At 41.7% G+C, this 72,089-nt stretch overlaps 1 long non-coding RNA gene across 1 annotated transcript; it reads right to left on the bottom strand.

The window, feature by feature from the left end:
- Positions 1–28,698: 28,698 nt before the first annotated feature.
- Positions 28,699–51,019, bottom strand: LOC128412011 (uncharacterized). The gene is made up of 3 exons (XR_008330014.1): positions 50,606–51,019; positions 31,124–31,227; positions 28,699–30,124 (listed from the first exon to the last, which is right to left on the bottom strand). It is a non-coding gene; the product is annotated as an uncharacterized LOC128412011 (long non-coding RNA).
- Between the last annotated feature and the right edge of the window lie 21,070 nt (positions 51,020–72,089).

Here is a 72,089-nt window from a genome sequence, read left to right as displayed (position 1 = left end):
GTACACAATTCTGGAGACCCACAACTGAAAACAACTGTCCAAAGCAGCCCAATTTGGAATATTCTTATGCAGCACCTCTAGAAAGATGGGCAGCACTTGGGTCTAAATACATTAATACTCAAAATTCTATTGAAACAATAACATCCGTTCCCACGATATGGCACCACATGTCCAAAAAATATAAATTTGACCTTTTCTCCCACGACTTTGTGGGAAAATCTGTCTTTAAAAATTGGGAAAGAAATGGTCGCATGGAAGGGGTGGATGAATTTGGGTATATTAACATTAGACGAGTTGATAAACAAAGAAGATGAATTTTTAAAATATTCCATTTTAAGAGACAAATATAGATTAGCTACAAATGTTCAATGGCAATATCACCCGATAAAACACTTGCTAACCACCATCTACGGACCAGCAACTTTTACAGCCTCAGAGACCATATTGAAGCAGTTAATTAATTCTTAAGCAACAAAAAAACCTGGCCATCAACATATAACTTTGCCCCAGGATGAGAACTGAAATCGCGCGGTGGCGGCAGCGGGAGGCCGCATTAGGTAAAGTGGTATCTCAGGTTAAGAACGGTTTCAGGTTAAGAACGGACCTTCGGAATGAATTAAATTCATAACCAGAAGTACCACTGTACAGTGGTACCTTGGTTGTCGAAGGGCTTGGCTCCCGAACAAATCAGCTCCCAAATTGGCCACAAACCCGGAAGTGAGTGTTCTGGCTTGCGAATGTTTTTCGGAAGCTGAATATCCGATGGGGCTTCTGTGGCTTCTGATTGAGTGCAGGAAGCTCCTGCAGCCAATCGGAAGCCACGTCTTGGTTTTTGAACAGTTCCGGGAGTCAAATGGACTCCCGGAATGGATTAAGTTCGACAACCAAGGTCCCACTATACAGGTATTGAGGGTTGGGAAAAAGAATTAGAGATCACAATTTCGACTGAACAGTGGGAAACTGTTTTAACTGCTATAATTAGGCTGTCTCTGGATCTTAAATTGAAGCTCATACAACAAAAAAGAATATTTAGAATATACTGGACCCCATTACCTTTGTTTAAAAAAGCGCTATCTAAGGTATTTAACTGTTGGAGATGCAATAGGGATAATGCTTCTCTAAAACATGTTTTTTCATTGTCCTGTATTGAAAGACTTTTGGCAGAAGGTAACTGAAACCATCAACAGAACTGTATGGAACAACCTTACATTTACAGAGCAAAATATTCTCTTGGATTATATACCCAGCACATGGAACCTTACAAAAGGAGAATGAGTGGACTCACCGTGCCTTTACCACAGCAAAAAAACCTGATACTGATGAATTGGAAAAATAAAAGTGTTACTCGCTTCTACAATTGGAATGAAGACTTATACAAACTTGCAACATATGAATAACTTGCATATAAACGCAGACTTGCCATGGTATTTGGAATCCATTTTTACAAATACTGTAATAGGTTAAGATCTGGTGAAGTACTGTATAATAACAACCTTGTAAAATATACGGTTTTGGGTTTCCACCCTCCCCCCTTTGTTTTCCCTTCTGCACAGGTTCTGTTTCTCTTTCTCTTTTTCTCTTTTTTGTTTGCATCTCACCATGTTTGGTGCACATATAGTTACAGCATGTACTTTTTGAACTTGCAACAAAGATGTTAAAAGAAATAAGAAATAAGACACTGGACTTCTAGCAAAGCACTCTCACAGTCAGGTCAGGGAAAAGTGCTCCTGCTGGCTCGAGCACATCCCGATCGCAGCAAGGCAAGGGAAGCACGGGGCAAAGTGACTTCTCCCAAAAAGGTCTGAGAGGACACTTCAGACCAAAAAGGGCACCAAACAGCACAAAGAGGGGTTTCTAGGGCTTTGAGCACAAGAGTGGGAGAAGGACTGGAGAACCTCAGCACTAAAAAATCGGGCCAACCTTACAGCGAGATGCCCCAAGGACTGAAGTGAGTAGTGTTGAACTCTCCAATTTATAAGAGCCACTGGATCCTGCATCTTAAATAAAATAAAACAAAACTCGGACTAAAAGAGGCTTAAACTAAAAAACCCCAAGTTCATAGATGCAGAGGTTACAAATTACTATTAAGAAATCTCGGCCAAAAGGTTAAAAAGAAATTTACTTACTGGAGATCCACGGCAACACGTTCTATTTAATTGCAACTAAAGAGCTTTACATCTAAGTAAAAAGTAAGGCTTTGCCTCTTGTCTCCTGCGTACTAGCTGAAATACTGAGGTCAAAGTGAGCAAAACAGTTCAGCAAAGTTTAAGAACTGACCTAAATCCCTTTTAACACTAAGGCGGCGAGTGGGAGTGGGGGGGAATTGCTAGATTCCTTCCCCTCAATCCTACCACTTGGCTTCATGGAGAATCACTTCGAGCAAAGCCATGCAGAAGGCAAAAGAATTAAAATAGTAAGTAGAACCCAAGGGAACCCAAGTGAGCTATAAAGACCCAGCTGAGCATTGTGAATGGTAAAGAAGGGGGAGAAAAAGGAGAAAAAGATGGGAGAAAGAAAAGCCAGCGTCGGAGAGGAAAAAGGAGGTTGAACAGGAAATCATGGGAGAGCACAGAGCTCCAAAAGATAGCGGGAACAGAGCGTCAATAGAAGAAGCAAAGCAATGAGGATCTGAAGAAAGGGTGGTAAAATGGCGATGACTATAAAGAAAAGCTGAATAATCTATCGTCCTGCCTGTTTAAAACGGAACCATAGACAAAACAATAGAAGGGCCTGCAACGCTGACTGCAGACACCTAGTGGCAGAGGAGGTAAATGCTTTAAATACTACATCAAAATAACCCAGCCTAGCCACAAAATAACAATGACTGTCTTCTTTTTTTGGTTGACTATATTATGAGAGATTTTGGAACTTTCAATTTAAGGTTTAAGGTAATACATTTGAATCCACTTAATATGTTGACTGTAATTCTATAGTGTACTACCCACCAAGCAGAGGATTTAAGGAAATGTATTTTAAATGATCAACTTAGATAGCTAATGAATTCATCATATTTGATTATTACTAGATTGTTTAAAGTATTTAAATGAATTGTATAGAGTTGTTTGATATTAAGAAGTGTATAAAGTTGTCTGTTATGAAGAATTAAGCTAAGAGTATGCTTTACGCTCTGAAATAGAATATTATATAGTATTTGTACATAGTACTTGTTCAAACTCTCAGAATTATTGAAGGTGAATGAAATGAACTACTGAATGAAAATGAATTGAACCCCCAGCAAATCCCTCCTCCCAAGATTCTGATATTTGTTGACTTATATAGAAGAACCTATTGGAAGTAAATAAACTGGGCCAAAGTTTTGCATTGTGTGTATATAGGGAAATAGACATAATGGCTAACAAAAAGGGCCAACAGCTGATTACAACCTCAATAGCGTCAGCAAGATGCCAGTCTATAGTATTAGTAGATACCCAAAGACGCCAATCTGTACCAGAACTAGACAAAGGTGATGATAGAACGACACTAATTAAAAATATGAATAAGTCTATCAGTGATAAGTTGGATATCATGGGAATGAAAATTGAACAGAACTCTAAGTTAATTTTAGACTTGTCAGGCCAATTAAAGGACCTAACAATTAAAAATCTGGAGATTGAAAAATCAGTGAATGACCTAAAAATCAAAACAAACAATCAAGAGGATCTCATGAAATAAACTACAAAAAACTACAGAATGAAAATAAAGAATTGAAAAAAGACATGATCTAATGCATGCTAAATTAACAGATTTAAAAAAGATTCAAGAAGAAATGCTTGATCAGATTGCAATCTTGGAAATGCATCAGAGAGAGCTTATACTCCATTTTAGAAGGATCCCAGAGATCAAGGGGAGGATATTGTAACCAAATTTATAAAAGAACTGGCAGAATGGCTCGGAGTGAAGAAGGAAGAGCTGTTTTTGGACATTGACAAGATTTATAGGATGAAGCCAGATATCCAAAGGAATTTCAGAGGATCAGGAGATTGTATGGTGTTCCTCAGCTCAAGATTAATTAAAGATAAGATCTTACAAAAAAGGAAACTAACAATTGATGGAAAACACATAATAATATATAAAGAAATTCCTAAAAGACTTTTGAAAAAAAGAAACAGTTATAAGATTCTGATAGATGTGTTTTAATGGGAATCATGTTCAAATGGGAATTTCCAGAAGGCTTATCTTTCACCTTTAAAGGTAGACGGCAAACCATAAGATCCACAGATGAACTAGAGAAATGTAGGTTGAAATACAGAAGGGACCTGGGAGGTGAGGGAACCCAAGACAGAGAGTCGGAACCAGAGACAGCGACAGGAGGTAAAATTGCCAAACTGCTAAGAACATAGTAACACTACTAACTATTAAGCTCAACATAAACCTGATATTATTTCAATTATTTTTCACGATCCATTTTTACTATTGACAATAAAAAATCTATTTGTGAAATTAATAAAATAGGATGAACTTGAAAAGAATCTCTTGGAACATCAATGGTCTAAATAACAAAATTAAAAGGAATAAAACTGAACATTTTTTTTTTAAAAAAAGCATGGGACATTATATGTCTCCAGGAAACACATATTGCCCAAAAACACAAAAGAGTGCTAATCAACAAAAGATTGGGAAATGAATTCATAGCATCAGACCCCTCAAAAAAAGAGGCATAGTTATTTATACGAATCCAAAACACGAAGCAGAATTAGTCTTCAAAGATAAAGAGGGCAGAACATTAGGAATTTGATTAATTAAAGTTAAAGAGAAGTTATTAATAGTAGGAGTGTATGTACTGAATAGGAGACAATCAAAGTATTTTAAGAAACTACAGGAGAAACTGATGCCGCATCAAGCAGTTGGTCCCTTACCTTTCCTGCCCTGACCTGGCCACAGTGATCCATGCAACGGTCAAGGCTTGACTACTGTAATTGCTTGTAAGCCACCCTGAGCCTGGCCTTGGCTGGGGAGAGCGGGGTATAAATAAAAAATTATTATTATTATTATTATTATTATTATTATTATTATTATTATTATCATTATCATTATCATTATTATCATTATTATACAATACAATAATGAGAATATGATAATCATGGGAGACCTAAATGGGGTTATTTCGTCAAACTTGGATAGGACTGAGAAAGATTCCCCAGTTAAAACTGGGAAACTTCTGACAACATTCTGCCAGATGGTAGATGATTTAAATCTAAAAGATATATGGAGAGATAAGCATGCAAATGACAAACAGTATATGTATTATTCTGATACTAACAAATCGGCAAGTCGAATTGATGAGATATTGATTTCACATAATCTCATACCTTCAAGTAAAAAAAATAGAAATCTCAACTAAAATGATATCGGACCACAATCCAATTATTATGGAAATGAGGTAAAACACAAAAAGAAACGCATGGTGGAAAATGAATGATAGACTAATAAATGATGAGAAGATTTTACAAAATGCTCAACAAACATTAAAAGACTTCTTTGAAATAAACATGGCACAAGACACATATCCCAGAGTAATATGGGATGCAAGTATGGCCTATATAAGAGAATTCTATATTCAACAAAATATAATACAGAAAAAGATTAGGGAATCTAAATAAAATAAAATAAAGCAGGATTAGAAAATCAAGAAAAAGTACTAGCAAAATCCCCTAAAGATAAAAAATTGAGTCAAAATATAAAAAACATAATAAAACATTAAATATTTCACAAAACTATATAAAAGAGGGTCAGAAACAGAACAAGAAATTGCAGATTACCTCTCAAAGAGGAAAATAGCTAAAATAAGCAAAGAGAAAGTGGAACAGTTAAATGCCCCAGTTACGACAATGGAATTACACCAAGCAATTTCAAGTTTGAAAACTGGTAAAGCTCCTGGCCCAGATGGACTAACGTCGATCCACTATAAAAAATTGGAAGATAACATATTCCTGCCTTTAAAAAATCTAATGAATAAAATATTGGAAGAAGGTAAAATCCCAATGTCATGCCAAGAAGCAGATATTGCATTAATTCATAAGCAAGGAACACCTAGAGAGCTAGTAAGTACCTACAGACCCATCTCGCTATTAAACAACGATTATAAATTATTTGCGGGCATCCTGGCAAGCAGGCTCAAATTAATACTAAAAGATACCATTAATTATGATCAATCGGGCTTTCTACCAAACAGACATATGAAAACAAACACTAGAGTGGTTATTGATTTAATTGAATATTTGGAATTAAGACCTAGCAAAAAAGTAGCATTTATGCTAATAGAGGCCGAAAAGGCCTTTGATAACCTACCTTGGGCCTTTCTGCAAAAAACTATAGAACTATCAGCTCTTGGAGAAAAATTCTGTAGAGTGTCAAAGCAATATATAAAGAACAACAAGCCAGTTTAATAGTAAACAACACCAAGACCAATATTATAAAAATTGAGAAGGGCACCAGGGAGGGTTGTCCGCTTTTGCCCTTATTATTCATTTTAACTCTTGAAATTTTAAATTCAGAATTAAGAAATGAAGATGAAATAAAAGGGATTACACTAGGGGAAAAGATATTTAAAATCAAGGCGTTTGCGGATGACATAATTTTAACAACTGAAGAACCAGAAACAAGTGTCTCAAAAGCAATAGAGAAAATTCTAGAATTCGGCTGTGTATCAGGATTTAAGATGAATATGACTAAGACAAAGTTAACAGTGAAAAACATGCAAGAGCAGTAACAAAAAGATCTACAGGAAAAGACAAAATTGCAAATTGTGAAAAGCAAAATATTTAGGTATAGAATTAACCATGAGAAATATCAATTTATTTGAAAATAATTATAATAAGGTTTGGAAAGAAATAAAAAAGGATTTTGAAATTTGGAGCAGATTAAATTTATCAATAGGAGGAAGAGTTTCCATAATTAAAATGAATGTCCTTCCCAAAATGCTCCATCTCTTTCGACCAATTTCCATAATATCTAGGGAAACATGTTTCAAGGAGTGGACAAAAATATGACAAAATTCATATGGCAAAATAAGAAAGCCCACATAAAATTTAAACTCCTGACAGACAAAAAAGAGAGAGGAGGTCTGGCATTGCCAAATTTAAAATTATACTATGAAGCAGAATGCCTTGTATGGATGAAAGAATGCTTTGGAAAAAGCAGATTTATTAGGCCTGAAGGGCTTTAACAACAGGTATGGATGGCATGCCTACCTTGCATATGATAAGATCAAAGTCCATAAAGACTTCAATAGCCACCTAATTAGAAACGTGTTATTTAAAGTCTAGAGTAAGTACAAAACGAGACTGGAGCCAAGGACACCATGGTGGCTCTCACCTCTAGAAGCCCATGCCACTAAAAAACTAAACATGAATAAGGAATGGGCAACCTATAGAGATTTGATAATGGAAGATCAAGGTAAACTTAGAATAAGACCATATGAGGAAATAAGGCATTATGTCTCTGACAGATGACAATACCTGTATCTCAAAGGATTTTTGTGTGGATAACATTAGATAAATCCCAGGTAGACATGATACCATAGGTAATAAATAAATATTTAAGAACTGCTTGGTAAGTGAGCAAGCAATCATGGTGGATCCTAGAAGGAGAATCATCTGCTGTCAGCTATTTGCTTTTGTTCCTTGCTTATTCATTCAAACAACAAAACTTGTTTTCCAGCAAATTTATATGTTCTGTGTTTGACTATGATCCTTGATTCATAATGTCTCAACCAAGGTAAGTGCCCTTAAAAGCCATCCACACAGAAAGCCTAAATGTGGAAATAGGATAAAGATTTCCTTCCATTAAGAGTTTTTCTTCAAGTGTTGCAGACACTGACATCCCATCTCATCATAGTCAACACTACTTCCTTGGATGCCTAGGAAGACTGTAGGTTCCTCCTCTCTCCTCTGTGAAATTAATAAAATAGGATGGAGAGCTCCAGAAGAGCTCCAGAAATAAAGGGCATTGTTCTGAAAGAGGCATCAAAATTTAAAATTACACTGAGATGATGAGCACAAGCCAGACACGATGTTATTTCTTTTAAACATGTGATCTAACACTTTTGAGGCTCTTGAGCAAACAGAAGTTTAGTCAGGAGATCATAGAATCATAGAACTGTAGAGTTGGAAGAGATCCCAAGGGTCATCTAGCCCAACCCCTGCAATGCAGGAATCTCAGCTAAAACATTTTCAGCAAGCTTGGCTTCAAGGCAGCAGTCAGTCATGGTTCCTGGTCTGGCCTTTGTTCTTCTTCCCAGCACACACTCTTATATTTTCAAAAAGGACAAATTTTCCTTTGACATCATGACCCACCTTGGCAACCTGGCAATTCTCATGCATCTGGCCACTCCTCAGATCTGGGGGAAGGACACTTCTTTTGCATTGCCAGTGTCCCCTAACAGCACTCCATTGTTTCTTAATGGCTCTGCACTTATCTAGCTGGTTTGCAACAACTGTTTGATATCAACTCTTTGATATTAACTCTCAAGATACTAGCTGAATTTGTAATAAGGAAAATCAAAATACCCACAATGATGAGTGGAAAGATAATATGTACGTTGGAAAATTCTATGGGATCCTCTCAGTGACTGTGGCTGAAAGCAGATTCTTAACCAATAGGGCACTAGATCGTTAGAGGCTATGAAAGATGTAGTTCTCCCAGGGCTCCTGCAGGAGCATGTCAGATGCACTCTTAGCAGCCAGAGTGACAAGATGGGGACAAGATGCCCCGGTTCTCTTTTCCATTTTGCATTTCCTGCCATTGATGATGTAAGAGAAGGAGGGGGATGCTTTTGGAGACTGTGATTGTGGAGCAGATGTCCTTGAGGTGGATTTTTTGGAGAAGACCTTGAGTAATGAGTGAGGCTGGGACCACAGCTGCTCTTCTTCATGCTGAAGCTGACATGACAGCAAAGGCTACAATTGATTAAAAAGGTAAAAGGTAAAGGGACCCCTGACTATTAGGTCCAGTCGTGGCCGACTCTGGGGTTGTGGCGCTCATCTCGCTTTATAGGCCGAGGGAGCCGGCATCTGGGTCATGTGGTTAGCATGACTAAGCTGCTTCTGGTGACCCAGAGAAGTGCACGGAAACACCGTTTACCTTCCCGTTGGAGCTGTACCTATTTATCTACTTGCACTTTGATGTGCTTTCAAACTGCTAGGTTGGCAGGAGCAGGGACCGAGCAATGGGAGCTCACCCCGTTGTGGGGATTCAAACTGATGACCTTCTGATCGGCAGGTTCTAGGCTCTGTGGTTTAACCCACAGCGCCACCCACGTCTTAAAAGGAAAAGGGACCCCTGATCATTATGTCCAGTGGTGACCGACTTTGGGGTTGCGGCGCTCATCTCACTCTATAGGCCGAGGGAGCCAGCGTTTGTCCGCAGACAGCTTCCGGGTCATGTGGCCAGCATGACTAAGCCTCTCCTGGTGAACCAGAGCAGTGCACGGAAACGCCGTTTACCTTCCCGCCAGAGTGGTACCTATTTATCTACTTTGACATCTTTTCGAACTGCTAGGTTGGCAGGAGCAGGGACCGAGCGACGGGAGCTCACCCCGTCACGGGGATTCGAACCGCCGACCTTCTGATCAGCAAGTCCTAGGCTCTGTGGTTTAACCAACAGCGCCACCCATGTCTTACCTGTGCCTAAATTATGTGAAAAGACTTCAATCTCTTTCGGAGGAGAGATTTCCCGCTATGTCTTATACAGAACGGGAACAGATCAAATGCTGGAAGACTGGCATCCAACACCTCTTGTCCCAATATCAATTACAAGATCTTCAGCTGATCATGAAGATAAATAAGAGGCACTTAAGAGACTGTCTCTTTAGGTTCGATGCAGAAAGGGATCTAACCATGATTGCTTCTACTAAGAGCTCACCATGGTTCCCACTTAGCAAAATGGAGCATACCCGAGCCAGATACCTGACAAAGCTTCCACTTGCCATACTAAGAATCGCTTTTACAGAACTACGATTCCAATTGATGCCCTCGGCAGTGTTCGATGGGCGGTACAGCAAAGTACATTACGAAGAGAGACTCTATCTGTGTGGACAACCTTGCGTTGAGGACCTGTGCATTTATTGCAGTGCCCATTATACATAGACCCAAGAGACTGATTTATAAAACCCCTGTTTACGAGTGGAACACATTTGAATAGGGTGGAAAGGGTGAAATGGCTGCTGAACGACACCGATGACTTTATTACTTATAAAGTAGCACTCTATGTGCTGGCAGCTAAGAAGATCAGGAGGAAGGAACTAGACAAAATAGTGGTCAACTGCAAAGGGGATTCGGATATTTAATTTGGCACATCTTACCTGAGAATCTTCTGCTATTCTATTCTATTTAATGCAACAAATAATTTTAGTAGCCGTGACCGTGGTTTTATTGTATGTCTGTGCCTGATTATTTTTATGGTTATTTTGTTATATTGTTGTTTTCTTGTTTTTTATTTTTGTTCACCTTCTGAATGATGCCATGGCCTATGGCTAGTGCAATAAAAAGTTTAATTGGAATAATTGGTTAACTCTATTTATTCCAATTAAACTAATTGGTTATAAGCTATAATATAGAAAGGATTTGCTGAAACAATGACTGAATCAGGATACAAAAAAAGGGAGGTGTGAGGAAGTCAGGGAAATAGGCAGATGAAAGATAGGATATGGAATGACTAATTTGTTTTTAACTATTTTTATTTTTCTGTATTTTGTATCTTTTTGTCTTCTTTTTGTCTTCTTTTTTTCTTTTCATATTTTTGTATTTCCTCTGAAATTTTAATAAATATTATTATTTTAAAAAAAGGAATAATTGGAGTGAGGTGAGTTTGGATGAGTTCACCCTTCTCTACTCCATATCTGCCTTAGGGGTTGTTGTTATTGTGGCACAATGGATCAGTATGTCTGGCTGTTAATCAGAAAGCTGGGGGTTCAGAAATCAAGGGGCTTCCGGCGTAGCGCGATCTCACCGCAAGCGGGGATCTTACCGAGAGGGAGATTCCGGGCTATTTTGAAGGATTAGGGGGGTTTCAGGGCGTGGAGGCCCCCAAAAAACACTTCTGGAGGGTGTCCAGAAGGTCCGGTTCCCGGCACGACCAGAAGCGATCAACCCGGCCGTCAGGTAGCTTCAGAAGAAGTGAAGAGAACGGCGGAGCAGATTAGCAGGTCGAGGGAAGCCATTATCCACCTTCAAGTAGCGAAGCCCCGAGCTTGCCGAGAAAGCGCTGCGCTCCCAAATTAAAGGACTCCGACCTCAAAGAATTTGGAATATTATGGATATAACAACAAGGAAGTCATGGAGCAATAAGAGAAGTAACCGGGGTTCAGTAGAATCCGAAATCATCTCTGACGCAGCGCGACTCCAGTGCTGGGGAAAGTGAAAGTGAGTTGCCACAGCGGATACTCTGTTTCCCCCTTCTGAATTTTCCTTAAAAGCAACCTTTTATGTAGATACTGTATATCAAGAGGATTGTGGAAGAGAAGGGGGACCAGGGGTGAATGATTGGAACTGTGAGTCCTTGAGGAAACGGAGGGTTTGAATGGGAGGAAGGAGTACTTCTCCATTTTGTCTTTAAAGTGTAAAGGACAGTGAAACCGGAAGAGAAGGCTCCGACGCAATTAAGAACTTAGGATAGAGGCGCGTCGAGGAAAGCTTAAAAAAGGTTAACTATTTTAATACTGGCTGTGGAAATTAGCTGTACGTTGGATTTCCTGTAGATATTACTTCCCTTCTTCTTTTTTCGGAATTTTTGATTTGCATGAGAGACTAAGTTTCCAGAGAAATAAGACACTGCTACATTATTGGAAACAATGTTATATTAAAGGGACTTGGTGACACCTAGTGGTGGGACTGAGATTGTATAACTTGGCTTCTAACCTTCCTTCCTTCTCATCGCCTTTTTTTGTTACCTTTTATCTTCGCTATTTTTGTGTCCCCCCCACCCATCTGTGTGGATTAGCCTGATTGGAGGCAAGAAGAACCCCCTGCAGTGGCGTAATCTGAGTGGAGGCAAGAAGACTCTACAATAAGAACTTTGTACTGACTGTTCGAAATATATATAAGGGGAGAAATATTATTATTGAGGATTACAAATAGACAAGAAGGGTAATGCAAAAGAACTAGAACTGGAGAATTTGTAAAAAGGAAACTGTATAATTTAAGAGGGTTAAGCGAATAATCCTTGCGGGTGGGAACAGGAGGAGGGTACTGCACGGGGAAAGGGGAATTATAAGAGTATAAGATGTCCCATACAGTGAAGAAAGGACCGAATGGAGGGACTCCTGGTGAGAGGAAAGGATCTAAACAAGAGACGGATTTTAAGGCAGATATCTTAAGGATGTTTGCGGAAATTAAACAGAGTGAGAAAAACTTAGAGTCTAAACTAGAGCAGGTAGATAATAAAATTGAAAAAATAGATAAAAAAATGGATGAAACAGTTAGCGAGTTGAAAGGTCAAATAAAAGAAGTATTTAGGAGAACTCAACATGCAGAGGAAGGGTTAAAAAAGACAAGAAAGGAGTTAAAAGATATTAAACGGGAGGAAGAAAAGATCAAAGCAGAAATGATGGACTTAAATAAAGCACAGGAAGAGATGAAAGATGTTATAGCGATGAATGAACTCCGACAGAGGGAAGTGAATTTGAGGCTTAGAGCTGTGCCAGAGATACAAGGTGAAAACATCAAAGAGAGGCTGATAGCAGAATTGGCGGAATGGATGGATATACCAATAGAAGAAATGGCCAAAAATGTGCAGAATGCATTTAGAATGCGTGTGAATACAACAAAAGCAAAGAAATTTACAGGAGATTGTCTGATTACATTTAAGGATAAAGAAATGAGAAACAGAATATTAGGAAAAAACAGGGAAAAGAGGCTGAACATAGATGGGAACTACATAATTATTTTTAAAGATATCCCAATTAGATTACTTAAACGAAGAGATTCTTATAAATCACTGGTACAGACACTGAAGAAAAACAAAATTGAATTTAGATGGGAGTTCCCGGAAGGAATATCATTTGTGTATAGAAGTAAGAGACATAGGTTGTCAAATTTAGAAGAAACAGGGAAATTTTTGAGGAAATATAAGGAATTAAGATCAGAGGTGAATGGAGCTAAGGGAGCAGAGGGAGGATCACCAGGAGAACCAAAAATGGAGGAAGAAGAAGAAAGGAGTGGAAGACAGATGGAGGAGGAAGAAGAGGAGGAAGAAGGAGATTCGGCGAACTTATAAAGAAAAGGAAACTCATGCAAATGGTGGGCACCATGGGGTTAAAAATTTGGAACTGGAATATCAATGGGATGAATAATAAAAAAAAGAGGAATAAAATTGAACAATTTTTGAAAAAGAAAAATTTGGATATTATTTGTTTGCAAGAAACGCACGTGGCTAGAAGACATAAAAAAATTCTAATCAACAAAAGATTAGGGAATAAATTTGAATCTTCAGATAAAGAAAAGAAAAGAGGGGTGGTACTGTATGTTAAAAATAAGATTGAAGCCAAACAAATCTTTAAGGATGATGAGGGAAGGATGATTGCGGTTCGAATCAACTGGCAAGGAGAAAATCTGGTCGTAGTGGGGGTCTATGCACCAAATGGTAATAAAACTGAATTCTTCGAAAACCTAGAAGAGAAACTACTCGAGTACATGGATCAGAAAATTATTTTAATGGGTGATATGAACGGGGTGGTGTCCTTAGAAACGGATAGACGGAGAGAAGGAGTAAGCAAAGAAGGGAAATTACCAAAATCTTTTTTCTCAATGGTAAAAAACTGTAACCTGATAGATATCTGGCGGTTTAGACACCCGTTGGATAAACAATTCACTTTCTATTCGGAACCAAATCAGTCGATGTCACGGTTAGATCAGGTCTGGATTTCAAGTGAATTGACACCAAGAACCAAACAAATAGAAATCAGACCCAAAGTAATTTCAGATCATAATCTGATTGAATTTGAGTTGGAGAGTTTTGAGAAAAGAACTTTTAGATGGAGATTAAAAGAATATCTTTTAGACGATCAAAAAATTGTAGAAAATGCACAGAAGAAGTTAACAGATTATTTTGCTGATAATTGTGATAAAGGAACAAAGAGTAAAGTGGTTTGGGACGCGAGCAAGGCCGTAATAAGAGGTTACTTCATCCAGCAGAATGCAATTAAAAACAAGAATAGAGAGAGAGGAAAAGAGGAAATTTTAAAGCAGATAATGGACAATGAACAAAAACTAATTAAGAAACCTAACTGTCGGAAAATAAAAGAAAAGATTAAAATCTTACAAGCCCAGTTTGCCACAATAATAAATAGAGAGGTGGAGTGGAATATTAAAAGACTAAGACAAAGGAACTTTGAATTCTCAAACAAACCAGGCAAGTGGCTTGCGTGGCAAATTAAAAAAAGGAAAGAACAGAGTACAATAAATAAAATTACAGTAGAGGGAGAAGAAATAAGTGATCCAAAAGGAATCAGGAAAGAATTTTTGGACTACTATAGAAGCCTTTACAAAAACAAGGAGAGAAACAATTTGAGGAGAATAGAGAGATTTCTGAAGGATAAAAGGGTGCAGAAAATCCCAACAGATAAAAAACAACAATTGAACGCTCCTATTGAAATAGAAGAGATAGTAGAAGTAATTAAAGAATTGAAGAGAGGAAAAGCCCCAGGACCTGATGGATTCACTGCGGGTTATTACAAAGAGATGAAATCTATCTTGGTGAACCCATTGAAGGAGGTTATGAATAACATCCTAAGAGAAGAAGAAATTCCGGAAACATGGAAAGAGGCATATGTTACATTTATTCCAAAACAAGATGCAGATCCAACCCAAGTCAAAAATTATAGACCGGTTTCACTGCTGAATATAGATTATAAAATCTTTGCAGGAGTTCTGGCGAGGAGGATGAAGATTTTATTATCAGAAATTATCCACAAAGACCAAGCGGGTTTTCTTCCTGGCAGGCAGATGAGAGACAATACAAGGAACATAATTAATATGTTGGAATATCTGTCTGCCAGGTACGACAAACAAGCTATAATGATGTTTGTGGACGCAGAGAAAGCATTCGATAATGTGGCATGGGACTTTATGTTGAAAAATTTGGAATATATGGAAGTGGGCAAAGATTTTCTTAATGGGATAAAAGCAATTTATAGGGAGCAGAAAGCTAAATTGATTATTAATAATGTAGTAACGGAAGAAATAAAGATACAGAAAGGAACGAGACAGGGTTGCCCACTCTCCCCACTTCTATTTATAACGGTGCTAGAAGTCCTTCTGAATTCAATTAGGCAAAACAAAAAAATAAAAGGAGTGACAATCGGACATAATGAGTACAAAATTAAAGCATTCGCAGACGACTTGGTAATAATGACTGAAGATCCCATAACTACAATCGAAGAAATCTTAAAGGAAATAGATCTGTTCAGAGATGTGGCAGGCTTCAAACTAAATAAGAGGAAAACGAAAATGATAGCTAAAAATATGGATCAGAGGGTAATAGAAATAATCCAACAACAGTCACAGATAGAGGTGGTTAAAAAAGTTAAATATCTTGGAATTTGGGTAACCCCCAAAAATATAGATTTATATAAGAACAACTATGAAACAGTGTGGAAAGAAATCAGAAAGGACCTAGAAGTGTGGGGAAGATTAAAACTGTCACTCTGGGGAAGGATTAACACAATTAAGATGAATGTGCTACCAAGGTTGTTGTTTCTATTTCAGACCATTCCAATAATTAAGGGGAATGGAGTCTTTAAGGAGTGGCAAAGGGTGCTCTCAAGATATATTTGGCAGGGCAAAAAACCGAGAATTCAATTTAAATTGTTAACAGATATAAGAGAAAGAGGAGGTTTTGCCCTGCCAGATCTGAAATTATACTATGAGGCATCATGTCTTTGCTGGTTGAAAGATTGGGTCAAGTTAGTGAACAATGAATTGCTAGATTTGGAGGGTTTCGACAACAGGTTCGGCTGGCACACCTACTTGTGGCACGAAAAAAGGAAAGTACATAAGGGATTCGAAAACCACATCTTTCGAGGTCCACTAATTGAAATATGGGAAAGGTACAAAAACCTGTTGGAGCCTAAAGTTCCACACTGGTTATCACCTCTTGAAGTGTTAAGTGTGAAAAAGATTAATATGAGAAGTAACTGGGTAACATACAGCCAATTATTAATTAAAGAAGGTGGGAAATGGAGATTGAAACCTTATGGGCAGGTTAAAGAACTAGTATTTGATTGGCTACAGTATTTCCAAATAAATGCAATGTTTAAAAAAGACAGCAAAGAAAGAGGATATGTGGATAAAGACTCTAAATTTCAGACGGAGATTATAGACAACGATGTGAAAATTTTATCTAAAATGTATAAGATGTTGTTAGATTGGAATTTAGTAGATGAGGAAGTCAAGTCTGTTATGATTCACTGGGCTAGAGATGTGGGCCATAGTATACAATTTGAAGATTGGGAAAAACTGTGGAAAGATGGATTAAACTTTACAGCATGTATGACAATAAAAGAAAATGTCATGAAGATGTTTTATAGGTGGTATATAACACCTATAAAATTATCAAAAATGTACAAGGTTTGTAATAAGTGCTGGAAATGCAAAGACAAGGAAGGCTCCTTTTACCACATGTGGTGGGAGTGCAGAAAAGTGAAAGAATTCTGGGAAAAAATATATATTGAACTCAAGAAGATTCTAAAATACACGTTTTTAAAGAAACCAGAAATCTTCCTATTGGGGATACTAGGGAACGAGATACAAAAGAAGGATTGTAAATTTGTGTACTATGCAGTTACAGCAGCAAGGGTAACGCTAGCCCAGAAGTGGAAACAGCAGGAAATACCAACGGTGGATGAGTGGAGAGCAAAATTATTAGATTACGCGGAGTTGGATAAATTGACAGGAAAGATTAGATATTTAAGAGACCAAAAGTTCATTAAGGAATGGGGAAAATATGTAGATTACCTGGAAAATATAAGTGAGGGACAAACAACGTTAAGGGGATTTAAAGAAGCATTGTGAAAGACTAAGAGTTATTGACTAAAGGGAATAGAAGAGAGAGATATATATATTGTCAATACAAGCTAGGAAATGCGTAATTTTAATTATTACCACGAATGATTTACGGACAAGCTGAAGGAAGTCTTATAAGAGATGGTAATGTGAAATTTTTGGTGTGAAATATGTAACGTGTATTTTTTTCTTTTTATTTTCTTTTTACTTTTTGTTTATCTTTTATTTGTAAATCAATAAAAAATTTAACATGAAAAAAAACAAAACAGAAAGCTGGGGGTTCAAGCCCCCCTGGAGACGACTGTGGGCAGGATTCCTGCATTGCAGGGGGTTGCACTAGATGAGCCTTGGGTCCCTTCCAGCTATATGATTCTATGAGTCTCATGTTGAATGGGAAAGCTAATTCTATAACATTAAGCTAAAGTTAGTGATAACGACATTATACGTTAACATAACATTTTTAGGTGAGAAAAAGAACATATTGCCCTGCTTTCCTCTTCTAATCAGACACTATTTGTTTCAACACACTATTCCTGGAAAGGAGCCACCTTTTCATTGCATTATTCATTTGACATTTGTATTATGGTGTTTAGCCAACTTTACTTCTCACTAGATTGGGAATGAGTTTTCTTTTAGTCCAAACTTATATTTGGAGGGGAGAAAGGTGCTTCTTTCATCAGAAACATAAACTGACAGAATTGCATCAGCCCCTAAGACTTTATTACAGGCACTCCGAAACAATAAAGATTTGAAACTTGAAAAGAAAATGTTAAAAGATTTTTTATGCCTGACAGTTCATTACATTTATTCTTTTGTTTCTACTGCATTATTTAAGATGAATATATGTGTCTTTTTTCTGTGCCTTTACAGAACTGGTAAAGATAAACTTTTCAGCAAAGGAAATAAGTAGCTTTGCATTGTTTCATGTATGCATTCCTGTTTTGATTTTGCCCATTAGGAGGCTGCTTACTCTGGAGAAACACAATTGAAAGCACTGAGATTAATCCAAAGCAAGTGATAACACACCACCTTGTTTTTAAATATATACAGTATATATATTATATTGCAATGAATTGGAAGGGAGAGAAAATCCCAACAAAGCTAGAGTGGGAAAGTAAGCTGTTGGAGTACACCGAATTGGCAAAAATGACAGGAAAGCTGACAGGTAATACAGACCTTTATTCGAAAATGAGACGTGTATAAAAATATTTAGAAGATTATTGTAGCAATATGACATTAGTGGCAGCATTTGAATATCTTCTGTGTAATGATGAACAAATATAAGAGAATATAATATTAACAAATATTATTTAAAAGAAAATAGAGATTAATAGTGTATCAGATAAGTTAAGCTATAAATACATGGTGGGGTGGCAGGAAGTCATAGGATCTGTTAGAAGAATGTACGGTGATATGAATTAGCGAATATTGTTATCTTTTTGTACTATCATTTTTACTTTTCATACATTTGTTTGTTATAATTTTTTAAATTTCAATAAAGCACACCACCTTGTTTTTAAAGTGTTCCAGTTGCTTTGGAAACATGCTGCTGCTATTCTGTTTTAGGTGTCAAGAGACTATAGCTCTCTTCTAGAAAAAAATGTCCCATTTTGCTATAAATCGCAGTCATTCTGCCACCACCTCTGATGACCATGGCATTAGGGGGCTTCAGCCTTGCACATCTGCACCAAGGAGACTTCTACCTGAGTAGTCTCCTGAGTCTGCACCCAGGAAGATCAAGGTTATAAATTGTGCACGGAGCCTCCCTGAACACCTCAGGTTCCCCCCTGCAGAAGTTCAGTGTCCATGGGAGAGTGAACGAGGCCTGTGTCCCTGCTTTTGCCCTTTGCTTCAGATAGGAAGGGAAGGAGAAGTATTACATTAAACAGTATTTGAGAACCTACAAAAAGCCCTCCCAAATTTCCTCTCCCTTGGGAACTGCATTTAAAAATACCTGACCACCCCATTTCTATCCTTAATCAGCATCCATTACAGTTACACTATTAAGCCTAATTTCTCACACTTCTCCAAGACCCATTTCTGTGTTCTGTGTTTAGCATTATGCCCGAGGAAATGAATGACAATTGCTATGCTTGTCTCCAGCTCTGTTGGAAGGGTTATGACTGAATGTTCAGAGCGGAAGCAAAGTCATTATCTAGAACTTCAGTTTAGTCATGTGTTAATGAGAGTGAATTTGTCTAATCACATTTACTCAGGCATATAGAAAACACAATGTTTTCTACTTTAAAGGGAATTTATTGCACTACAAATCTGTGAGGAGTACTGAATATGAACTGTAAACTTTCTTTTCTGTAAGTGCCACCAACTCTTTGGGCTACAGCAATATTATTCAAATCCAACAGGAACATTTGAATGCTGCTAGCAAATATTTTAAATTCTCTATGTGAAGCCTGCATTTCCCCCCTTCAAACAGAGATTTCAACTTCACACTGTTCTTCTGTGAGTACATGTCTCTAAGAAAACTGAAGGCAGCTTTATTTTAAATTTATGATTTCTTCTTACAGCATTCAGGATAGTTGTATCCTGTTTACAACTGTACAATTTCCTGGGGGAATGGATGAATTGCTAGGCTATCGAAAAGATGGAATAAGGTTGGACATTACTGTAGCTCACAATTCGATGTGTTTTCCCTGCTGGGGAATATCTCAATATAGATATGAAAGAGAAGGGTGCGTATTACTGTTATAACAAGAATTGCTTTTGTCTCGACTGAGCAGCACAAAATCCATAAGGTTTAGAATGACGGTACTTTCTTCCTCATTGTTTGAAGTGGAAGAAAACGTGTGTGTGTGAGAGTTTGGGATTAGGAATCTGAGGTGTCTGTTGGAATGGAACAATGCAGTCTGGGTCAGTGTATTCATTTTAGGCCTACTAGGATCCATGAACAAATCTGATAGGAAACCGAACACAGGATGTAGAATAACAGCACTAACCCATAAAGAACTACGTGAAAGAAACAGTGTAATACATCTGAAGAAAGAGAGCAGTAAGGGGCATCGCATGGCAAGCTGAGCTTTCCCTAAGGCTGCCAGTATTTCAGGGATGGTTTAGTTGTGGCTAAGAATGTGAGCCATGAGCCTTGATCTCACCTGAGCAATCAGTTCTTAACGGGTATCTCAGTCAGCATTGATCTTTCACCATGAACTAAGGTGCATTTCAATAGTTGCACCAGCACCAAATTATTCTGACAATAAGCATGATCCTGTGGTCCTCCAGATGTTACTAGACTCCAGCTCCAGCCTGACCATTTGCTATGCTTGCTGGGGCTGATGGGAGTTGAAGACCAACATCTGGAGACTTGCAAGTTTCTCCTTCCCTCCCTGTTTTAAGAGATGGAGAGAGACTATATTGAACCAGGAATTTCAGTAGGGAATTTCACATTTTTCCTACCTCTGCCATTTGAGCTGCACCTGACAGACTAAGATCTCCTTCTAAAGGCACAGCAGCCATGTTGCTTCCTTTGCTCAGTCTAGAAAGGGAGAACAAAGAAAGGGAGAACACACAAAGAAAGGGAGAACACACAGCAAACAGTGAAAAGTGGATGCCGTGTTGTTGATTGGGACTAAAGGTGGGTCTTATTTTTGAAAAAGGTCAAAGGTTTTTGAAGTGTAGGTGGGTTCAGGCATGACCCAAGACCAGATTTCAGCTCAAAATGGATTTATTGTAACATCAGTGGATTTATTGTAACATCAGGAACACAAAGAACAATAATGGCAAACAGGGGGACTCAGCCCAGGATATAAACATCTTAAGGCAGCCCAGGCAACACACCTCCCTGCCTGTGATAGGTCACCTTATGCTGTGACTGGTGAATCAGAACACTGGCCCTATCGCAGCAGGGATTGGCTGTCTGCCAGCTACCAGCAAATCCATTGAAGGGTTTTAGAATCCTCTCTGCCTTTTGTTATGCAGATGAAGTTCCTGAGCTTCAGGAGGCATGAAGGCCGGGACCTGCAAAGTCATGCATGAGGAGGCCAGTGGAGAAAAGAAAAGGAGAGTAGTAGGATTGAGGAGGAAGATGGCGCCTGAAGCAAGTCTCCTGTGAGCCTCAGCAGAGTGAGTAGGAGCTTTTAAAAAATAATAAGGGAAAAAGACACATTCCTGGAAAAAAAGCTTATATTCCAGGCAGATAAGGACTCTGGGAGTCGTCGGACAGCATTTTAAACATCCTCCCTTCCTTTGAGGCTCTTCTAAAGCCCTTTTAAATCCCGCTGAAGCCATCCAAAACTCCTTGAGGTTATCTAAAACTATTTGAGGCTAATTACAACGCTCCGAGTTTCTTTCAAACAAAGCTCTCAAATATACGGATGGGAGTTTTCCAGGACTGATCTCAAATCCTGGAGTCTACACAATTCCAACAAGACTGTTAGATGCCTGTCTTTGAAGCCCGGCCTGAGGGAGGCCAAGGAGCCGCGGATTTCTTACTTCGTCCAAGTTTCGCTTAGCAGTTGATGCAGAAAGTCAAGAGGGCTTGGCCAGAGAAAATGGCGGCTAGGGAGCAGCAGCCCCACACTGCCCTCGGATGTTGCAGACAGCTACAGCTTAATATTGCTCGTTTCAAACGCCCTTGCCGTGCTTTTTAGAAGCTTTTTAGAGATAGTAGTTTTAGAGCTAGTAGTTTTATTGCCTGTTAAGCTTTAGCTTTCACCGACTTCGACTCCAGCCTGAGTGATTTATTACCTCCTTATCTTATTGGCATTTGGCTGCTGGAGGTTTGCCTACCACACCGAAACATCTTTCCAAGTGCAACTATATTAGAGGAGAGAGGAAGAGAGAGGAAGAGAGGAAGAGAGAGTACTGAGCTTTACTTACATTTTGGAATTCCACGCAGCTGGTGGGGTACAGCGGGGGCATTAAATTAATGTTAGCATCACCAGAGGGCTTTCAACGCTGTCGGGAAGTATCATTACATAGTTTCTTCGGCAAGTAAGATGGCGGTTTAAGCCAGATAGGATTTCATCGCCCTCCTCCCCTCAACGTTTCATCTGCCACGGTCGTTGTAAGTAATGCCGCTGTAAAAATCTATTCCATCTATCCCCCTCTATCTCTGACCGCTAGATCGTGAACTGTCGGAAAGTCTGGCACGTAGTGGACCATAGACACTTCTAATTAATTAACTAGACGTGGAGCTTCTGGGGAGAGCGTTATTTAACGAGAGGAGTGTTAATTCCAGCTTGTCTAATTGGGACGAAGCGGTGCTATCTTCACATCCACATATCCCACATAACTCCATATACTCTACGGAGATGGTGCTCACCAGACAGAAATGTAAAGTTCTGGGGGTCTACCCAACGCAGAGGGTTGAATCACCACCAGCAACCTCGCAGATGAAAATTTTGCATTATTTTAAGCCTAAAACAAAAACACCCATATGCTCTGAGTCCCCACTTCTCCACAATTGGTCTATTGACCGAACATGGTATGGGAAGGAACCTGATATTGGTGAGGAGAGAGAGGGGATCAGTCTGGCAATGGAGATGGCTCAGATAGTCTCCCAATCTAGTGCTACCGACACTCTCGTAGAACATGATCAAGAACGAAATTTGAAACGCTTGGAAGTCACACTAGATGGATCAGTCAATGCAGCCAGCCCCAGCGAAAAGGCTAGGATGGAACCCTCAAGTGCGACGAGAACAGAGGAAAATCCAAGTCAGTTAAAAAGAGCCTGCTGGGACACAGATAGCAATATCTGTATCCTGATTGGGCTTTTCAATGAAATGATGAAAGAATGCCAAATGCACATAAGTAAAGAATTAAGACCAATCAGGAACTTTCTTACGGAATGCGTGGGTTTGCTAGTAAGCCTGACAGAGCTTATCAGGAAGGGAGCAATCTCACACCCCTCTACTCCAGCGGCTGAAATTCCAACAGAGCCCAGTATCTCAGAGAAGGTCCCAAAGAGAGCCACTCCCATGTCTACCAACAGTCGAGTCACACACCCCTCACCTAAAAAGAAGCATCGCCACCAAAGAATACACCTACTTCACAAGAAAAAGTCTAAAAACATAAAAGTGGGAAGGCGGACTAAGAGTCATACACGAACTAAGAAATTGAATTTTTCTAAGTTATTCAAGCTCCTGGAGAATTCCACAATAAAGGAATCAAATATAAAGAATACTAAACCCGTGACCCCCAAACAGAGCATTCTCCAGCAACCTAAAGTGACAAGCGCATCACAACCCCCTAACCCTCAATCAACGAAAGATCGGAACGAACAATTAGATAAAGACCGGCAAACCTCCTCTGCTACTGTGGAGACTAGAATTACATTCACTGGACCAACAAAGAACGTATATATTTTAAAAAATTGACTTAGTACTCAGAGGCCTCCTACTACAAGGTAACGTTATCAAGGCAGATTTTCTCCCAAATGACAGTAAGTATAATCGAGTGATGCTGACATTTAAAGATGACTCGACCGCAAAACAAATATTAATTAATAAGGAGAAGCTGCAAAGGGTGGGCCTGACAGTGACTCGCCTATTCGAAGTGCCCGGCCCCCCCTCACACCTCATCAAATTAAATAAGAAAGACATCTATTCAAAGGTGGTGGAAAACAATAAAGCTGAATATCAGAATAACCACCAGTCGCCTCACGAACTGGATACCCCTACACACAATTTCTCCTTTGAAGAAAATACCTTAATTAGTCAATTCTGGACATTCCCATACATACAAGCTGAAATCCTAGAAAGATTAGAAACGCTAAGAAATAAGCTGGCTGGGAAAGATTTATATAAGGAAACCAAGGTGGATGTCCAAAGAAAGAGCAAGAGCCCTCCCAAAACAATCATCTCACAAGAACTCGATCCAGCGGCTCGTCGACCATGTAACCTTCAGATAAAAGCAGAGATTAATCTGGTTCCTCTTCATCCTGGAGAAGAGTGACTAGTGGGGTGCCACAGGGTTCTGTCTTGGGCCCGGTCTTATTCAACATCTTTATCAATGACTTGGATGATGGACTCAAGGGCATCCTGATCAAATTTGCAGATGACACCAAACTGGGAGGGGTGGCTAACACCCCAGAGGACAGGATCACACTTCAAAACGACCTTGACAGATTAGAGAACTGGGCCAAAACAAACAAGATGAATTTTAACAGGGAGAAATGTAAAGTATTGCACTTGGGCAAAAAAAATGAGAGGCACAAATACAAGATGGGTGACACCTGGCTTGAGAGCACTACATGTGAAAAGGATCTAGGAGTCTTGGTTGACCACAAACTTGACATGAGCCAACAGTGTGACGTGGCAGCTAAAAAAGCCAATGCAATTCTGGGCTGCATCAAGAGGAGTATAGCATCTAGATCAAGGGAAGTAATAGTGCCACTGTATTCTGCTCTGGTCAGACCTCGCCTGGAGTACTGTGTCCAGTTCTGGGCACCACAGTTCAAGAAGGACACTGACAAACTGGAATGTGTCCAGAGGAGGGCAACCAAAATGGTCAAAGGCCTGGAAACCATGCCTTATGAGGAACGGCTAAGGGAGCTGGGCATGTTTAGCCTGGAGAAGAGGAGGTTAAGGGGTGATATGATAGCCATGATCAAATATATAAAAGGATGTCACATAGAGGAGGGAGAAAGGTTGTTTTCTGCTGCTCCAGAGAAGCGGACACGGAGCAATGGATCCAAACTACAAGAAAGAAGATTCCACCTAAACATTAGGAAGAACTTCCTGACAGTAAGAGCTGTTCGACAGTGGAATTTGCTGCCAAGGAGTGTGGTGGAGTCTCCTTCTTTGGAGGTCTTTAAGCAGAGGCTTGACAACCATATGTCAGGAGTGCTCTGATGGTGTTTCCTGCTTGGCAGGGGGTTGGACTCGATGGCCCTTGTGGTCTCTTCCAACTCTATGATTCTATGATTCTAATCTACCTGCAATCAAGAAAGTACAACTCACAAAGGAGAATAATGCATCGCTCCCTATAAGGAAAAACATGCCTAAGGAAACCTCACCAGGCTTCTGGTCCAAAATGAGATATTTAGATGAAGCGGAATTAGGCTACAACCAGGTAGAGTACCCCCAGGAGGAGGCCTTGCATAGCAAAGGCCCAGTGTCTACCAATGTGAGCACTCTACATTTACCATCTGACACCATAGAACACCTGGGCAGCTCTCCATGTAAGGATGATAGTCGGCTGCCACGTAGAATGGTAAACTCCAACAGTACCTTGGAAGATAATTGACAAGGAGTGGATCTTGGTAAAGCCAACCTTAGCTTTTTATCATGGAATATCGTAGGATGGCAAAAAAAGGCAGCTGATCCATCCTTTGCTAAATTTATCCAAGGCTACGACATAGTATTTTTACAGGAGACATGGCTCACAGGGGACCTAGAAGTTAACGGCTTTTCCTCAATGTCCCTCACAGGATCCCCAAGCACTAAAGGGGGGAGAGTCAAGGGTGGCCTAGGCATTTTAATATCTACAAGGTTGAGGGCGTCCTTAGTAAAGTTAGAGACACTGAAACACCTGGCTATGGCCTTACTAGTGAAAAGTAGATTCTTCATCCTGCTACTGATTAATGTATATCTCCCCCCCCCCCCAAAGAGGCAAGCAGCTGATTAAAAACACCTGGCATGGGCTGGAAACATACATTGATGGTTTGATGACTCAAACCCCTGCAGCTTCAGTGCTAGTGGCTGGTAATCTTAATGCCAGAATTGGCCAGTCTGACGAAGCACTATATGCACACTTCCACGACTCGCCACCCATCGTGGAAGAAAACCATCTTATACCCACCAGACTCTCAAAAGATAAGGGATGTAATTATGCAGGTCTGTGCCTATTGCGTCTTTCTAACAAGCTGGACCTGGTCCATACTAAATGGGCGCAAGAATGGGGAGACTTGTGGGGAATTTACTTTTATATCAAATGCAGGAGCTTCCACTATCGACTATGTTATGGTATCATTTAATCTCCTAAATAGAGCCCTTGAGTGCAAAGTGGAGGAGAGGGTTGATAGTGATCACTTACCACTCTGCCTCCTCCTGGATGCAAGAAAAGACTTATTTTGCAACGATAAACTTGAAGCACCCGGGTCCTCCAACATGGAGTTGTGATACTCACGTATTAGATGGTCCGAAAAGCTGAATGCCGAAACATCTGAAAGGCTATACTCGGACATATTCCTCATGAAAAGAGACAATCTCTTAAACTCACCATGTTCTGAATCTAGAATAATCTTGTTCCAGGATCTGATCTCACTTTTGCAACCCCACCTGACCCAAAAAAAGACATCGCGCCAATCTTTATTCCTCAACAAATCCAAACCTTGGTTTGATCAGGAATGTATTGCTATGAAGCGTTCTTTGTTGGATAAATACAGGAATTACAAATCAGCGAACTTACCCTTGCTTCCTGCGGAATGGTTCGAAGCCAAAAGTAAATATAAAGATCTGATTAAAAAGAAAAAGCTTCAGGCCCAAAGGGGGGAGTGGCCTCTTGAAGGAAAGACTCAGCCACTTTTTGGAAAATAGTTGCGATAAGTTGGCAAGACTCCCCGATTGAAATTGATTATACTATACCAGTTGGGATTTGGGAGGCTTACTTTCCATCTTTATATACATCAAATCAACATCTCGAGTGATATTGGCGCCGAATGGCCCCCAGTAGCAACTGAAGAGATCTATAGGCTCATCCAATCCCTTAAACCTGGAAAAGCACCTGGCGCAGACAACATTACACCGGAACTCCTTAAGGCTAATGTTGAATGGTGGGCCCCTGTGCTAGCTGCCCTATTTACCAGCATAGATCAATCGGCCACTATCCCTGAGGACTGGGGATTAGCAATCATCATCCCTTTATTCCAGAAAGGGAGCCGATCAGATCCGGCTAATTACAGGCCAATTAGCCTCCTAAGTATCATTAGCAAATTGTATGCTGCCCACCTATGCGATAAATTAGTGGACTGGTTGGAACAAAACCACATTCTTTCAGAAGCACAGGCGGGTTTTAGGGCAAATCGGTCAACCTTAGACCAGGGCCTTGTTCTCCAACATCTTGCGGAGAAATATACATCAAGAAAAGGAGGTTCCCTATACGTGGCCTTTATAGATTTCAAATCTGCTTTTGATTTAATACCGAGGGACAGGCTTTGGGGAAAGCTAAGCGCCGCAAATATAAACAAACGCCTACTGTATCTCATCCACAGTCTATATGAAAATACACGGATCCGGGTAAGGTGTGACCGACAGGGCCACCTATCCAAGGAAATCCAAATCCATCAGGGGGTTAGGCAAGGGTGTGTCCTTGCGCCTACTTTATTTAACTTCTATATCAACTCGCTAGTAGGAAATATGGAGAAAGAAAATGCCCATCCCCCCAAATTGGCTGGTACGCCCCTCCCGGTCCTTTTATATGCGGATGACACAGTTTTAATTTCTTTTTCTTGTGTTGGATTAAGAAAACTTTTGAGATCTTTTACCAAATACTGCAGCATCGAACAACTAACAATTAACTACAACAAATCCAAAGTCATGGTGTTCTCTAAAAAAAGGAGGAGGCACAAATGGAGAATAGACAATCGCTCAATAGAACAGGTAGCAACCTTTAAATACCTGGGTGTAACCTTCCAGGAAAGGGGCTCCTGGCACTTTCAGATTAATAATACTATTGCAAATGCAGAAAGATCTACCAAAGCGTTAATAAGATTCTTTTATGGGAAAGGGGGCCAACACATACTGGCAGCCTCCCAGGTCTTTGCTGCCAAAATACTATCACAATTGTTATATGGATCCCAGATCTGCAGCTTTAAAAACCTTACTCTCTTAGAGGCATTCCAAACTAAGTTTTTCCGCTGCCTGCTGGGGATCCCCTCTTGCGTATCCAACATAGCGGTCCGTTTGGAGGCTGGGCAAATTCCTATCAGTGCTCGGATATGGATATTGAAGATCCATTATTGGCTAAAGCTTATTTTCTTCCCGGTTGGGCTGGCTCCTTTAACCTTATTAGATACCTACCAATCCAGATGGAAAGCTACACTGCTGGAAAAGCTTAAAGGCTTGGGGATCCCACAGCAGACCCTGATAGCGACAGGCTTCAAGAAAGCTAGGACTACAATTCGCCAGCGTATCTGGGACGTAGAATTACAATGCCACATGAGCGAAATGATCAAACATCCAGCAATAAGGGACCATGGGAGAGGTTTCTCTCCAGCTATCTGTCAGGTCTTCAGGTACCCAAATACAGACGGTCTTTTACCCTCACCAGATTTAACGTTCTCACTTCTGCCTTACTTCAGGGCAGATTTGAGGGTAAACCATACACAGCACGGGTCTGTCCTTGTGGTTCGTTGGAAGTTGAAACTGCTTCACATGTACTATTACGTTGTCGTCTTTATGAGGATATACGTTTGACTTTTATTACACCTGTTTTGCAAAAGTCCAGGAAAGAATCGGAATACCATAGTTTAAAACTACTGCTAGAGGACAAGAATCCCAAGACTACATTAAATGTAGCTAAATTCTGTGCATCTGCAATCAATCGCAGGAAGCAAGTGGTATCCCATAATGACCAAACCCCTAAATGTTAATTACAGGGGGCACGCTAACAATTAATTTTAATTTTTATATTTAAATCCTTGTTATATTCATATTGTCCCTTGTATTTCTGATACTTTTAATGATCTGTGATATTGTGTGTGTTGACGCTGGTCTGTGACCGTATTAATAAATTCATTCAAAGTCATGCATGCAGCCTGGCTTCCGCTTACAGTGCCTGCATGCATAACGGCTATTATTCTAAGGAGTCCTAAATAAGCCTTATTCTCATGTTTAGCTTCCTCATCAGTTACTGACCCATCTTATACAGTTATTGTGAGGTTCACTGAGTAAAATCTCAAGTACAGCGTTTTGGTGATTTAATTATCATAATTTGAAACTACTGTAGAGCTTTTCATCTTCAGAGAACTTTGAGAACATTAGCCAGTTTAATTAATTTCATTTTTGAGATGTTCCTTCTGCATTTCTTCCTCCACTGAACACGGTAGTACAGGCAGTTACAGCTGTATTATAATTCAGAAGTTGTTATGGTAAAGATTTTGACAAGAACAGAGAGTCCCTCATGAAAATAATCAGTGGTGCTAATTACATTGGAGACTAGAAGGCAAGAAATGTTCATTTGTACTTCTGAATATACTGTAGCTCTAAGTTTCGGCACTTGAAGAGTAAGGATCTGACTACATTCAGTTCGTTACCCACGATACAGGATATCATGGGAAGGAAACACAGATCTTCTGGAATTATAATACAAGGTTAAAGTCATGTTAACAGTCAACTGCAAGTGCTCCCAAAACTTACACCCAGAAAATCGGCTTCACTTCCGGGTGGGGCTGGGTTGCGGACAGGCCGCCTAGACTCCCGCCACAGTGTGGGGGCAGTGCAGCGTCACATGTCACACTGGTAGAGACCCTGGCCACGTTCTCAAGTCTTATCTCAGCAATGTTCCAGCAATTATTTTTTTTCTGCATTAGCTGTTTGAAATTTCTGTCTAAAATTGGCTGAATTCAATAACTGTGAGACAGGCATGCAAGGAGACTTGGGGCCCACACATATGTCTGGTTGCCCCATGATTTCAAGTCACATGCCTGAGAAGGGCTTTTTTTGTTCCAACACTTTCCCCGTAAAAACTTGTTAACCGCTGAATCAGAACAAATGTCAATCAGGTTTTCTGCGGATTTATGTTTATTCTGATTAAGCAGTAAACAATGGATTTCCCTGAGAGAAAGCAGTGGGACAACCCCCCCCCCCAAACCCTCTTAGGCCCAAAACTTGAAATAACAGGACAAACAAAAATGTGTACGGTCCCTTAGAGCCTTCATGAACTAATAATCAATCTCCTACATGTGCAAAAGTCCAAAAATATTTTGCATTTACAAATTAGTTTGGCTTTTATTTACAAATTGCATTTACAAATTAGTTTGATTTTCAAGAGTTATTATCACTCCTGGAGAATTATTGAATTTCTGAAAAGAAGTTCAGTGAGGTTCAAAATAATGCCTCTTGCTAAAACATGGTAACTCTGTCCTGTGAGAAGCTTTGGTGGTTCGATAAGCTGGGCAAACACAAGATGAAAGTTAGCTCATGGTTACATGCTTGATCTTCTGTTCACACCTGAAATGGTAACAGAATGGAAAGGCGTCTAAGATCAGAAGTGGGGAAATGTTGTAGAAGTATGAAAACCGGAAGCACAAGTTTAGTAGTATTTCAACAAATTTCCTCCAAGTACCCCAATTTTCCAGGGACAGTCCCAGAATTATGAAAGCCAGAAAGTTCCTCTTTCCCCCGCCAGTGCTGCTGCTGAGCTCAGGGAGTGGGATGAGCTGTGACTTGTCCTGAGTGACAGCAGCTGCGAGGAGAGCATCCTGTGGCTTCTCTGTGGCTGCTGGAGTTGGACAAGGGGCTGCTGTGGCCGAGGCCCAGCCCCATGTGCCAGGCTGGCCTTGAGGGGCAGGCAGAGGGCACGGCTGCTCTGGGTGAAAAGAAATGGGAAGTGGAGCAGAGGGCAAGGAAAATTGGTTTTTTTATTATTTAAAAAGTGCTTTGTCAGACTGTGTCTAATCTTGCCCCTTTCTAAAATTTATTTACTGGTGTGTGCTTTTCTTTTTGTAAATCTAGAATAAAATTAAGTAAAATCTGGATTAAGGGGTGTCCCAATGATGTAGTGGTGGAGGAAATGTTTTGTGGTGGGGGACGGACAACAAAAAATGGGGGGTAAAGGAGGGTTAGTTGGAGGCAGGGAGTGAGAAATGTCCCCATTTTCATCTGAGGAATGTTGGAGGGTTTGCTGCTAACTTCTCAAATATTTGAAGCAGTGGCGTAGCGTGGGGGGTACAGGGGGGGCCGGCCGCACCAGGCACAACATCTGGGGGTTAGGGTTAGGGTGCGCAAATCCACGGGTTAGGGGGCACAAATTACTTGCCTTGCCCTGGGTGCTGACAACCCACGCTACGCCACTGATTTGAAGTTAGTGTAAAGTAAATCAGAATAAAGTTGCACCAAATCCAAACTCCATTCAACAGCAGGGCTGCTGCTGGCTGGGCTTAGGAATGGGTTTAGGATCTAGCCCACCTCCCCTCCCCAGTCCCAGCCCTAAAGGATTGCTTCCTTAACCTGAGCCTGTTGATTTACAAGGTCTGCTCTCTGCCACTCTGCCTCCTTCCCAGTTCGGCATGTTGACTTTCCCCGTGAAGTTATTGGGCTAAACAGGCTACACACTGAAAACAGAAATTAATAATAGATCTCATTTATTGTAAACACTTACTTAATCCTCTTAATAAAGGAATGCTATCAGTGGTTCTTCTTAGCAGCAGTTTATGAGTTTATGTGTTGACACCATTAACCACACCCTCCCCCCACACCCTCCCCCCAAATTTAATTTGGCATTGGAGGTTTTAGGAAATGCTAAAAATGTTTCTTTTTACAGGTTGGGATTTTGACAACCCCGGGGAGGCAATAGTCTCATAAAGACTCTCCTCCCTGGAAGAGAGGGGAGTGGTTGTGGGCGGGAGCCCGAGCACCGCCCCTAGCAGGGGGCATTAGCCCCCTGCCTCCACCTCTCCTGGCTGGCGCCCACGCCCCTTGGCAGGCACCCAACCAGGTGCCTCCGAGGGGGCGTGCTCAGCAGCCTTTTGCTGCAGCGCCAGCCTCTCCCCGGCCTCATTCTTCACCGTCGTCTTGTCGCAAGTCATCGCAGGGAAAGTCATCGCAGGGAAGAGCTCAGCCATGAGGTTTGGAGTCGGGGGGTGTTTGTGTGTGTGGAGGCTGTCTGGTTCTTAAGCTGCAGCTTTTTCCTTTGCCCAGCACATGGTCTCTCCACCACCAGCGAGGTCTGAGTGTGAGTGCCGTCTTTCTATCTCCCTTGTCTCCTCACTTTCCTTCCCTGGCCTCTGCCTTGGTGGCTGTGCGTTTTATTTTAATTTTGGCCAGGGTGCCTGTATGGTTTTCCCCTCTATTGCCCTTGCCCGTCCGATTGCCTGGCTGGTCTGGGTGACTGAGTGGGTTTGCCTTACATTTTAATTTGTTGGCCAGGGTGCTTGTACGTATTCCCCCTCCCTTGCCCTTGCCTGTTCCTCTCTAATTTTAAGTCGTGTGTGTGTGTGTTGGCAGCGTGTGTTTGTGCCTGCCGTTTGTTGATTTATTACTCTTTTAGTGTCGGTTTGATTTACCCTGCCATCCCTTCCATTGGTACCACTTAAACCTCACCCCTCTTACTTTATCTAAGCCACACACCCCTCTTTGCTTGGCATTTGGGGGAAGAAATAAGGCAGGGCTTGGGGCGGACAATTCAGGGTTTCTGATCAGGGAACCATTCCTCAGCATTGTACATTTATACGTTTAGAACCTTTGAAGGTGTACCTCTGCCTGGTTCTTGTCATTGGTTTCACTTGCCAGTACAGGCAAAAGAAAACTGCTTTTAAACAAACAAACAAACAAACAAACAAACAAACAAGCAAAAGGTTGTGGCTTATAGACCCTTACTGAAAAGTCCAGGCTAACCCACGGTTTATATTTCCACTTCATTTTGGCTCACTGTAAAGGACAGCTATTTTCCTTTTCTTCTAAACTTTTCCTTGCCCTGAGTGTTCATTTTACCCCCTCCTCCCCCCAACTCCCCCCAGGCTTTCCTTCTCCTCCCTCCACCCCTCCTCCCTCCCAGCACCCCCCACCCTTGCAGAGTTCCCTTTGCTTCTTGCCTGAGTCATCACAGTTACCAGACAGGTTTTTCAACTGAATTGATTGCTCTCTGAGTGACTGGCAGTTTGTTAGGCATTGTCTTTAAGCACCTGGCAGTTCAGCAGCTCTAGTTGCATTGTCAGTTTAACTAACCAACAGTTTGACCATTTGCAGTCTTTTGTCTGTTTAAGCACCCTTATGGAGCTGACCTTGTGGGCAAAGATTTACTTTTCTTTGTTTGGCAAAGTTTCCTTTGTTTGGTAGAAGTTTTCCCAGTAGTGAGATATTCCCCTTAAGAGCAACCTCACCCCTCCTTTTCAGAGGGCCACTGGTGTGGGCCTGGAATCTTGTTGATTTCCTTTTCTCTTAATTTGGCTGCAGCTTCTGGGCATTTCCTAGTAAGCTGTTATTTTCAATTCTGTTTGATTACTTGGTGTTGCTTTGCGCCTAGATTTGCCTATCATTTAAAAGGGGCAACATTTAATTGTAGGCAATTATCTTCCAATTCTGTCTGACTGTAGTTGGGGTTTCTTTGTGTATGGGTTTGTACCTTGGAGCCAGGTGCTAACAACTAGCTGAGCGCTGCTGCTTGAACTCTTGCTGGGTTGTGATTTAATAAATATAAATAAATACAAGTGGTGCATTTAAGTGACGTATAGCTTATTCTGTATGGGACCCCGTGCATATTCCTGCTTTGCAGAGGATTGAATGAGAATTTATTTATTTATTTAAAAGGCTCACTGTTCTGCTGAAATGCTGGTAGAAGGACCATTTCCTTAAGTGTATTTTCCTACATTTTCATTTGATAGCAGTTCCTGTGTCTGTTGTTCTCTGATTGTTCTATTGTACCATCCCTCTAAATCACTAGGAGTTTTACCTGAGGAAGCAGCTCTATATAATTGATTGTGCGCATCTGCCTGAATTGTATATTGACTAACAGATACATAAATTAATAAGGAAATACGTTCTGAGCATACTATTGCATGGAATTTGCACAGTGTAGTTAATTCAGCTGAAGTTAAGAATTTATATAGCCAAGCGTTAATAATCAACTCAAGGAAACATTGTCTTTGGCAGCATTTTCCTTCTGCTGGGCCTCCAGCATTACCTTTTGTTTTGCAAAGTGTTAGTAAAGGACATTTCCCTGAGAGCGATTTTCTTTGATTCCATTTGATTGCAGTGGGGGGGGGGGCTGCGTTGCTCTGCTGTTCCTATTGTTTCATCACTACATGCTTGTGAGTTGCTCCTCAGGAGGCAGGTTTAAATATTTAGCTGTGTCTATCCACCTGACCCATTAGTTTGGTGGCAAATAAATAAATTTATAGACATATACAAACGGAACAGTCAAGTGAGGAATAATTATTTCATATCATCGTCAGTTACAGTAGACAATTGATAGTATCAGCAATTAATTCTACTTACAGTGGTAATTGATTGAACAAATAATACTGGTTTAGATTTTAATAATAACACTAATAATAAATAATAATAATAACAATAAATAAATAAATAAATAAATAAATAATAGATAAATAATAATAGAATAATAATAATAATATAAATGAATAAATAATAAAATAAAATAAAGAATATTAATAATAATAATATATAATAAAAAAATAAAGAGAATAAGTGGAATGGCATCACATACCAAGATTAAATTGATTAATTAATTAAATAAATCTAAAGATAAATATATAAATAGACAAATAAAATTAATAATAATAAAAATAAAATTAATAATAAATAATTTACATATATTTCGGAACCCTCAGTTGCTTAGATCGTGGTGACAATAATGCCAAGGTTGCAGGTTCGATCCCTGTATGGAACAATTGCATATTCCTGCATTGCAAGGGGTTGGACTAAATGACCCATGGGGTCCCACACAATTCTAGAGAGCCTGGATAGCTCAACTGGTTAGAGCATGGGGCTGATAATGCTCAACTGGTTAGAGCATTGGGCTGATAATGCCAAGGTTGCAGGTTTGATCCCTGTATGGAACAACTGCATATTCCTGCATTGCAAGGGGTTGGACTGAATGACCCTCGGGGTCCCAAACAATTCTAGAGAGCCTGGATAGCTCAACTGGTTAGAGCATAGTGCTGATAATGCCAAGGTTGCTGGTTTGATCCCTGTATGGGACCCCTGCATATTGAATGAGATATTATAATATGAAGTAGGAAGCAATATATATATATATATATATATATATATATATATAGTAATAAATAACACACACACGCACATACTAATTGGATAAACAATTGAACATTTAACCAAATACTTGGAAAAAATCGTTATTTATTATAAGTAAATCAATCGTTAATTAGTACATTCGTTTCAGAATCTATAACATGTGCCTGTACAACCGCTTGTAAACAGTAGCACGTGTTTGTGGCAGTAGCTTTAGCGAGTTATCCATGGCACCTAAGAGGAAGTGCTCTGCGGCAGAATCAGCTCACACCTCAGGCTGCATGGGTGCCACATGGACGGGATAATAACCCCAAACCTATTTCACACTACCTAAATGCCTTTAGATCGTTCATTGATGATTATGAGCAGCATTTTTTTGAGCAATCCCTAACCCCATGCCCTCCGCTGCTACCCCTGATATGATACTAGATTGCCAGGTGGTTCTGGAGAGCCCACCTCTCACCCAGGTTGATGACCTCCCAGGCACCTCTGTCACCCTCTTCAACGATTTTCAGTTCTCAGGCGCAGGCCCAAGCTCTCGGGCAGTAACTGCGGCAGTGCAAACTAGGCCTCTGGCCCTCAGAACTGCATTGGGTCGCCTGTGCGGAGCCCGCCAGCCTGTGTCAATAACCCTGTTGCGTCCAGTTCTTCCGGTTCTTTGCAGAATAAGCAGCCCAGCAGCTGGAGGGGGAGCTTCAGACAGTTGAGGGGGGACAAACCGTCAGGCAAAAGACGCACCAAGAAGAAGCACGTGTGTAAGAAGAGCAAGTTGAAAATGGGCGACATGATGAAGAGTCAGAACAGCCTGTGCGCTTTCTGGGGTGGCCGCCACCATTAGCTATGATAAAAGTCCGAAGGAAGGCTTCCAGGATCCCTCTAGCATGCTGGGATCAAATTGAAAATGGCACCTGGTCTGTGGCAGTCGTCCCGTATGTTGAGAAGAAGCCATTAGATTCTTATTGCACGGGGAAGCCGGACCTGAGAAGGGAGCCAAAGCGCAAGGTATGTTGGGAATTCAATAAGGGGTCATGCCAAAGGCAGTCTTGTAAGTATCTGCACGAATGTGAGAGGTGTGCAGGGGTACTCCCAGCCGTAGCGTGTTACAAAGGGAAGCAGCCCTTTCGGGGAGGCGGGGTTCCAGTTCCAGAGAAGCCCCCACAGCAGGGAACAGATGATAGGGACCCTCCGGGTCTAGCATTTTCCCTGATCCAGCTCCCTCCTCTCCGCATTCTTCGATCAAATTTTTCGATCGGGCAGGCTGTCAGTTGGTCTCAGACACCCATACCACAGGGTCCGACTTTCCAAGTCGGTTAAGGCAGACCTGAAGGTGTGGATGACATTTTTGGAACACTACAATGGGGTATCCCTATGGCAGGATGTTCTAAATTTGTCCTCAGATTTCCAGGTCCAATCAGATGTTGCAGGGTCCCTGGGCTTTGGCTTGTACTTCAGGGGACGATGGTGCGCGCAACGATGGCCAACGGGGTGGCAGGGCCAGGCCATCACGTGGGATCTCACCTTTCTCGAGTTTTTTCCAATAGTAGTGGACGGAGGAGTTTCGAAATCGCCGTGTGTGCTTCAGGACCGACAACCTGGCAGTGGTGAACATACTGGCCAGGCAGTCATCTCGGTCTGCAAGGGTCTCCTCCATTCTGCGGGCGTTCGTTCTCCGGTGCCTTGAGTACAACATAATTTTTTCAGCCAAATTCATACCAGGGACCAATAATGATATAGCCGATGCCTTGTCTCGCTTTCAGATATCTCACTTCCGGTCGCTAGCATCTGGAGCACAACTGTTGCCCGAACCCTTTCCGGAGCACCTGTGGAACGTTGGAGACGCAAAGTGATACAGGGAGTATTAGCGTCTGTCACACCCTCCACTCTCAGGTCTTACAAGAAGGCCTGGTGCGATTTCCTGGGTTTCAGGTCTGGGATATCTGGGCTTTCGCATAATGTGCCACCCACCACTGATGATGTTCTGCAGTACCTTTCCCATCTTGACGATTTGGGACGTGCTCCCAAAACCTTAAAGATACACGTAGCCGCCATCAGCTTCTTTGCTAAAGCCACATTTTCCTCCGATCCATGTAGTGACTTCCTGATCCGCAGAGCTATTGAAGGTTGGGGCAGGCTACAACCCCCCAGGGCCGAGGGCCGTAAGCCAATTTCTTATGGGTTGCTATCTCAGATACGCATAAAGCTCAGGTCAATTTGCTGGACCAGGTTTGAAGCCCGCCTCTTTTCCGCGGCGTACGCTATCGCCTTTTTGGCGCTCTGGGAGTTGGTGAAGCTGTGGTTGAAGTTAGCGCAGGAGGTTCAACACGCGACCTCCTTAGGGAGGACGTGCAGTGGTCCGAATCTAGCTTGACGGTGCGGATACGTCAGTCCAAAACTGATCAGGCCGGTATGGGTGTTCTAATTAAGCTTACAGCGTCGGCGCAGCAGGGCCCATGCCCGGTAAAGGACACTAGATGGTACCTTTACCTCAGACCGCCCGGTTCTGGCCCGCTCCTGGTTCACGAGGATGGGTCACCTTTGTTGAGACACCAATTCACAAGGGCACTCCGCAAAGCTATTGATGCCTGTGGTTTATCTTCCCAGGATTATGCGGCACACTCATTCAGGATTGGCGCCGCCACAACAGCTGCACGCTCGGGCCTGCCAGCGGATAAGATTAAGGAAATGGGCCGGTGGAAATCCGCCGCTTATAAAGGTTACACTCGTTAGAATGCGCTCTGCTCCTTTACCTCTACTTATCCGTAATTTTTTACTTTCCTTTATTCTCAGCCGTTCTCAGAAGTGTCTGGATTTGTGGCCATGGTATAGTCCATTCGGCCCACGTACGGTCAGTTAGCTGTGGCCTCACCCCTAACCTTGGATTGCCACCTGGAGTGCGAGTTTCCTGGTTTTCGAGACGAGGCATTGCTTATGCCATTGCTGAGTGCGAGTTTCCTGGTTTTCGAGACGAGGCATTGCTTATGCCATTGCTGAGAGGGAGAGTTGCCACGTTTGGCCCTCCTGACATCCTTATCCTTCAATTAGGGGAAAATGACCTTGTTAGCAGAAGAAGTGTGGACTTGTCGTGGCACATAAAAAGAGATTTGGATGAGATTGCTGCCTTGTGTCCCGGAATAACGGTGTTCTGGTCCTCCTTCCTGAAGAGAGTTGTGTGGCACGGTGTGCAGAACTGTATGGCCATTGAAAAATCCAGGAAACTCTTGAATCGTGCAATAGCCCGTTGGGTGCACTTTTTGTATGGCCGAGTCATCTCTCATGACCGTATCCGGATTGGCGACCAAGCCTTGTACCGGAATGATGGGGTTCATCTTTCAGACCAACATTTGGTTAACTAGCATCATCAGCAGCATCAGGGATTGGTTACAGCTCTGAGGGTATTGGTGGCGAGCCTTTCGGCTCGGGTGGCGGTTAGGCATTGGAATAATGTGTTGTGGTGTGTCGAAGGTCTAGGTGTGGCCATCACCTATGCCTTCAATTTTTGGGTATTCCGCTAAAGGAATCTGGCGGTTGTGTATTCTGTCCGATGCCTGCTTGGCGGGAGGCCATGGCACAACCCTCGGTGACATCAGGGGTGAGCCTATAGTTGGATTAGCATCAACAGGCTCCACCTACTGGTGAATAAACCCACTTGTTTTAGAGATCCAATGCCTAAGCCAATACCTTTTCACTGCTGTAATCAATAAAGTTGTGGCCTTTCCTTGCCCATTAACCTTATATCATGTGTCCTTGTGTATTCATTTCACATTGCGGGGGTCGGGTCCTCGAACCACAATGATTCTTTGCTTTCAGCCACCTTCATTTTTCTCTTTCTTTTTTATTACTACCAGAAAATGCAGGGCCTTAGAAATACATTTCCTCTGATGCCAACTTATTTATGCCTGCCATAATTATTTGGCTTATTGGAGAAGGGTTTTTTCCTTAATTAAAATTTAAATATTTTAGAGTGTAGGAACCAGGTGGCATTTTGCTGTTTCCTCTTTCTTGTCTTCCACTCAGATATTTATTTATTCTTGGCAAAATGTTTTTTTTCTTTTTTTTGTTTTTTTTTAATAATATTTTTATTAAGGAATTTTTTATAACCACAAAAACATAACATAACAATACAATAAACACAACAAATACATAAACAAACAAAAACACAAACAAAAAACAAGTACAATTTCATTTCTTAATTTCTTTTACCTTACTTCCCCGACTTCCTCATGCCTCCCTTTTTCTGTATTCCAGATTCTAATCAATTAATCAGCAAATCTTCCCTTATTTTATTCTAATTTAATCCTCCTTATTCTCCTTGTCTTAACCGTTACTAATAGTAACCGTTTACTTTCTAATCCAACATCATTCTAACTTTCATTAATATTGTAATATTTCTTTAAATAGTCCTTAAATTTTTTCCATTCTTCTTCCGCTGCTTCTCTTCCCTGGTTTCGGATTCTGCTCGTCATCTCTGCCAGGCCCATGTAGTCAATCACCTTCATCTGCCATTCTTCCAGAGTGGGTAGATCTTGTGTCTTCCAGTACTTTGCAATGAGTATTCTTGCTGCTGTTGTAGCATACATAAAAAAGGTTATATCCTTCTTTAACACCCCTTGGCCGACAATACCCAAGAGAAAGGCCTCTGGTTTCTTAGGGAAGGTATATTTAAATACCTTTTCCAGTTCATTATAGATCATTTCCCAGAATGCCTTAATCTTCGGGCACGTCCACCAGAGGTGAAAGAATGAACCTTCCTTTTCCTTACATTTCCAACATTTATTATCAGGCAAATGGTAAATCTTTGCAAGCTTGACTGGGGTTATGTACCACCTATAGATCATTTTCATAATGTTTTCTCTTAAGGCATTACATGCCGTAAATTTCATCCCGGTGGTCCACAACTTTTCCCAATCAGCAAACAAGATGTTATGACCAATGTCCTGAGCCCATTTAATCATACTTGATTTAACCGTTTCATCTTGTGTATTCCATTTCAGCAGCAAGTTATACATTTTTGACAAGTTTCTAGTGCTGGATTCTAACAGTTCAGTCTCCAATTTTGATTTTTCCACCTGGAAGCCAATTTTACTGTCCATTTTGAACACTTCATTTATTTGATGATAGTGCAACCAATCCCTCACCTTCCCTTTTAATTTCTCAAAACTCTGCAGTCTCAGTCTGTCCCCTTCCTTTTCCAAAATTTCCCAGTATCTTGGCCATTTAGACTCCATATTTAACTTTTTAACTGCTTTAGCTTCCATTGGCGACAACCACCTTGGAGTTTTACTTTCCAGCAAATCTTTATATCTAATCCAGACATTTAATAGTGCTTTTCTGACAATATGGTTTTTAAAACCTTTATGTGCTTTAACCTTGTCATACCACAAATATGCATGCCACCCAAAAATATTATTAAAACCTTCCAAATCCAAAATATCTGTATTTTCAAGAAGTAGCCAATCTCTTAGCCAGCAGAAAGCTGCCGCTTCATAGTACAGTTTAAAGTCTGGCAGGGCAAACCCCCCTCTTTCCTTTGAATCCGTTAGTATCTTAAATTTAATTCTGGGCTTCTTGCCCTGCCAGACAAACTTGGATATGTCTTTTTGCCACTTCTTGAAACAATCCGTCTTATCCATTATTTGTAATGCTTGGAACAAAAACAACATTCTTGGCAATACATTCATTTTTATAACTGCAATACGACCTAACAAGGAAAGCTTCAAGTTTGACCAAATCTCCAAATCTTTTTTCACTTCTGTCCAAGTTTTTTCATAATTATCTTTAAATAAGTTCACATTCTTAGCTGTCATATTTATTCCCAAATATTTCACTTTTTTAACCACGGTCAACCCTGTCTCATTCTGAAACCTTTCTTTTTCAAACTGTGTTAGATTTTTCTCCAATACCTTAGTCTTTAACTTATTCAATTTAAATCCTGCCACTTGACCAAACTCTTGAATTATTTCCAAAACTCTTTTCGTGCTAGCTTCTGGCTCTTGTAATGTAAGTACCAGGTCATCTGCAAATGCTCTCAATTTGTATTGTTTAGCTCCGACCTGAACCCCTTTGACCAACTGGTCCTTCCTAATCATATTAAGCAAAACCTCCAGGACCGATATAAAAAGTAGTGGGGAGATAGGGCACCCTTGACGTGTCCCTTTTTCAATCTTGAACTCTTCTGTAACCACATCATTTACAATTAATTTTGCTTTCTGTTCAGAGTATATTGCACCTATACCATTTTCAAACCCTTGGCCTACCCCCATCCCCCGGAGGTTCTTCAGCATAAAACTCCAAGATATGTTGTCAAAGGCTTTCTCGGCGTCCACAAATATCAAAACTGCCTTAGTGTTTATATTCACTTCCAACTTCTCCAAAATGTCAATTATATTCCTTACGTTGTCCGACAAATGTCTTTTCGGGAGAAAGCCCGCTTGGTCCCCGTGAATCTCCTCCATCAATACTCTTTTCAGTCTCTTTGCTAAAATATCAGCAAAGATTTTGTAATCCACGTTTAGTAACGAGATGGGTCGGTAGTTCTTAAGTTGGGTCTTTTCAGTCTCTGTCTTTGGTATAAGTGTAATGTAGGCCTCTCTCCACGTGTCGGGTGCCCTTCTCCCCTCCATAATCTCGTTGCAGACTTCCTTCAAGGGTTGTATTAACCCTTCCTTCAAAACTTTGTAATATTTGGAAGTCAGTCCATCCGGTCCGGGAGATTTGCCCAGCGTCATACTTTGGATGGCACCTTCTATTTCTTGTGCTGATATCTCCTGATTCAAAATTGTCTTACTTTCCCGAGAGATCTTTTTCAGCCCATTTTTCTCGAGGAATTGTTGTATATCCGTTTCTTTCTGGGGCCCTTGTGTGTACAATTGTCTAAAGTAGCTCTGAAAACAGTTTCTAATCTCCACTGGATTACATATGTTCTTTCCATCCACTTCTAAGTTTGTTACCGTGTTGAGTTTTTGTCTCTTCTTTATTTGCCAAGCCAATAACTTGCCACATTTATCTGCAGATTCAAAAGTCTTTTGTCTCATTTGTTTAATTTTCCATTCTATTTCTTGATTCATCAATTCCATAAATTGTGTTTGATATAATTTGATTTCTCTTAAAATCTCTTGCGATTTTGGCTTCGATCTTAGTTTCCTTTCCCCTTCTTTTATCTTTTCCAAAATTTTCTCTTTCCTCTCATTTTGCCTTCTTTTCTTTAATGTATTTTGTTGTATCAAAAATCCTCTCATCACGGCTTTACTTGCGTCCCATACTATTCTTTTTTCTACTTTAGTCCTCAAGTTGATTTCAAAATAATCTTTCAAAATTTTTTGGGCCCTCTTACCGATCTCCTCATCTCCAAGTAAGGTGTCATTCATTCTCCATCTGAAGGAACCAGTTGTTGTTTGCTTCATCACCATCTTTACTGCGTTATGGTCGGAGAAGGTTTTTGGGCAGATTTCCACTTTCTTTATGTTCGACGCCATACTGCTAGTCACCCAAATTTGGTCAATCCGTGTCCATGTCATTTTGGCTTCAGAAAAGAAGGTTCCCTCTCTTTCTAATGGGTGTTTTATTCTCCAAATGTCAATCAAGTCCATATTGTCAGTCATTTCAAAGAAAGTTTTTGGCAGTCTTCCGTCTTTTGTAACTACCTGTCTTTGTGCTTTGTCCATATTTGTTGAAACTACTCCATTCATGTCTCCCATCACAATTAAGTTATAATCCATGTAGTCCATCAAAGTCTCATGCAACTTCTTAAAGAATTCAGCTTTCCCCTCATTTGGTGCATAGATTCCCACTATCAAAAACTTTTCTCCTTGAGATTGAATTTCAATTGCCAAATATCTTCCTTGATCATCTTTAAAGATTTGTTTCGGTTGCAGACTTTCCTTTGCATAGATCACCACTCCTCTCTTTTTTACTCTGTCTGAAGATATAAATTCTTGTCCCAATCTTTTATTTATCAGTAATTTTCTATGTGCTCTTGTCACGTGGGTCTCTTGTAAACAAATCAAGTCCAATTGATCTTTCCTTAAAGCATGAAATATATTTTTTCTTTTTCTGGGGATATTTAGTCCGTTACAATTCCAGGTTAAAAGTTGCAGAGCCATGATGGGGCTATTTACTCTTTCCTCCTACAGCTCCCAATTGTTGTTCCTCTTTTGTCGGTGATTCCGTATCCGTGTCTAGTGGTCCCTTGCTTGAAGGATGCCCTTGTCCTGGAAACGCCTCTTTCTGTAGGTCTTCTTCGTGTTCTCCTAAAAACTTGTCTTTATCACTCACTGACTTTATTCTTCTTTTCTTCCCCTTGTATTTAAAAGACAAGCCTTGAGGAAACTCCCACCTGAATGGTATGTAGTTCCTTTTCAGCAGTATCACCAAGTCTTTGTAAAAACCTCTTGCATCTAAAATACTTTTGGGAATATCTTTAAAAATCTCAATGTGAAAATCTTCAATTTGAAGGGTTGTTTGGTAGTGCAGGTTCAGTATTTTATCTCTCTCCTCCTTTGATCTCAAAGTTATTAAGCAATCTCTGGGTCTGTTCTTCCTCTGCCTTGTTCCCAGTCTAAATGCACTCTCTATCTTAAATTCTTCCTTGTCCAGCTCCTGCTTCCAGAAGTCAGAGAATTCTTTTGTCAAATAGTCCACCAAGTTATCTCCTTCCTTTTCCGGCACAAGTCTGATCCTTAAGTTCCTCTCCTTCCGTTGCATATCCTGCATAGAAAGTGCCAACTCATGCTCATCTAGTTTCCTGTACACCGGTGGAAACTTTTCCTCAGCAGCCGTTGCAATTTCTTTAGCTTCCTCAGCTATCTTTCGTGTTGTAGATGAATCCTCCAGTAGTTTCCCAATTGCTTCTGCATTAGAGTTCACTTTGTTCCCAAGGTCAGTTATACTTTTTGTATTTAAATCAATTTTCCCAGAGATTTCTTCAATTTTCTTGTTTGTTTCAGCAACTTGTACTTTAGTTTCTGCACCTTGCTTTTTTAGTTCCTCCAGAGAATCATTTATTTTCCCCAATACCTTAGCAAATGCTTCTTCTGAAGACATTGTTTTCACTTTTGCCTTTGGGACAGCTGCAGTTCCAGAGGCTCCTGATACAGAAGCCCTTCTTTGCATAGAAAGATCAACTTTGTATTGTCTGCCAGATCTCAGAGTTGTTTCTTGTGAGTCCTCTTTCTCTTTACCATCTGCCATAACAAAATCTTTCACTCAAGGTCATTCCCACACTCTTAAGCTGTCAAACAAAAGTTCTCAAGTTTTAAATTCCACTTGTTGCTGAAACTATTCCCAAGTCCTCAAGAGGGCGCAAAACAAATTCTTTGCCTTCAAATCGGTCCCACACTTTCCAAGAGCAAACAAAAGCCCTCCAAGTCCCTTTCAAATATTTTTTAAAAGATCCAGATCAATAGTATCCTGCGTATAGCTTTGCAGTGCAACAAAGTAAAGTATTTCTAAGTTGAGAGTAACCAAAGTCAATATTTCAGTTACTTTTTTACCTTCTTGTAACAACAGTCCTTAGCCGGTTCCTTTTCTCCGGCAGTCCGATCCCCAGGTTTAAGAGCAGCAGTAAACAGTTCAATTTCTTTTTTAAACAGGCAGGAAAATACTGTAAAATCTTCTCCCCCCCCCTGCCTTCGGGGAGGGAGCTCTTTGCTTTGATGGTGGATTTCTTAATTCCCACAACTCTCCTTTCAAAAGTTACAGCTTGAATGCCTTTTGCTTTGATCTTGCTACAGAACGGAAAGCAGACTTCCTTTTTAGTGCTTGTCCGTCTCGGTGCCTAATTTCCTTAATTTTAACGTCCAATTAAATTTTAAAGTTCAATCCTACTCACGGAAAGTTGTTCTTATTAGTCCAAATTCACCGGAAGAAATCAGCGCTCTCCGCTAATGGCGACGCGGCTTCACTTCACAGGCTGGGTGAAAGCGACTCTCAGCACCGCTCCACACACCCTCCGCTGTTCCGTAGCCTTTAAAAAGGCTCCTTCACAACGTCGGGGGGGCGCAAAGGTGCCCGCCGAGTCTCCAGTTCACAGGCTACGCGCCTGTGATTTTTGAGGGTCCCCGCTCCGCCGTGGCTGCCGGACCCGAACCCACGAAGCAGATCTCTCCCGGGAGCTCCGGGAGAAATCCGCCATTAAGCGCTGGCGCTGACCGGAAGTCCTTATTCTTGGCAAAATGATCATGCCTCTTGGGCACCTGGCAGTCTGCAAGGTCACCATTCTTGTTCTTTTCTCATGTTCTTTACCATTAGATCTCTTGAATTTCTTTAGATACCTTGAATTTTTTAGATTCCTTGAATTTCTTTAGTACTAAGTAGATATAGAGAAATATCAATAGATAGATGGTTATATCAACTATATCAACTCTGCCTTTTTCCCTGACAGGACTCAATTCTTCCTTGATGAAGATCCAAGCAAGGAGAGGCTTGTGCAAGTGTCTCGCCTGCTTGACCAAATCCTCTTGGCACCTCTGCCCACAACAGACATATGGCTTCAGGGTTGGGTTTGTTGGGTTTATTGCACTATTCTATTCATCCTCCTTGCCTACCTCTTCTCGGTCTGTCTATCACATCCTGTCTATCACATCTTGATTAAAATATTGCAAGTCCTTGGGGCCAGCCAGATAAAACTGTCCTAGAGACTATCAGTAGCCATCTGAAAATGCATGTTCTTATGTCAGTGGGATTCCTCTGCTTTGAGGACCCAAGGCTGTAGATGTTTTAGACAAGATAATTTCTGCTGAATTCTCAGAATACTGATGATCTCAGAATAACCTTTTCCACATCTATATTCAGACAAGAAGGACAACACTTCTAAGCAAAAGTGCGTAACTCAAGCAAAATCAATGAAACTATCCAAATGAAGAGCAGGAAGCTTCAACAACAGCATTTTGTAGGTTTATTATACAACCCAGACAGGGATTTATACTAAAAGTCTGACAGCCTGGAGACAATGTGTGTGACACAGGGCTCCACAAAGTAGAGCAAGCAACAGAAAGTGCCAGTAGAATGACAGCACACTGACCAGAATAGCATTAAGCAGCTCTTAGGCCATTTTGATAAGATTATACAATTTTCCCGCAATGACTCATTTAAAAACACAGGATTTAGCACTGTTGCCATATCATAAAACTGAATGGCTGCACACAAAATACAGAGCAAGGCTGGGCAATGGAGTCAGGTAACCTGCCACCAAAAAGGTAACAAACACAGCAAGTGAAAGATTGAAGTTCATAGCAGGTTATGTTGCTATGCTTTTTTGTTTTTCCCAGTGTGAAATAAAGAACAGCACGTTCTGACGAGAGAGAGAGAAACATGTGCATTGAATCTTAAACATTATGTCTCTGTAGTATACTTGCCATTTCAAGGAAGGGTGCTGGTGGGTTGTTTTTTTTTAAGTGAGGGGGGCATGACTGATCTTGTAAAGGAAATAGCCAGAAAGTGTAAAAATAAAACCAGTAACTACTTTGCAGGATTCAGATAGTTGGACTGAGATCACAATTATGTATACTCTGTACAAGTGTTATGCATTCTAGATAATAACTGTACTGGTAGTTTTACTAAAAAAAATACCCCCCCCAAAAAAAGTAGCTCAAATTTTGCACCATGAAAAACAGATTTGTGAGTCTCTCTACACTTTCAACCACAAATCGGGACCTACCGGGTACATGCCAGGGGTCCTTTTACCACCTTGACTTACCTAGCTGCAGTGATTCAGGCATTGACATCCAGATCAGATTACTGTAAAATGGGGTGGCCTTTGAAAGAGTTACTGGAAACTACTGCTGAGCCAAGAGGCAAATGGAACCTCAGCTTTCATTTTTTAAAAATTCTCTAGCTATTGCAGAACGCTATATAAAAAGCAGAATTACGGGCCCTGTTGTCCTAGACCACTCCTACCTTTCAGTGATTTCACTATTTTACAAAGGCATAGCAAAGACTGACATCTAGGAAAAGAGATCTAGCCAATTTAAAGAAATAAAAGGTTCAAGTGACAACCCATTGCTTAGCCTTTTAGTTGTTAAGTATAATTATTCAATTCACATTGAAATGGGAAATGCCTAAATGTAGAAAAGGCAAAAAGCTTAAAGCTAAAGAAGTGCTCTCTGAGCTGATCTGAGTTGAAAACTTATTGTTCTCAAGTCGCTCCGGTGTAGATGTTAAAGTTTCGGAAGGGTGGTTGCTGGACATCTTTGTTCTCAGACTGTGAGAGGAAGGATGTAAACGACTCTTCAGGATCTGCATTCCCTAAGGCCAGTGGAGGTTGGAATGCAGGCAGTTGGGAGAGACAGACCTTTGCTTCTAGGACTGTTGGAATTGTTTAATATTTTGCAAGATGCTGAGCCTATGTCATATGTTATGGAACTGTTTGGATGTATCATTTGGTGTTCCTGTTCTGATATGATATGAAGAAAGTTCTGTAAGTAAAGTTTTTGAATGTCTTATGGGTCTGGACAATGCTTCATTTCCAAAAGGAGTAAGTTTTCTTTTCTTTTTTTAATAATATTTATTAAAGTTTCAAAAAAATTACAAAAGTAAGAAAAAACAAAAAACAAAAAATACAAAATACAGAAAAAGTAAAAACAGTTAAAAAGAAATCCATCTTTCCATAACTTATCTTTCATTTACTTATTTCCTTGACCTCCTCACACCTCCCTTTTTTGTATTCTAGATCAATTGATTGTTTCAGCAAGTCCTTTCCATTCTTGTATTTATCTTATTAATTTATCTTAATATATTGTAACTTTACATCCTGACCTGTTAACAATCCATTCTTCCTTAACCCTATATAAGATTACTGCAAAAACCACATTACTTCATTCCAACATCCTTTTAACATTCCTTAATTTTACAATGTTTCTGTAGATAGTCTTTAAATTTCTTCCAATCTTCTTCTACCGACTCTTCTCCCTAGTCTCGGATTCTGCCAGTCATTTCCGCCAGTTCCATATAGTCCATCACTTTCATCTGCCATTCTTCCCGGGTGGGTAGATCTTGTGTCTTCCAATACTTCGCTATAAGTATTCTTGCTGCTGTTGTTCCATACATAAAAAAAGTTCTATCCTTCTTTGGCACCAATTGGCCAACCATGCCCAGGAGAAAGGCCTCTGGTTTCTTCAGAAAGGTATATTTAAATACCTTTTTCATTTCATTATAGATCATCTTCCAGAAAGCCTTAATCTTTGGGCACGTCCACCAAAGGTGAAAGAATGTACCTTCAGTCTCTTTACATTTCCAACATTTATTATCGGGCAAATGATAGATTTTTGCAAGCTTGACTGGTGTCATGTACCACCTGTATATCATTTTCATAATATTCTCTCTTAAGGCATTACATGCCATGAACTTCATACCTGTGGTCCATAACTGTTCCCAGTCAGCCAACATAATGTTATGTCCAACATCTTGTGCCCATTTAATCATAGCAGATTTCACCGTTTCATCCTGAGTATTCCATTTCAACAGTAATTTATAAATTCTTGACAGAATCTTAGTTTTGGGATCTAACAGTTCTGTTTCCAATTTTGATTTTTCCACCTGGAAACCAATTTTCTTGTCCAAATTGTATGCCTCCATTATTTGATAATAATGAAGCCAATCTCGCACTTTGTTTTTTAGTTTTTCAAAGCTCTGCAATTTTAATTTATCTCCCTCTTGTTCCAAAATTTCCCAATATTTCGGCCATTTGGCCTCCATATTGAGTTTTTTCTGAGCCTTCGCTTCCATCGGTGACAACCACCTTGGGGTTTTATTTTCCAGTAGGTCCTTATATCTTATCCAAACATTAAACAATGCTTTCCTGACAATATGGTTTTTAAACGCTTTATGTGCTTTGACCTTATCATACCACAAACATGCATGCCACCCAAATACATTATTGAAACCTTCTAAATCCAAAATGTCTGTGTTTTCAAGAAGCAGCCATTCTTTCAGCCAGCAAAATGCAGCTGATTCATAATAAGTTTTGAGGTCTGGCAGGGCAAATCCACCTTTTGCATCGGTTAGTATTTTAAATTTTATTCTGGGCTTCTTGCCCTGCCAGACAAATCTGGAAATATCTTTCTGCCACTTCTTGAAACAGTCCATTTTATCCAAAATTTGCAATGATTGGAACAAAAACAACATTCTTGGCAATACATTCATTTTTATAGCAGCAATACGGCCTAGCAAAGAAAGCTTCAGGTTTGACCATATTTCTAAATCTTTTTTCACTTCTGTCCAGCATTTTTCATAATTATCTTTAAATAAATTCACATTCTTAGCAGTCATATTAACCCCCAGGTATTTTACTTTCTTCACCAATGTTAAACCTGTCTCCTTCTGAAACCTCTCTTTCTCAATCGCTGTTAGATTTTTCTCTAAAACCTTAGTTTTTAACTTATTCAACTTAAATCCTGCAACCTGACCAAATTCTTGAATCAGTTCCAGTACTCTTTTAGTACTAGATTCAGGCTCCTGTAATGTCAATACCAAGTCATCTGCAAATGCTTTCAATTTGTACTGTTTGGCTCTGACTTGTATACCTTTAACCAATTGGTCCCTTCTAATCATATTTAGGAGAACCTCCAGGACCGAAATAAAAAGCAATGGGGAAATTGGGCAACCTTGTTGTGTCCCTTTCTCAATCGTAAACTCCTCCGCCACCACATTATTGACAATTAATTTGGCCTTTTGTTCTGAATATATTGCACCTATACCATTTCCGAAACCTTGACCAACCCCCATCCCCTGCAAGTTCTTCTTCATAAAACTCCAAGAAATGTTGTCAAAGGCTTTCTCCGCGTCTACAAATATCAAAACTGCTTTAGTATTAATATTAACTTGTAGTTTTTCTAAGATATTAATTATATTTCTCGTATTGTCAGACAAATGTCTGCCCGGGAGAAAGCCTGCTTGGTCTTTATGTATCTCTTCCACTAGTACTTTTTTTAATCTTTTCGCCAAAATATCTGCAAAAATTTTGTAATCCACATTAAGCAGAGATATGGGGCGGTAATTCTGAAGTTGTGTCTTCTCAGACTCAGTTTTCGGTATAAGTGTAATGTAAGTTTTCATGTATCTAGTGACTTCAAGATGTGCAATATTAATATCTGCAATATTAGTTTGGTCTTTCCTTAGGGAAAAGGCAATTCCTGCCCGCTAGGAAAATAATCACTGTCACATACGTATGCAGGATTTTAGTGCAGCTATGACTTAAATTGCCGCTGAGCGTCTTCCTGAGAACAATAACCAGCACAAACTGAGACAATGATGAGTAAGCATTTAAAAAATAATTCCCCCTGTTAGGTGATGAGCTTTAGGAAGCCTGGATTGCTAAAAGGGACCTTAGATTCGTGGATTTCACTACCTTCGAAAGAATCTCCCTCAGGCACAGGCCAAGCACTAGCACAAGCACTAGCAGGCCCAAAAATGGTTGCCAAGGCTTCCAAAAATGACAAAGCAGAAGCAGGGAAACTGATAGGCCTTGAAAATGCACAAGGCCTAGTAGCCCTAATCAGGAAGGAATTAGCCCAAGACTGGGCAAAAGCACTCCTCCCACTGAGGGAAGACATTGCTAAATTAACTGAGACTGTGAATGATGTTAAAACTACAGCTAACACAGCAATGGAATAAGCTTGAAAAATAAAACATATATTTGGACTCTGAAACGCGTGCAAGCAGACCTTAGAATCCAACTGGAAGACTCTCAAGATTGGGAAAGGAGACTTAACTTGAGGGCCAGGGGCCTACCTGAAAATTTTGGAGACTCAGATCTAAAAGTGGCCTTCCTCATGTGGATTCAAGAATTATTTCCTGACTGCAAAATCAGCGCAGAAAATATAGAACGCATACACAGAGCCCTGAGACCAAAACCTAAAAAACGGGAACCCCCCAGAGATGTGATTGTCCGCTTTAACACGTTCTTGGTGAAAAATGATTTAATGCAACGTTTCAGAAAACTGGAAAAAATAGAACATGAGGACTCTATTATAGCTATCTTCCAAGACCTTTCTCATGGGATCTTGCAGCGACGTTGTGAATTCAAAGCATACACCACATTACTTCGCAATGCAGGGATAAAATACAAATGGGGATTCCCCTTTAAGCTGATCATCACTCATAATGGAATAACCAAGGTAGCAGCCTCACATGTAGAAGCTAAAAAATTATTGAAACAGCTCAATGTACAGATTGAAGACATGACAACAGAAGGAGTGGAGGAAAGCGCCGATGAAGAGACAGAGAAAGACCCCTTTGGATGGCAACAACAAGGGGGGAAGACAGTGAAGAAAATTAAAGGGGTAAAAACCCAATGCAGAAGAAAAATGGACAGAGAATCCCACAAGATGGCTTCTGCTCTTTGTGAGATAGTTTTGCCTTAGTTTTTATGACATGCTTTGTAACTTTACTATCATAGAATGTTCTGGGGGGGGGGGAGCGGTGATTTTGGTCATACCCTATTGTTAACACTATGGAAAGAGTAGAATTTACTACTCTGTGGATACCACAATGGTTCCAACAGTAGGAGGATATTTTCTTGTTGTAGGTGGGAGGGGAAAGGGGGGAGGGGAAGTTTGGGGTTTGTTCTCCATCCAGCTGTTAAACTATTGCAAGTTGCCAACAATTGCCTTTTAGATATAATGTTTTCCATGCGCTCCTATGACGTACTAATCATCCTGGAGCAAGTATGGATAATTTAAAAATAATCACATGGAATGTTAATGGACTGGGGTCACCCATAAAAAGGAGACGGGTTTGGAAGGAATTAAGAAAAGGGAGATTGGACTTGATTCTGGTCCAGGAGACTCACCAGAGTAGGTGGGCTACAATGAGTACGTCTCCCCTCCCTGGACAAGATGAGTTTACTGGCTATTTTTATAAAACCTTTTCTGAACTTGAGGTCCCATTCTTGCTGAAATTATTTACAGATACAAAGGATCATGGCCTGATGCCTGGAACTTGGAAAAGTACACACATTGTAGTGCTACCAAAACCAAATAAAGACTTGGAGTTGGTTGAGTCCTATCTCATTAGTAAATGAGGCCTATCTCATTAATAAATGTTGATTTAAAATTACTTACAAACATTATTACACACAGGTTAGCGATGATTGTACCAAATTATATACATTCGGATCAGACAGGTTTTATTAGGCAAAAGTCAATAACTACCCCAATTAGGAGGATCCTCAGTGCAATATACTGGGGATCAAACCAACCGGCACCGACAGCCATCCTTACATTGGATGCAATAAAGGCATTTGACCGTCTTGAATGGAATTTTCTTTTTGAAACCTTGCGAGGTTTTGGCATGGGAGCCCCATTCCAAACCCCAGTCCACTGCTGACTACCTTATAGCAGGATTGTACCACAAATATTTTGATAAATGGTATACAGTCTGAGCCTATATTGATGGGCCAGGGTGCGAAGCAGGGCTGCCCATTGTCGCCCCTGCTTTTTGCCCTGGCCATGGAACCCTTGGCTCTAGCACTTAGGGGAGACCCTGAGGTGTCTGGAATACAAATTAATGGACAGAGTCATCTGGTGAACATGTTTGGAGATGATGTAGCCTTGATGCTGTCTCGCCCTGGAACAAGTCTCCTGGCAGTAATGAAAATTCTTGATGCTTACAGAAAGGTTTCTGGTTTTCATGTTAACTATAACAAATCAGACCTGCTATGCATTCATATGCCACCTGAAGTACAACTACAATTTCAGCACTCCACTGGAATAAAACTTTGCCAGAAATATTTTAAATATTTAGGAGTTATTATCCCCAGGAACCTTCACAATTTGGAAAATTAATTTTGGTCCAATGATCCGAGAGATTAGACAAAAATTGAAAACTTGGAGCAAGGGTTCGCTGTCATGGTTGGGCCGAATCTCCACTATAAAAATGATGGTGCTGCCGCACCTCCTCTATCTCTTTAGAGTCTTACCAATAGCCATAGAAGACAAAAAATTGCAAATTTGGCAAAACATGCTTCTAAAATTTATACACCAGAATAAAAGGCCAAATCGTATCAACCAGCCAGAGGAGGTGGCACGGCAGTACCTAATATCCTGTATGCAGCAGCCCATCTACATAGCATTTCCCTGGTAATTCAAGGATCTCAACAAATAGCTTGACTAAATATGGAAAACCCAAAAGAACAGAATTCAATAAGAGGGGTCCCATTTTGGCAAATTAATAATTTTTTTAATTGAAATAGAAAACCCCTTTTTTAAATCTAATCTAAAATTTTGAAAGAAATGGTTCCCATGGATGACCTCTCAGCCTTCTCCTGTAATACCATTGGCATTTCACCCTACTTTCTATAATAGAGACAGAACATTCCCCTTTGAAAAATGGGGAAATGTGGGCCTGTTTTGGCTTAAAGACTTTTATAAAGAAAACACCCCATTGTCTGGATTAATACTACAAGAAATGGTTCAAAACTTTCCCCATAATTGGATGGTAATCCATAAAGTCATCCATTTTATAAGTAGCACAGATATTCACAAACAAGGGAGAGTCACTAACTGCATTTGAAAATATTTTATATACCACAGACCCTAGAGGTAAAGGTCTAATTGCTTTAATCTATAAAGCAATTGTAAATTTCTCAACCTCAAACCCTCCTTGTTGAAGACTAGATGGGAAAGAGACTTGGGAGAAGGGATTGATGATGGTTTGTGGGAAGGAATGTGGCAACAAGCCCCCTTTCGAGCTATTTCTGCCTGAATAAGAGAAAACACCTTAAAGCTAACCCAAAGCTAACTTGCACCCCACATTGCTAAGCAAAATAGACAAAAATATTTCTCTGCAATGTTGGAGAAATGGTGGGAATGAAGGAACATTTATACACATGTGGTGGAAATGCCCATTGATTAAAAACTTCTGGTTAAAAATATTTCAGGAAATGCTTCCTGTTTCTGGCGGTGGGAAATGGCTGACTCCCATACAATCAGATCCCAGCCATGCCGGTAATTCAGGGCTGATATGGGGGTAAATCAGCCTTGGCAGACTCCCCAGGGTGGGGGAGGACTGTCTCGTAGACCCGCAGATCATCCAAGATTTGTCAGCTGGCATCAAGGTGCAAGTGGCAAGGACGCTGGGTACGTCTGGCACTCTCTGAAGTCACTCTCACATGCCGGACATATCTGTTTGATAAAATAATTAGATTTGGACAATAAACAGACATAGTCTGGACCGAAGAAGATTGAGAAAAAATCTGCAGAATTGCACAGTCCCTGGTGTTTAAGCTCGGACTTCAAAGAGATTCTCATCATGGCGTTTGGATTACAGAGGTGTTTGGTAAGTCTTTTTTCTCTTCTTAACATCTACAGTTGGTTTTCTATGCCAAGCCTCATTAAGAAACCTAATTTTTTTTAAAGAGTACAGATGGACTTCTAGTTATAATTAAGTATTCAACTGCGCAGCTTTACTCAAATTTGAAGGACGTGATAAATATAAAAGAAGAAACAAGATGGCATTTGTTAATATGATGCAGCACGGAAAGATGAGAATTCCTCCCTTTTTTGAGGGAAGTAGGAAATATTTGCTGGCTGACATTGTAATGTTTTGAGATAACAATTTGGGATAACATATAGTGCAGCTGTTTGCAGAAGTTTTTCATTATGAGCAAGAGAAAAGGCTGAATGGAAGTCTAACAGCCCCCCCTCTAGGGCCCAGAGGGGGGAGATTGTGTGGTCTCCGAGAAGCTGATTGATCGCCAAATGACTTATATCTGTGGAATACAGTTCATTTACATTGCAATATTGCAAACAGTTTCACCCAACAATCTATAGCAACAACTCAACAACATGGAAGGCACTGTATCACTAAATCTCAAAAGAAAGGTTTGGACAACAGCCCGGATTGGAGTGATTTAACAACTTGGGGTTGCTGCGTCTTTAAACTTCAAAGGATAAACTTGGACAACAGCCCGGATTGGAAGATTGGAATGAAGTCAGGAAAAGCTGCGCTGGTAAATAGACAATTTAAAAAATATATATTTACAAATAAAGCTGTATTCGGTGGATGATTTTTGACATGATTGAGAATCGCATAGCCAGGGACGGAGAACATTAAAGCATTAAGACCAGAAGGTGGAAAATATGAAAACAATGAGAAGAGGCAGGACTGAAGATTTGGAGATATGCTTCAGAGGTCCAGACTATGGGGAGCCCCAAAAAATAAATAATTACAATTTGTATTACAATTTGGTCTTTTTTAAATTTTAGTTTCTTGTTTTTAATTGGATTGTGATGTGGATATGTTGATTGACTGTTTTTATTGGAAAATCAATAAAAATGATTAATTTTTTTTCAAGAAATGGAACAAATTACATCTCAATCAATCAATTTAGATCCCAAAATAGCATTGCTTTCTATATTTGCAGATGGAGCACAAAATCTTAGAGACAAAGACTTAATTGTGCATCTTATAACTGCAGCACGTCTTGCTGTTGCTAGACACTGGTGGACATTAAACTTGAACCTATATGACGTCTGGTATGCTTATGTCTGGGAATTAATTTTGATGGAAAAGTTAACAGAAAGAGTACGTGAAAGAAAACGTGAGAAACTCCATAACTTCTACATAATGTGGTCCTCCTTTATTACATATGCATCAAAGACAGAACATGCATTTAAACCACCTAAGGCACATGGAAGCATGTGGAATGATTTTTTAAACTAGCAACTGTAGAAATAATTTTTATTTGATTATATTACTAATGTAATTACCTGGGCGTAGTTGGGGCTGTTTTTTGGGGGGCGGGCGGGTTGGGGAAAAATGTATTTGATAGCTTATATTTGATTATATGTTGTTCTTATATTCAACTAATAAAATATTTTTTTAAAAAATGAATTGAAGACAAGCCTGAATTGAGGACTCCCCTGCTCAGTGCCTAAGGGCCCCAGTCCTGCCACTCACCATCTGGCCTAGGGCTCTATAAAAGACTGCTGCTGCTGGGCAGAGAGGTCTCCATTTTGTTTTTTGTTTAAATTGCTGTTACTTTTTACCTATCTCATTTTAAGCTGTGGTATTAATGCTGTATTCTTAGTTTTAGATTTTGATTTATGTGGAAATTGTTTTCTATTTAGTTTTGGTGTTTTTTTATGTGGTTTATTTATTGTTTATGACTTTTGTAATTTTGTAAATCTTGTCATGTAAGCCGCCTTGAGCAGTGTTTTTAACTGTGGAAAGGCGGCATACAAATAACAAAAATGAAATGAAAAATGAAACCTTTCCAGTTTTTTGTCAGGAGGGAATCTTTAGTGTTCTACATGGCCAGAGCTGTCGAGTGCAATGTGTAGCCAGGCTCCAATGTGTGCAACACTGGAACTGCAGCTACAATTCTTTTTAATAAACCCAAGTCTCTGATATTTATGAACAACTTAAATAAAATGCAAGTAGGGAGAAACAGACTTCTGAAAATGCATGCACAATCTCTTCGCAGGAGTTCATGAAATCTTGTAAAAGTTAGGTTTTGTTCTCCAGTTTACAGAGCAATCCTATATGAGTGTTTATTCAAAAGCCAGTCCTACTCTGCTCAGTGAGTCTTGGTCCCAGGTATGTCTGTAGGAATGGAAGGTTTTTCAAGCCCAGTGATAATTATATGCCATCTTGAGCATTTAGTTGCTGGCAGCAGCTGCTTATAACAGTCAAGGGAAAAAAAAGTATTATTGTCCTCTCATTTCTCACCCACTTCCCCACTGCCTCCCCAATTCCATTGTAGGTCTCATGGAGTAATCAGAGCTGACTTCTGAGCAAACAGGGTTGGGATAGCAGCTGATGCTTCTAAGAGGCGACTAAAAGGTTTCTGGTCATTTGACAGCATACAGTATCTACAGCAGATTTAAATTTACTGAGTTATAGAGTCAATGATTAGTCAATGATTAAGTTTCAGCACTTGTCAGGAAAACTTTCAGAAATCACCAAACTGTCCCTCTGTTTTTCTTGGTTTTTGAGGAGAGTTGAACAGGAACTTTCAGAGTAAGGGCAATACTGACCTAAGAACAATGCCCTATGATCTCAATGGGCTTTGTGATTCTATCCTATGACCGAATATGATCAGTTATGCAGCTTTAGGTATTTATTTCTAAGTCATTTTTATTAGAAATATCCCAGAGTACTATATTATAGTATACAATAATATAGTACACAAGAAACAAAGTTTATATGAAACCAGTATTGCCTTAAAACAATAACAATGAACAGGTGCAGTGATGTCAAGGATGGCCATCTCCATGTCTGTGTGAATAAAGGATAAGTGGCTTCAACCAGAAATGTCTACAGCTGAAGTGCCATCACTTGGGCCCACTTCATGCATGTAGTGCCCTCATGCATAGCAACAGCAGGGAGTGGAGCCAGGATTCTAGCTCTGTCCCCAGCACGGCATTCCTTTTACTATTCCATCACCAACCTTGGCATTTTAATTGAAGGTTTGTACAACCTTCAGCGGGTGGTGCTGTGGGTTAAACCACCGAGCCTAGGGCTTGCCAATTGGAAGGTCGGCAGTTTGAATCCCCAGGACGGGGTGAGCTCCCGTTGCTCGGTCCCAGCTCCTGCCCACCTAACAGTTTGAAAGCACATCTAAGTGCAAGTAGATAAATAGGTACCGCTCCAGCAGGAAGGTAAACGGCATTTCTGTGCACTGCTCTGGTTCACAAGAAGCAGCTTAGTCATGCTGGCCACATGACCCGGAAGCTGTACGCTGGCTCCCTCGGCCAATAAAGCGAGATGAGCGCCGCAACCCCAGAGTTGTCCATGACTGGATCTAATGGTCAGGGGTACCTTTTCCTTTACAAATAGCAAAATAGGTCTCGTGTATTCTTTCTTTGCCTCGGATCACATTTCCAGGAAGAAGACAACCAGCAAATATGGCAGCTGGCAGCAGCTGATCAGGAGACAAGCATGACTGTTGGATAGATGATAAAAAGGAGGTTTAGGAAAAGCATTTTTCTCCTGTATGTCACCCTCCCCTACTCACAATGGGAAATATTCTTTTTTTAAAAAAAAAAAATTTATTGGTTTTTTCCACACATAATACAAGACAATACAACACAATACAAGACATACAAACATGTAAACACGTATAATTTCTTGACCTTTCATTTCTTAAGCCTTCTTTCAGCGACTTCCCCATACCTCCCCTTTCTGCATCCCTGTTATCAATCTTTTCAGCATCCCCTAATTTCAATATAATACTTTCTTTAGGTCTTATTTCTCATATCCAATTGCTAATCGCTGCAATTCTATTTTGCGTTACCCAAAACATTTTAGCATTCATTAATTTTACAACAGTTCTTAAGATAGATTTTAAACTTCTTCCAATCTTCTTCCACCGTCTCTTTCCCTTGGTCACGGATTCTGCCGGTCATCTCAGCCAGTCCCATATAGTCTATTACCTTAGTCTGCCATTCTTCCAGTGTGGGTAGTTCTTGTGTCTTCCAATACTTCGCTAATAGTACTCTTGCTGCTGTTGTAGCGTACATAAAAAACGTCCTATCTTTCCTTGACACCAATTGGCCTACCATGCCCAGGAGGAAGGCTTCTGGTTTCTTCACGAACGTGCATTTAAGCACCTTTTTCATTTCATTATAAATCATTTCCCAGAATACCTTGATCCTTGGGCACGTCCACCAAAGGTGGTAGAAAGTACCTTCAGTTTCCTTACATTTCCAACATTTATTATCGGGCATGTGATAAATTTTTGCAAGCTTGACTGGGGTCATGTACCACCTATAAATCATTTTCATAATGTTCTCTCTCAAGGCATTACATGCCGTGAACTTTATACCAGTGGTCCATAACTGTTCCCAGTCAGCAAACATAATGTTATGACCAATGTCTTGTGCCCATTTAATCATAGCTGATTTAACCGTCTCATCCTGTGTATTCCATTTCAACAGCAAGTTATACATTCTTGACAAGTTCTTAGTATTGGGTTCCAATAGCTCTGTTTCTAATTTTGACCTCTCCACCTGGAAGCCAATTTTCCTGTCCTGTTTGAAGACTTCATTTATCTGATAATAATGAAGCCAGTCTCTTACTTTTGACTTCAATTTCTCATAGCTCTGCAATTTCACTTTTCCCTCCTCTTGTTCTATAATTTCCCAGTACTTTGGCCATTTGGATTCCATATTAAGTTTCTAAATTGCCAAATTGTATCTTTCCAAAGTTCCAGACTTCTATCAAATCAGATCTTTAATTGTAATCCAGCAAAACACCTACTTTGTAGCAAGTCTCAAATGACAGTTCTCAGTCCCGGTAGCTCACTCCCAGGCAGTCCTCCCCAAGGGTTTAAAACGGCAGAACTTTCCCTTCTAAGCCTCTTTCATGCAGGTAAGACAGATCATAAATCTTCCCCCCCTGCCCCTGCCTGCTAAGGGGGGGAGCTGAGTCCAATGCCTGAGTCCGTCACTTTTAAAGCACTTTCTGTCAATTGCAGCTTCTTGTTTCGATGCTTTATTTACATGCAGTCCGGAGAAGGCAGACTTCCTTATTTTTTACCTTCTCCGCTTTCAGCCAATTTGTAGTTATTTCCTTTTAAATTTGTTGCTCAATCTTACTCACGGTAGTCCAATTTGTAATCCAAATGTCAGGAAGAAGTCGGCGCTCTCCGTCAATGGTGACGCGGCTTCACTTCACGGGCTGGGTAGCGGCTCTCAGCACCGCGCTCCCCGCTGCCACTCCGGAGCCTTTAAAAAGGCTCCTTTGCAGTAAAGAGGGGCGCTTAAGGTGCCCACCGAGCCTCCTTGCTCTCAGGCTTCTGCGCCTGAGATTTTAGGGGTCCCCGCTTCGCCGTAGCGGTCAGACCCGAACTCGTGAAGAAGCCTCCCTGAGCGGAGCTCAGCGGGAGGCGGCCATTAGCGCTGGCGCCAACCGGAAGTCTTTCACAATGGGAAATATTCAATGAGAAATAAGTCCCTCACCATTTAATCATACGTTCCCCATGAAATGAGAAAATTGTACTTATGCAAAAGTATCCAAAAATTCTTAGCACCCTCACCAAGCTACAACACACTGGATTTTTTGCAGGGTGGGAAGACATAGGAGTTATACAGTAAAAGCACATCTGTGTATAAAACAGATCTATAGTTTGGAATGAAGCCAAGGTAAATCCCAGTGCATATTTTATCCCTGCTGCAGAGTCTGGGAATATGGCTCATGATTGCACCAATCCATTCAATTATGTACATAGAACTCACCTCTCTTTTTTGTAAAGCGGATCCTATGGTTTTGGTTCATATGGGGAAGGGTAGTTTCTCATGGCAGAACATCTGCCTTGCCTGCAGAAGGTCCCAAGCTCAATCCCCAGCATCTCCAGGTCAGGCTGGGACAGACCCCCTGCCTCAAACCTTGGAGAGCCCCTTCTGGTCAGTGTAGACAATGTGGGAATGTTCAGGGAGGGAGAGGATATATTGTTTATTAATATCCTTCCTAACTTGCGCTAGCGAGTTCTATAACTTATCAGAGTTACATACCCCTTTTAAACACACAGCAGGCTTGTTTAAGCCTCTTAATATTAGATTCCTGGTAAATTCCCTTATATTCCTCTTAAAAGAATAAACACGCCACCATTTTGTGTAAAGCGTATAAAAGAAGTTTACTCACACCGTCAGTTCACAGTTGGATCCCTGAAGGCAGATTTAGTTACAAAGTATATACATGTGGGTCTATTCCATATGGAGATAATCCTAGTATCCTCTGTTGGCTGAGAGCCAACAGAGCATTTCTAGCTAAAAAGAACTGCTCCAACGAGGGAGGAAGTCAGAAAGAGAGGGTGTACTTGTCCTTTTGTTACCTGGACAGGTAAAGTCATGTCCACCTCTAGTCACATGCAAAGGAAGTATGTCCCAGCCAGAAGGAAATGAAGTTTTCGACTGGCTGGAGCAAACATTCCCCCGCATGTCCACTCTAGAAAAACAAGGAATGTTGTACAGTGGTTCCTCGGGTTAAGAACTTAATTCGTTCTGGAGGTCCGTTCTTAACCTGAAACTGTTCTTAACCTGAAGCACCACTTTAGATAATGGGGCCTCCAGCTGCCACTGCGCCGCCGCCGTGCAATTTCTGTTCTCATCCTGAAGCAAAGTTCTTAACCCGAGGCACTATTTCTGGGTTTTTCAGGGGGTTGGACTAGATTGCTTCCAGATGCCCTTCTAACTCTTCAATTCTACAATTCTATGATTCTAAAATTTCTACCAGGATCTCTCCAATCACCACCAGTGTATAGAATTAACACAGTGAGAACATATACAATCTGGCTTTTTAGCAGGAGGGAGCAGGAATCTAGGAGTTTGATGCTGATATAAAAACTATTTGGTGATTCACATTTTTTAATGATATGTGCCACAAGTTTAGGTGAACAAATCTGTTTCTGGATCATGTCAATTCCATATCTTTTCACTCATAATTCTGTTCTTTTCACTTTTCACATTAAACTGCCGTTTAAAAACCCTCTGAAAATATGTATTTAAGTAAGCATCTCAACACATATTTAAATGTGTATTTTGTCTCAATATAGTATTTAAATGTCCATTTTGATATGCTTAAACTGTTGAGAAATGCTAAATCTGGTGAACAGCTAAATTGTAATCTGAACAAAAGTCTGGGAACTGCAGACTTAAGTGCATATAGGAATGTGCAAAGAATTAATTCCTCACATGTCTGGAAGCTTAAAGATGCTGCTGTAGCTTTAAGGGTTTGTTTGATGCAGAGGAAGAGTAAGTGACCCAACTCTTGATGGTTTTTGGCACACTTGCCAAAATTGCCCCAGTTGCCTGTTTATATAAGCAGGAAATGACCCGGTGGGGAAAGTCCCATCAATTTAATGTGGCCACAATTTCACGGTTTGCAGCTATTTTGAGCAGTGAACACAATGCTGATGTGATAGAGCAGGAATAATTAATTAAACATGGGCCACATCCTTAGAAGTAATAAGCAGCTGCACAACCAGCATTGATGTTGACTCTTTTCAGGAATCATCTCGTTAATAATGGAGAGGGGCATAAAATAGTAATACAGAATTCTGTATTTTCTCATTACCCTAAACATCAAGCTCTTGTTTAACACTGTTCCATTCCTTTTTTACACTTAGTACATGCATATGCATCAAGATGTGTTTAGGAATGTGGTGCACATGATTTCTGCATGCAGGCAGAACCATCAGCATAAATTAAGATCCTGCACAGTTTAAAATTTCCCTTCAACAATTTTAGGTATATTAATTCAGTTTTCCCTCTACTACACAACTTTCAACTGGGAGCATATCTCCCAGTTATGCATATCCCCATCAAACAGTATTTATAAATCAGGATTGTTTTTAAGCAAGAATGGCAAACATGTTTGAAGCATATGCAATAGAAACTAGTGATTAAAATGCAAGCTCCACAGAAGCCTTCCTTAGGTTGATCTCAAAAGAAAAGAAAAGAAAAGAAAAAAACAGAATAAATGCTTGTGACACTTGGACTACTCTGTAGACTTTCAGTCCTAAAACAGGGAATTTTAAATACACACTTAAAGGCAAGGAGGCTTTGGATCATGAGACAAAGTTGGAGAGCAGTTTGGCAAAATGAGCACAAGATGTCCTGGAGTCTGCATTTCTACACAAAACATTTACAGTTTTGAGCTGTTGAGGGGTTTAAAAAGTTTTTTCCTTGCCTGCACAGTGTTGTTTTTTAGGAAGAAAAACACAACTGCTGCTAAATCATTGACTTGGAATTGACTCTCTTAAAGTTGTCATTGTTATTTATTGTCCACCGTGTTCCAGCAGAAGAGCATGTTTTCCCATCATTTTTCTCCACAATGACTGTGTGGCCTGTCAATGTAATTCCCATTTTACAGGTAGAGAAACAAGGCTTGCCAATGGCCAATACAGAACCTATTGCCAATTCGGGATGTGAATTTAATCTTTTCATCACCACATCCAGTTCTTTGCCTCTTACACCATTGAAGATCCTTGACTTCCATGCTTGGCAGCAAAGAGCCTCTCACAGTTCATCATTTAGGAAACTATTGCCTTGGAATGCAACTATTGCCCTGCTCATTCTTCATGCACAACTCTTATTTTCGTGCTTTCAGTTTTCTTAAGGAATACAGCAGAGTGCCCTGAAATTACAACTTTCCCTGTTGGCTTTGGTATTAAAACAGCAGGCTATTTTGGGGGGTAAAATTATAGTTTTATAGTTTATTTTATTAAGCTTATTATACTAGGTTTTTTTAAGGACTAGAGTATTGATTTTACAAGAATTACTTCCTGCTCTGCAAGCCATACTCAGGGAATATATAAAAGCTGGCAAATGGGTGCCAATGTCAACATTTCCATGCCTAGTTATGAAGTGTTGATAGAGAATCGTTGTTATGGAGAACATAAAGGCTCCAGTGAGCAGTAGATAATTCACTTTCCAAAAAGTCATCCCTATTTAGTAGTAAGCACTGAACTGTAGTGAACATTACCAACTCCAGTGATTTGGAGTAGGAAGAGAATTGAAAATACAGGCAGGAAATTTCAGTGCAAAATATGTGAGAATGAGAACAGATTGTATGTCTAAAACTCCAAAATGGAAAAGACAGCAAGGGGAAAAGAATGCGAATATTATAACTGTAGTGGTTGATAAACAAAACCTATAGTAAGATAGAAAATAATATTTATTTTGTATACTTCGACTTTATTTATATTTGGAAAAAAATCTCCTACTTTTTCTAAGACTCTTACTTTTTTCGGAACTAATCTGCTTCTATACTTACTAATGTATCCAGCCGGCCTTGTTGCATAACTGTTCTGTTGGGCATTTTAATATATGTCAACTGAGAAAATGAATGCACAGAGGTGCCCCACTTCTGAGGCACCCCACATCCCTTGATGCCCTAAGCTTGTGCTTATTTTGCTTGATCCAGCCCTGCCTCCTCCTATAATTCTACCTTGTGGTCCCATCAATAGCTGTTGAACTGCATTTGGTAAGTCTCATTACTCCAAGACGCACTTCCAGTGTGGTGATTCATTTATAGTGCTTTATCTCTTGCACTTTTTATTGGTGCTTAATTTGATATGTGATTTGTTTGTTTGTTAAGTATAGATTCATTTTAAAATGCGTCTTGAGGACACATCAATATGTAGGACAGAAATTTGATGAGTAGATATATCACTGTTTTCTTGAAGGTAAGTGTCAGCGCTGCCCAAGGTCCCAGCTCACACAAGACCAACGCTGCTTCTTTCTCTAGTATAAAAGCCTTTATTGAAGTTCAGTTTCACTTCCAGACGCGCAGCGCGCAACGCTACGTCTATACCTTAGACCGTCGAAGCTCCATCTGAATCTCCTCCCCCCTGACACCAGTTTAAGATTCTAGCCTTACTCCACCTCTTCCTCTGTTCCTTCCTTCTCTGGGTCCTCCTGCTAGTCGGAGTCTCACTCTTCCTAGACTCCTCTGACGCTGAGTCCCCTGACTCTTCCCCCTCCCTCCTTCGGGCTTTTGGACCTGGCTCCCAATCCGGGTCTTCTGCTGCCCCGCGCTCCTGCACATTTGAACTTGGCGCGCGCACGCAGCCTCCCACTTTCCTTCTGACCGTTACACTTGTGTCACTGCTCCCTCCTTCGGGGAGGCTAGCTGGACCCGGCCTTCCCTCCGTTTCCCCACCTTCCGATGGAGGCGTGGTTATCCCTGACTCGTCTTCTCTCCCCGCTGGAGGAGAGGCTGGTCCTGACTCATGTGACCCTTCCCCCCCACTGTGCTCTGGTGGGGGAACTGGTCCTGATCCTCCGCTGCTCCCTTGGGAGTCCCCGCTGGCCCCTTGTTTCTGGAGCATCCCCCCTGGGACCCCCCTTGTCCTTACCATAGGCGCCCCCTTCTGGGAATCTTCTGATTCGCTGGAGAAGCTCATGGAATCTCTAGGGTCACTGTCATATTCCCCTACGCTCCCCTCGGATTCCTCTCCTCCGCTCTCTATTTGCTCTCTCCCCTGTGCTTCTGCTCCTGAGCCTCTGACAGTAAGTAAATTTTGTAAGTAAATATGACACATTTCTTGAAAATATCAATGCATTCAGTCTCTTGTAGAAAGTGTGTGTCTCTCCAAGAAATATTTATTCTGTCATAGTGCGTTCTTCGATATTATACTCCCATTACATTACTCCACAAAAGATAACAGAGTATAGTGAAATGCACTGTAATGGGAATTGGGGTTGCTCGTGCGTAAGTTGCCGCTACTCTTGGCAAGGTTGCCTGGTTTAACCTTTCCCTGGCTGCACAGCCCTGACTCCACGGCTGTATCAGTCACTGGCAGAATCCGTCAGTGGGCGTTTCCTGAACTTCTTCCAGCATAAAAGTTCTTTGACGCCAAGTCTCCGCCTAGCCTCCCTGCGCGGATGTCTTCTGCGCAGGGTGGGCGTGGCCAACGGAGGACCTGTGCTCTCCCCGCTGGTCTCTGTCGAAGAGTCCTGGAGCCACCTCTCCGAAGCCCTCCCTTGCTCCCCCTTCTTCCTGGTGTCACGCTGATTTCCTTCCCCAGTGGATGAGTTCCCTCTCTCCCTTTTGGGCCCTTCTCCGGCATCGCTGGGGAGCCTTACCTCCACTCCTGGCTCCGATGGCAGTTCCCTGACATCCACCTCCCCCCCAGGACCCCCCCCACCTCCGGCCTGTTCCCTTGACCCAATTTCGTCCCCTTCCTCGGCCGCTGAAGCGGGGAATCCCCGGAAGGAGCTGCCCCCATCCTCTGATGATTCAAACTCTGCTCCCCACCTGCTCCTATCTCTTCCCACGGGGTAATCTTCCCAGTCTCATTCCTCTCCCTCTGATACCTCTCCTCCCTCCTCTTCGGAGGCCGGAAACCCCACAAAATCCTCTTCATCTTCTGTGGTACCAAATTACTCCTCCCAGAATCTCGCTATTGGTTTGGGTTTCCTTGGGAACCTGCTGTGAAACTCCTCCCTGAGATACTCATCCTTGATGGCCTCCGCAGGAACCCACGTGTTTTCTGACTCGGGTTCGCCCTCCCAAGCCACCAAGTGCTCCACCTGGCTCCCTTGCCATCTTGAATCGAGTATTTCCATGGCTTGACTGCGGAGTTCCCTCTCCTCCACCTGCGGGTGTGTGGGGACTTCTCCCTCTCGCCCTGGAAATTCCCGCCCCTCCCTGTATGGTGAGAGTAGAGACCTATGGAACACCGGGTGTAATTTCATGCTGGCCGGCAACTTGAGCCTAAAAGCCACGGAGTTCACCTGCTGTGTTACCTCAAAAGGTCCTCGTCGCCTTGGCCGCAACTTCTTGCAACCTCCCTTAAAAGGTAACCCTTGGGTTGACAACCACACCCGGTCCCCAACCCGTATGGTTTCCCCTTCCCTACGGTGCTTGTCTGCCTGCCTCTTGTACATTTCCTTGGCCCATTCCAAGTTCATCTTAAGTTGTTGGTGTAAGGCCTCCATTTCTTCCACAAACTGCTCTGCCGCCGGTACGCTCCACCTCTCCTCCCCTTCCCGCGGGAAGGCCCTGGGGTGACACCCATAATTAGCCATGAACGGGCTCATTCCCATGGACACATGTTCAGCGTTATTGTAGGCAAATTCAGCCAGCGCTAGTTTCTCCACCCAATCGTTCTGCCTCTCGCTGACGTAGCAGCGTAGGTATTGTTGGAGTATACTGTTCGCTCTTTTCGCTTGCCCATTGGTCTCCGGGTGTCTAGCCGTCAAGAAGCTCACCTCGACTTGCAGCAAGCTCATGAGCTTCCTCCAGAACCGGGAAGTAAATTGTTTCCCGTGGTCGGACAAAACCCTCAAGGGGGCACCATGCAGCCTGAAGATGTGATCCACAAACAACCTGGCTGTTTCCTCTGCCGTCACCGCATGCGAGCAAGCGATGAAATGGCACATTTTTGTTAGCAGATCGACTACCATCATGACGGCCGTTTTCCCCCTTGACTTGGGCAAATCGGACATAAAATCTATGGATACCACCTCCCATGGCCTTTCCAGCGTGGGTAAGGGTTCCAGTAACCCTGCGGGTGCAGCCCTCTCCCCCTTTGCTCGCTGGCAGCGGTCGCACCCCCGTACATATTCCCGTACATCTTCCCTCACTCTTGGCCACCAGAACTGCCTGGTGACAAGCAACATGATTTTGTGTTGACCAAAATGCCCCGCCGTCGGGTTGTCATGGAGTTGTTTGAGTACTCTTCCCCTCAAGTTCTCCCCTGGTACGTACAGTGCTCCCTTGTAATACAGTACCCCTTCCTTCTCCTCAAAACCCCCATGGTTTTCCCCTGCGTCCCTGAGTTCCCTGATTTTGGTTTGAGCGAACTCGTCGTCTCTCGTCAGCCTGGCTAGCTCTCGTCTCCCGACCAACACTCCCCCACACACCCATCGGTTCTCGGGGATCACGTGTCGGACTTCTGGCGGTCCCTCTCCTTCCATGTACTCCGGCTTCCGGGAGAGAGCGTCTGCTCTGACGTTTTCCTCTCCCGGCACGTACCGAATCTCAAAGAAAAACTTGGAGAACTCCTGTGCCCATCGCACCTGTCTCTGGTTGAGTACCCGTGCAGTCCTCCAGTATTCCAGGTTCTTATGGTCCGTACACACCTGGATCTTGTGCTGCGCCCCTATTAACAAATGTCTCCAGCGTCAAAATGCTTCATAAATTGCAAGCAATTCACGGTCATACACCGTGTAGTTTTGCTCCGACTTGCTCAGCTTCCTTGAGAAAAAGGCGCACGGTCTCCAGCTCGACTGGTCTCCCGGCTGTAGCAGTACCGCTCCGACGGCCCGGTCTGATGCGTCTGTCTCCAGCCTCATTGGCTTCTGCAGATCCACGTGCAAGAGCTGCTCTTCCGAAGCGAATGCCTTCTTTAGCCTTTCAAAGGATTGCTGTGCCTCTTCTGTCCAGACGAACTTTCTTTTGCTACTGAGACAATCTGTGATGGGTGCGGTTAAGTGGGCGAAGTTCTTGATGAACTTCCGATAGAAGTTGCTGAACCCCAGGAACCTCTGCACGTCCTTCCGGGTTTTGGGGGTCTTCCATTCCAGCACCGCCTGCACCTTGCCGGGGTCCATAGCTAGGCCCTTGTCCGACAACCTGTACCCCAGGAACTCGACCTCTCGGGCGTGGAATTGGCACTTCTCCAGTTTGACCCACAACTGGTGCTCCTGTAGCCTCTTTAGCACTTCCCGGACGTCTCTGACATGTTGCTCCTCGTCGTCTGAATAGATTAACACGTCATCCAAAAAGGCTACACAATTTTTGTATAGCAGGGACCCCAACACGTGGTGCATGAAAGCTTGAAAACAGGCGGAGCCTGATTGTAATCCAAAAGGCATAACTAGGTACTCAAAGGCCCCCAAAGCGGTGAACATGGTGGTTTTCCATTCGTCCCCCTCCCTCATCCTAATCAAATTGTACGCTCCCCGAAGGTCCAGCTTAGTAAAAAATTTTCCCTGCCTTACTCGCGTTAGAATGTCGTCAATCCTGGGCATTGGGAAGGTCACGGGTTCTGACACCAAATTGACCCCCCTATAGTCCACAACCAGCCTGGGCTGATTAGTATCTTTCTTGTCCACAAAGAACACCGGAATGCCCCCCACCGCCCTTGATTCTCTTATGAAACCTCTTTTCAGGTTCTTGTCAATAAATTCCCGCAACTCCTGCATCTCCCTGTCCGACATGGCATACAGTTTACCCACTGGCAGCTGAGCCCCTGGGAGTAGGTTGATTTGGCAGTCAAAGGGCCTATGGGGTGGTAGTCTATCCGCTTCCTTCTCACTGAAAACATCCTGCAGGTCAGCGTATTGTGGTGGTACTTCCCCTTTTTGCTCCACAGCCATCCCAGCCACCCTGGCAACGGCCATCCTTGGGGTTTCCCCCCCTTGACAGTGTTCCAAGCAGTGAGCTGACCCAAAAGTGACTGTCCGCTGATGCCATGCCACTACTGGATCATGTAGCGCCAGCCAGCTCATTCCTAGTATGATTGGGGGTCCTGCCAGTGTGGCTACGTGAAAGGCAATGGTTTCTGTGTGTCTGGAAACCCTCATTCTCATGGGGGGAGTCTGGTGCGTCACTCCCCCCCCCCCAGAAGTTCTCTGCCATCAATGGTGGTTACCTGCAAGGGAAAATCTAGGGGCAGCATGTGGAGCTGGTGCTCTACCGCAAAGTCTTTGCTGAAAAAATTGCAAGAACTGCCTGAATCCAGCAGCGCCTTCACCTTGATTGGGTGCCTGTTCTGGAGTTCTAGTACCACCTCTATGGCTATAGCTGCTTGTGGGGGAGTCTGGCTTGGGGACTTTTAGTGGTTGCTGGCCTGGCTGCTGTGCCCGCTGATCGGCAGCCAAGCGTTGGCATTTCCCTGCTCCTTTTCCCCCTCCTCCTCACAGCCAGCAGCTCCCACCATCCCTTGCCATGCCTTTCTTTGAGGGCAGACCCTGGCCAAATGTCCTGGCTGTTGGCAGAGGAAACACTTCTTGGCTGTTTTCCCCTCCTTTCCCTCCTTCTTGCGAACTTCGCTGGAGTTTGAAACCCCGCGCGCGTGCCACCGATTTCCATTGGCTCCACTGGCTGGGAAGGTTGCTGTGGTATTTCAGGATTGCGGTTGTCATGCCAACGCTCTCCTCTCCCTTCCCGCTTCTCTAGAGCGTGCGCCTCTTGCCGTACACCAATCGCAAGTACAGCTTTGGTCAGCTGATCCATCGATTGCGGGCGGGGCGCACGGGAAAGCTCGTCCTTCACCGATGGAGCTAAGCCTTCCTCAAACAGCATTTGCACGGGTTCCGAGCCCAGATCCCACCCAAGTCTGTGGAAAAGCATCGCAAAACGTGACCAGTACTCTCTAACTGATTGGCCCCCCTGCCTGCAAGCCATCAGTTCCCAGCGAGTCACACTTTGCTCCACTTGACTGGAGAACATGGTATCCATGGCGCCAAAAAATTTCCTAAGGTCTTTTAAGGCAGCATTCTGCGTTGCCATTAAGGGCCTGATCCATTCCCTGGCCCCATCTTGAAGATGCCCTACAACATAAGCCACCCTCTCCCCATCATCAGCAAAGTCATCATACTGCAGTTCCAAGGCGTACTGTACCTCCGTTCTGAATGCATTATAGTCTCGGGGGTTCCCCCCAAATTTATGCACCAGTCCTGGTACCTTCCTTGCGATGGGGTGGGCTTCCCCTGGGCATCCTGAGTCCGCCTTTCGTCTAGCCGTGCCGTCAACAGAGCAACCTGCCGTTCCAAATCTCGGTTTCTCTCCTCCAGATTTGGCACTGCCGCTGCTTCCTCCCTGGCGCCTGCTCCACCTGTTTGACTCATGGTGCTGCCTGTCCTGTCGTTGTGCACAAGCAACGTCAAGGACTGACGGATTGCTGTAATGGGAATTGGGGTTGCTCGTGCGTAAGTTGCCGCTACTCTTGGCAAGGTTGCCTGGTTAAACCTTTCCCTGGCTGCACAGCCCTGACTCCACGGCTGTATCAGTCACTGGCAGAATCCGTCAGTGGGCGTTTCCTGAACTTCTTCCAGCATAAAAGTTCTTTGACGCCAAGTCTCCACCTAGCCTCCCTGCGCGGAAGTCTTCTGCGCAGGGTGGGTGTGGCCAGCGGAGGACCCGTGCTCTCCCCGGTGGTCTCTGTCGAAGAGTCCTGGAGCCATCTCTCTGAAGCCCTCCTCTGCTCCCCTTTCTCCCTGGTGTCACGCTGATTTCCTTCTCCGGTAGATGAGTTCCCTCTCTCCCTGCTGGGCCCTTCTCCGGCATCGCTCGGGAGCCTTGCCTCCACTCCTGGCTCCGATGGCAGTTCCCTGACACCTCCTTATCTGGAGATCATATGACCCTTGGATTATAAATTTGATTCAGTTGGAAGTTGGAGCTATGGGGACATTGGGAATCCTAAGGAGAATGAAACAAGATGTGGAATACCCTATAGGTTTTATCTTCAAGTATGCAGGCCTGGCTGGAAGGGCGGGAGTCTCCCCGAGATTTGGTCTTGAATATTAAAGACTATCAAAGAGACTGGCAGAGGAGCTATGAGAGAGATTTAAGGGCCTCGGACATAAGATCACCGGGTTGATGGTCTTATTTTGAGATTTGTTGGGGACTGAAACCGGGAAGGGGGATGGGTGGAACGAAAAATGGGAATTTAAAGTGTACATAATATAAGTTGCTTTGTGTGTTTTATTTTTTTGTGTCTTACTTGTAGGAGAATTGGAAATTCGTGGAAGGGAACCCTCTTTCGACCTTAGGGAGATGTTTTAAGTACCGTTATATAGGTTTGGATGAGAGTTAAGTTTGGATAAAGTAAAAAAGTGGTTTTTAAAAAAAAATATGGTAAGTCTTAATTAAGGATTTTGTTTGATAGGAGATTTGAAAATGGAATTAATGTGGTTTTGGTAAAAAGATATTAAAGGATTAATTAGAAATGAATTGATGAAAGAGAGAATGTATAAGGATTTGTTGAACTAACAATTTGAACTGGAATACAAAAAAGGGAGGTACGAGGAGGTCGGGGAAATGTTAATGAAAAATAAGTATTGTGAACTTTATGTGTTTTAAACTTTTTTGTATTTTTTGTTATTTTTTCTTTTTCTTTTTGATTCTTTTTTTATTGTATTAACTTTGAAAACTTTAATAAATATCTTTTTTTAAAAAAAGAAACCCATAAAAGAAATGGAGTGGCCTTCATAGTCAACAAAAGAGTGGCGAAAGCTTGTACTGGGATGCAATCTCAAAAATGATAGAATGATCTCGATACGACTCCAAGGCAGACCTTTTAACATCACAGTAAACCAAGTTTAGGGATGCGGGTGGCGCTGTGGGTAAAACCTCAGTGCCTAGGGCTTGCCGATTGCATGGTCGGCGGTTCGAATCCCCGCGGTGGGGTGAGCTCCCATCTTTCGGTCCCAGCTCCTGCCCACCTAGCAGTTCGAAAGCACCCCTCAGTGCAAGTAGATAAATAGGTACCGCTTTATAGTGGGAAGGTAAACGGTGTTTCCGTGTGCTGCGCTGGTGCTGGCTCGCCAGAGCAGCTTCATCATGCTGGCCACATGATCCGGAAGTGTCTCCGGACAGCGCTGGCCCCCGGCCTCTTAAGTGAGATGGGCGCACAACCCTAGAGTCCCCCTTCTTCCTGGTGTCACGCTGATTTCCTTCCCCAGTGGATGAGTTCCCTCTCTCCCTGCTGGGCCCTTCTCCGGCATCGCTGGGGAGCCTTACCTCCACTCCTGGCTCCGATGGCAGTTCGCTGACATGCACATATCATCTGAAACCCAGGAAACTTCAGTTACACTGA

The sequence above is a fragment of the Podarcis raffonei genome, chromosome 4 (assembly GCF_027172205.1).
Source record: "Podarcis raffonei isolate rPodRaf1 chromosome 4, rPodRaf1.pri, whole genome shotgun sequence".
In the NCBI taxonomy this organism is placed as follows: Eukaryota; Metazoa; Chordata; class Lepidosauria; order Squamata; family Lacertidae; genus Podarcis; species Podarcis raffonei.
This window is presented reverse-complemented; position numbering and strand designations above follow the sequence as displayed.